The 72,089-nt window shown below is 42.3% G+C and overlaps 1 protein-coding gene and 1 long non-coding RNA gene across 3 annotated transcripts; one reads left to right on the top strand and one right to left on the bottom strand.

Annotated features, from left to right (window-relative positions):
- Nucleotides 1–17,373: 17,373 nt before the first annotated feature.
- Nucleotides 17,374–25,255, bottom strand: nr2f1a (nuclear receptor subfamily 2, group F, member 1a). Its single transcript, XM_037481504.2, has 3 exons — nt 23,870–25,255; nt 21,941–22,468; nt 17,374–18,590 (listed from the first exon to the last, which is right to left on the bottom strand). Exons 1-3 carry the CDS (start codon nt 24,300–24,302, stop codon nt 18,316–18,318), a joined length of 1,236 nt encoding a protein of 411 aa, XP_037337401.1. The 5' UTR covers nt 24,303–25,255; the 3' UTR covers nt 17,374–18,315.
- A 1,662-nt stretch (nt 25,256–26,917) lies between these two features.
- On the top strand, nt 26,918–34,031 carry LOC119224504 (uncharacterized). 2 transcript variants are annotated; one of them, XR_005121050.2, is made up of 5 exons: nt 26,918–27,049; nt 27,129–27,327; nt 32,317–32,385; nt 33,633–33,727; nt 33,811–34,031. It is a non-coding gene; the product is annotated as an uncharacterized LOC119224504 (long non-coding RNA). The 2 variants fall into 2 exon arrangements; XR_005121049.2 differs by having other exon boundaries at nt 26,936–27,327.
- Nucleotides 34,032–72,089: the final 38,058 nt, after the last annotated feature.

Below are 72,089 nucleotides of genomic sequence, written 5' to 3'. Positions count from 1 at the left end.
AAGCCGACTTGTTTGAAAAGCCCAGAGCTTCCTTCCTCGTGCGCACATAAGCAGAAATATATATACGGTGGCCTGTTATCCCTCTCCCTTTGCTCTCACCTGTCTCGGGGCTTCTAAAACGTTATCATGTGTGGAAATATGCAAAGCAATTCGGCTATTCCGGCAAAAATTGCAATTCCCCCGGTTATTAAAGGAAGGGCCGGGCTCCAAGAGAGGTGAAAAATGTCTTCAGAGACCCACGTGACTAAGAACTAGGTTGAAGTCCCTTTGAACGTAAAACGAATGTTACCCTAGAAGATTCCATTTTTCTTGGGTTTTCTGTCTAATACTTGTAAGCAGCCACCACGACATGGCCTGATCGATGTGTGTGTGCGGGGGGGGGGGGATGCGTGCGGTGCGTGCTTGAGGATCCTGGCGTATAACACGTCGTTTGCGGGACAGCTGTTGGCAGAGCCGTTTTACGGCGTTCAGTCCATTTGGCTTTAATGGCAGCTTTCAGGCGAACCGCTACTCCATCCCCTCACCGCCCCCTCAATTACACCTCCTCTGATACTCTGCTGGCCTGAGGACTCCAGCAGTCCCTCTGAGATGCAATACATTTGAAGAATGAGCTCTGACTTTTAAGATGCGGGGCTGTACTGTGATGATTTGGAGCAGTGTTAGGCAACAGTGATGAAGGAGGCAGGAAAGGGGGTATAACACGGCTTATCGGCCTAGTTTGCAGGCCACCGACGGCTTGCTAGGGCAATTGGTGGTTTTTACTTGATGAATAGCAGTAAGTCTTGATTGGCCTATGATCTGGCCTTTCTCGGGCTCTAAAATAACAATGGATATCGGGAAGCTTAAGACCAATAAGGTTCATGAAGCATCCGATTTTATAGTATCGACAAATGCCGATTTTAATTCAACGTGTGTGTCTGTTTGTTGTTTTCGTTTCCTCTTCTTCTAGATGTGCACACTTGTCCATCAAGAGGAAACGTCCATTTTGATGAAATAATAACAAACTTTCTCCAGTTATTTCCTCATAATACAAATAAAAAGTTCAGAGAATTCGCTTCTGCAGATCTCTAACGCACCTATAAAGTATTTTTGGGATTTCATTTTATTTCTCGGTGAGTTAAAAGGGTTTCCTTTTGAGTCTTTTCCCCTTCCTTTTCAACGAATCGATTAAAACAAAATAAATAATAATTAAATAGTATTTGTGATTGTAAACAGAACACGTTTTTATCAAAAACCATAATAAACTTAAATAATACAATTTTGAAGAACACATACCGTGTCTTAAATTGCCAATATACTGTATGAAGCTATTTTGCAATTTTATATCGTAACAGGTGACCAAATACATGCATTTTATTTAAAAAAAAATACATTTCATGGAAAGCATAACGTCCTGGATAATCCGTTGTCATTTACAACGCATTCGGAAAACATCTAATTGGATTTAATTTAAATACAATTAATATATCAATCGGAAATGCAAGTGAATAAGACTTTGCACAAAATAATCGTATACGAACATTCTTCTTTATGATAGTTTTTTTCTATTTACGTTAGTTTGAAAAGAGAGAAGAAAAAAGATTCGTTCCCCTTACAAATCGTCTCATTTTACTAACGCCAAACTCAGAACTGTTTTTTTATTATTATGAAAAAAACTGCTCCATCTTATCTCAAGCGACCATAATAAATCCAACGAGTCCAATTGTATACGAAATAATATTTTCTTACACTAAAAGTAACCACATTTTGTCGATTTAAATTTGGAAATCATAAAAAAATAACAAATAAGAGTTCAACAGAGATATATGTATAAAAATCAACTATTATTTCAGTGCACCTCCTGAGCTGAACCACGCTATTGCCCACTGTCTTTCTTCTTTTGGGCTTAAAATCTCTAGATTTTTTTTTTTTAGCAACACGATATTAAATCACACATTATAGATGAGTTTCATCATATGGACGTAGCCCTCCGAGGATAAACACGGCAGGGCGTGCGGTAAGAATATGATCCAAGTTATTATTACTGAGGGAGCGGCCTTTCACTGGCAGTCAGTACCCTGCATCCTCATTAGATCCAGCCCAAAAAGAGATGAAGGTCTAAATGAAATTATTGCCATCCAATGAACTCAAATTAGCCGGGCCACACCATGACAGACAGCTCGGATAGAGAGGGGGGGGGGGGGGGGGCTTGGAGGAATATAGGTGGTGGTGGGGCTGCAGGTGTATGTTCTGATGTGCATTTCATGGTTTACGAGGCCCCTTAAGTGGAGTTGAGTTCATTTTGAATCTCCGTGGTTAAGCGAGTTAATATACTCGTGTTATTAAAGGGCCTGCAGTCACCTTGCAGCCTGCTGTGTGATGCCTAGCCCCCTCCTTCCCATCCCAACGGCTTGGACTTTGTTTCCATCTATTTCATATCTTTATCAGCCATTCAAACCTTCCGTTTCGCCGCCTCTCTCCCGTCCACAATCTGTGCACTCGGTAGAAAAGCTTTCTTTCTCATTGTGTTCGCTACCTGAGTCAGCAGGGAGGATGAAAGGGGGAGAGTTTGACGGAGGAAGGACGGGAGGAAGGGGTATTTTGACATGCATGGAGGAAGACGGAGGCGATGATAGGCCGGCGGGGCCCTTTAACGAGTTGAGTGAATTTACCTGCTTCTCCGGTGGCGAGTCGTGCCCGTGTGATAGTGTGAGAGAAGTTAACGAGAGAGCGGGAAACGACTTTATTGCTGTTTATCCCTGCAGCAAAAGCTGTCAGGTGACAGATTGGCAGCAGCTCTAATCAGTGCTCTCTTGCTTTCTCTGCGAGGGATCCCCTCTCCACTCATTCACTTCTGATCTTCCACAAATGCTTTGTTTCTAATGCCATTTATTCTGTGAAACGTATGCATTTTTTAATTCTAACAGTGTCAATATTTAAAGTTTCCAATTGTACCCAACGACAAGTTAAATCAAGAAATATTTGAATTAAAATATATAATGGATTGACAATGGCAGATGCAAAAGGTTATGTTCTTTAGAAACACATTCCAGTCTGAATAAAATAATATTAATAATATAAGGCACCAAATTAAAACTGAAATAAGTATATTCGGTAGAATCTGTATCGAATTGAAATACAATGTAATTTCAGTCATTACTGATATAGGTTTTTATCTTTGTATTAAATGGATACAAATACATATGACAATTTCTTCTTTAATCTTTGATGTGATACTACCGTGAAACCTTCTGTCTATTACTTTATTTCCTATATATTAATAGCATTGCATTTCCAGCTATATAAATTAACATTAAACTGTACCTTCAATAAGTCCATTAATTATAAAACAAGATGTGAGTTGATCATATATCTGCTGCAGGGGCAGGTTACAACAGCTCAATACTGTCATATCTGGCATAAAAACTTCAAGTGTAGAAAAAAAAATCATATTTATGAAAGCAAGATAACCCGCCTCAGCTGGCCGAGTGTCATGCAGAGCCCGCAGAATAACAGTGGACCTAAAGCTATATTTCACCTAGAGCCTTCAATTGGATTGGTGCTTATCTCGCCAACACAGCGCTGCTGACCTGTAGGCTGCAGCATCAGAGGTGTGTGTTTGTGTTGAGGTGTTGACCTGTCAGGGGGGACTTGTTAGGACTTTAACTCCAACTGCGGTCTCCAGACATCCGGGGGTGGCATCGATTTGAAACTTGTCCTGTCTAATTTGATGATAACATACAGCCTGCCCCGCCGCAGCACCATGGACAGCGCACTGTCTTGACCTTGCCTTGCTATCAAATTACCCCCCGTCCGGGCCACGGTGGGAGCCCAGCTCCAACTTCACTATATGAGAGAGAGAGAGAGAGGGGGGGGGGGGGGGGAGGCAGAGAAAGAAAGAGACTTCTGCTTCTTTTACAAGAGATAAATCTCCTCCAAAACCCGTGCTTGGACTGTGTAATACAAGAGGAGGTTGGCGGTTTACATTTGCTGTTGACCCAACCGCCGATGTAAACAATACACAAATACTTTGTATTATATTGTGTAATATTTGTGCTACCCTTACAGGACCGCGTGTTCCTGTTTTCAGTAGTTCACCTAATTCCATTTAAGTGGATTTCGAAGTGGCCCCATCAGTGCAGTGATATAGGTGCTGATGGTCACCCTTTAATAGACTTTTGAAGTAATTGACCAAGTTGAACTGCAATATAAAAACATTCCTAAAGGAAAAGTTCAGTATTCAAATGTCCTACGTACACAAATTTATTTACACCTTGAATAAGTCATGGCTGCTGCAGTCACAGAAATGTGACAATCCAAATCAAATTGTGTTAACTTCAACTGTGAGGTAAATTAAATACAAAGTAAAACCTGTATCTTAGTTACCTGCTGTATTTTCTAATGAATATATATATATATATATATATATATATATATATATATTTATAAAGCAGAGATCACTCAGAACGTACTTTGTCGGTTAAAGGTGTATCTTATATTTGTTAAGAAGACAGACGTAATCCCCCCCACTTCAACAGATTATAAGAAGTCATGTCACTATCTACTCCAGAGAAAAGCAACAGTTACCCATGCACCATCAGGCTGGAAGTCAAACCCAAACCCAACGGAATAGTTCGTGGACGTGGACATATGGTAAATAAAGCAGTGCGCGCGAATAGGCGAAGAAAACTAGCGATTCATATTTTTCAAATGATCTCATAGTAGTTCAGCTGGTGCACATGTTGTGGTAACAAGTTGATTTGGGACCCAGAATGTCTATAGTTTAAGAAAGAGCCCGAGGCACTAACGAGAGGGGGATTTACTGATGGAGAAAGAAGAGGGAGAGAGAGAGGCTGTTTGATGGAGCTCTGCAGCTTTGAGACAGCTTGTTAATTAAAACCCCAAGAGACGAGGCTCTGCAGCCACCGTCCATATCAGAGCACTGCTAACTATACTGACAGCAAGTTACTTAACAAGCGAGCGCCTCAATCCCCTACCGCTTTATCACAGGAAAGCAGTGAGATATTCTAATTCGTTAAAATCCCACTGTGGCGGTGAAATATCTTGTTTTGTACTTAAGAAATTATGACAAACCTTCGTATTCTCTGTCATTTCATGGATGAAGCCCAAATGGCTGCTTAAGCCAGGAAATCCGCACACCAGCTTAAATGTGGCAAATTCGATTAAGGACGGAAATAAAGATATGTCAAAAAAAAATGAGTGAATTAGTCTAGACATACAGGTTGGATGGTATTAAATGTTTAGCTTTATATTCGGGCATTGGAATGATTTCCAAAATCAATCAGTCTGCGATTTCAGACAATATGCCTTGGTGCAGATACAAAAAAAGACACATTAAGTACGAACAAAGAGGCGACCGTAGTTTTATTTTGGTGGATGCGATTTATGATAAATTTCAATCGAGGTGATATTGTCCCAACGCATTATTCCACCTTAATTGAACCTGCAACCTGCCCTTTGCCTGCAGGATATCTGGGCAATTTCCATATGCAGGTGTGAGACGATGGCTTGTTAAGTCGAAGAAAAACAAATACAGAGAGAGCCTTACTCAAACACTTAACATGTATGACAGGCTCAGGCCCATTGTTCGGAAGAAAAAAATAACAATTTAAATGCCGCATCCCTCAATCCCTCTGTCACTAATGATGTGTTAGCAAAGTGTAGGCCAACTTGTGTAAATATCAGTAAGAGAAGACGTGGATTTGGAGGGAATGAGGTTAAGCATGACAGAGTGTGTGTGTGTGTGTGTGTCTTCTGGGGGGCTGCAGGTGAATACGCGTCCCATACAGTAAAAGAGAACCTGCTGTGCCACACAGCCCAGGATCTAACAGTGTGACCGTGTGTGCGCGCGCGCGTGTGTGTGTGTGTGTGCGTGCGTGCGTCTGTGTTGGAGGGGGTGACTGGACCAATGGGTAATACAGCTCAATCGACAATGAAGCCTTGCCTGTGGGTAGAGAGGCTTTCTTAAGGTCCCAGCAAGATTCCAATTCTGAAAGTCTGTTATCCCAAGTTTCTTGTGTTTCTTGAGGCCCTCCTCTCCTCATCTATCTACTGTAACAGTTTGAGCACTTTAGTTAATTACACATTCGATGTAGTAATTCACCCTCAACCAAAAATACACCATTTACCGACATTAGCAGCCACACTCGAAAAAATAACCAAGGTTAAATTCCGATATAATATTAATTTTGGCTCAACATTATACTATTTTAGTATCCATTCGTAGTTCGGATGTCTTCATATGATGAATTCATGCAGCCACAGTGAGGGGGACAAGCCAAAACCAACATTAACAGCCCACATGGGCTGCACTTGCACTGTGTCTATCGAGTAAATCCATTCGCTAGATCTGCGATCTGTTGTCGAATTAAAAGATGACTTGGGGACACTTTTGGCAATCGGTTATCATAATAACGCAATACAACTCCCAACTTGAACAAAAAAAATCATTTTCCTAAAAAAGTGAAACCAATCACCCCCCCCCCCCCCTTTCTTTCTCAAACAGCCATATCTTTAAACAATTTGAACTCTCATTTCATTCACATCAACCGACAAAGCTCCCGGTTAATACACAAAAAACATTCTTATCATTATAGAAGTGACTTTCTAAAGGTGTGTGAAGTGCGTGTTTCTTTGTCATTGACTCCCCACGTGGTGTGGTCGTGGCTTTGGGGGAACTGCGCGTTTTAAGACGGCTGTAAAAGTCTCACCAACATTCACCGACCGTCAGACACCAACAAGCCGCCATTTAGTGAAGGTGTGACTGCGCCACTGACAATGAAATAGTCCTTGTATCCCTTTGGTTGCAAGCAATCTAAATCGATTATAAAAATTCCGGATTTGATTGGATTTATAATAATTAATAAAACATGATTCCTAAACGATCTGTTGTTCTGATTCTTTAGTTTTAAACACGAATAATGTATTGCGTTTTAATTGGCTCCTGTAACTGAATCAGTCTTGCCCATTGTGTGTCAGTCGTTTAACAGTTAATTCAAAAATATTTTCTTTTTACTATCCATTTCGCCTGTATGGATTTTGTAATCAAACTTAATTCTCGGTTTACCGGCATTTACTTAAATTAATAAGACATTATTTATTTGAACATGGATTATTCAAGTCATTTTAGTCCTTTCGACTTAATGCCAATTAAAATTCGTGTGTACAATGCATTTACTCGAGTTTTATTTAAGCTGTAAATTCTGCAACGTAGCATCGCTTAAACAAACAATTAATGGTTTAATGCCTAAATGATGTGCGTTAGTCCGTGTTATTATCAGCTTAAATAAAACTTAAGTAAATGCATTGTGAAACGCTGGTTTTAATCGATGCCACAGCTTAACAAAACAAACAAAAATGTAAGTTGCCACGGGATAGTGCACGTATAAATCTGTCCATTTACACGACGCATGAGAGTCGTTTGCAGCGGTTAAAAATGCTACTCTGGGCTGAGCGGTGGACTCCAGACAGGGAGAGCAAAGCGAGGATGAGGAGAGAGAGAGGGGGGGGGGGGGGGTTGAGAGAAGGGGGGTGGGGGTGTACCAGGCGGTTCATGTGTCAGAGGGTCCCATAACGCAGAGCGCCATCTAGCAAACAAAGGTAGAAACAATAACAGCTTACTGGGGTCTGGGAAGGAGAGGCTGTCTTTACGCACACGGAGGCGCGGAGGGACGCCGCAACAAAGCGCCGTAGTTTAACGCTCTCTAACACTTTAGAACGTGGTGCATCGTGGATCCCACAGCGCGATCCCGCTTCCACGGCTCATGCGCCGATTCACGCGATCCAACCAAACTCAAAGAAATTGATGTTGATACGTGTGCTTGTTTTTTTTTTTATTTTATTTATTTTATTCATTTGATTTCCATCGCATTCCGCTTTAATGAGTAGCATCTGAGGAGCCGAGATGGCAAACCAGAGCAGTGGTCAAGCTGAAAAGGGGAGAACTTTTAATGCTAAAACAAGTGAGGGAGGGAGGCGAAGGGCGGCAGGTGACTCCCCCTCTTGACAAAATCAACCGATGCGATCACTTTCAAGGTTCATCGTCTTGTTTTACTCTGGATGTGTATATGAACAACACGCAAACGGTTCAATGGTATACACATATATTATATTATATATATATATAATATATGGCTGCTAAGAGAGGTTTTGCCTCCGGTAATGATAGCAATAACAGCATTCAGTGTACGCACTAATAGTGCTGAGTTATAATGATAACAGTGATAAAAGCTTGGTCGCGAGTGTATAAAGGCGCGAGCACTATTAGTGCTGCGATCAATGCAGAGCTGTGTATCCAAAGTGATCGAGCTTCACTGTGCTTCACTCAGCCGGCGGATCCTTCTTGTTCATCTCGGTCCCCTTTGTAACCAACAGAAATGACACACCGTATTCATCAATTGGTGCTGCAAAATAAAAAGCTTGTATAAGATAATGTAGTTGGCGAATACATTGAATCAATTTAATTTTCTGTAGCTTTGGTTTACTAAAATAAATCTACATTTACACGTTTTAAACATCACGTGAAATGATATTAAAGACAATATGTGATTCCTCGACTTTAGAGTAAACCGAGATTTGTCATATTCCTTTTCTTATCATTCCTTTCGACAGTTTGCACTCGTTTAACGCGTCCAATAACCGCCATGATCACCGCACTAAGTTTAGACACACTTCTAACCGAGCCAGTCACTTTTAGATATAATTATAAAGACATTTTGGACTCCTTCCACTGAAATACACCTTCCCTTGTTTTTTTACCTAATGCGTGCGCGTGTGTGTGTGTGTGTGTGTGTGTGTGTGTGCGTGTGCGTGCACATGCACTATTGTGCCCTCGAAGTAAATTGAGGTATGGCAAGAGAGTGCAGTCATCATTTATTTAATGGGCTGTATACGTGTTCTGTCATATTGTTTACATGATCTACTATTCTGTGATAATGTATTTTATTCTTATAAAGTAAAGTCATATTTTTATTTTTTTTATTTTTTTGTTACATTGTAATTGACATACTGCAACAATAGCCACACATTTTCATATTTATACCCTCCTATATTTTCCTTACAAGTGAATCCTTTACATTTTGCACTTGTACCACAATTGTAGCCTTTTAATCATAAAATGATGGGCTTGCTCTTTGTTAAAGCCCTATTTTGGTGCTATAAGACTCTTTTCATAAATGTATCTCTTCAGCATTATGGCGCTGTACAGAATCCCCGCGAGATTACCTCTGACATCCGCACTAGTCTAGTTATTGAAAATAAACCAGTATTATAACAACTAAGGAGCACATTGAGAACCCTTTCTTTTGTACACCCAAACCTCTATGAGCCACCTTTTCGTCCACGTGTTTTATTTTCTGCTGCTTACTCCACAGGTCGTGCCATAGTACTGAGAACCCACCTTCCTTATATACCCGCCGCCTGCATGGAAAAGAAAGAGTGAAGATGTGACGGGGCGTATTTGAAGTATGACGAGCTTTGTGGTCCAGTCCTTTTCATTCCCTCGCCTCAAATATACGCCCGCTTTCAAATAAGCCTCTTTGCCCCCCCCCCCCTTCCCAGACTCCCCAGCACACACACCCCCTGCCACCATGACATGAATGGGCAGCTGACCTTTAGGGCCGTGTCCACTCCGCGGTCCAGTTTTATCCAAATAAGCCTTCTTCCCCCACCCTGCCTCATACGATGCCAGCAACTCTTTACTGATATCATCAGCGGATGCAAATGAATTTGGACGGGGGGGGGGGGGGGGGAGTGGAGGGGGTGGTGTCGGTGGCGTAGTCATGGACAAAATACCACACATGGCTGCAGAATGCTGCATGTGGAGGGACGAGACTATTGAATACCTCACGACCAGAACTATACGCGAATTCAATATCGCATAAAAAATACACATTCCTATTCCAGAAATATTGACTGTGAAATACCCCCCCCCCCTCTCCAAAAAAAAATTGCCATTCAAATGAGATGCGTTTATTTCTGCATGGCCTTTGAAGAGAGAGAGGGGTCGTGTCACTCAAAGGGACAGGGCCACTCCGTTTTACCACCCCCCTCCTCCTGCTTTTTGCTTTCCCTCTCTCCCACCCTTCTCTCCCCCTCTTTTCTCGCTCCACCACCCCCCCCCCCTCCCCGCACGCGCATTCACTCTCACGCACGCTCATTTTCACTATACACACTACGACAGAGGCTAGATTAGAGCTTTGCTCCTTTAACAAGGGAGAAGGGGCACTTCTATAATCACAGCGGCGGTATGTGGGGCCACAAAGAGTTTGCAACCACAGGGCAACACGTCTTGTGTAGAGTGGTCCAAGCCGTGGGCAAGCCAGAGGACTGCTCTATCCGACGCACAGTGGTTATGGTTAGTGAAGAAGTTATTATCACAGATCATCGCAGAAGAACCATCCTAAATCCACAAACAGCACAAACCAATGGCAATAAATGACTCAAAATAATGCAGAACGTTTACAGGACATACACAGCGCAACCATATGTATGCGCCCCTTGTTGGATATCCATCCATACATTTGATGGATGGTGCTGATTAGAAGACATATATTTATCAACATGCCGCACGTCCTCTGAGGTGGCAGAGAGAGAGAGAGAGAGGGAGAGGGAGAGGGGGGGAGAGAGAGAGAACACGAGACCAAAGGGAGTCAATAGCGAACCTTAACCCTGGAAGGAGCGGTTCCCTGTGACAAAGATGAAAAATACCCTTCAATGCATCGTTTCAGTCAATCATAATAAACCTGCAGTCGCCTCTTTGAGCAATTTAGGTAAACACAGATGGTCACAATAAAAACCTCAAATTCGACAGTAAAACAATCCATAACACAAAGGGACTAAGATGGATTGATTGATAGACAGATTTTATATATATAAAAATATATATTTCAGTCCATTATTGACCGTTGTACAGCTTTGCTTTTTTTGTCATTCCAGATGTAAACTAATTCCATTTGTTTATGATTTAAATTTTGTCTGCTATTTCCGACAACAATTTTAATTTCTCTTCACAAAAACATGTACATGTATTTTACTGCAGACGCTTTCATCATGTCGTAGTACACCTTTAGTCTTAAAAAATAAACGGAATAATTTTAAGCAAATCCTTGGCAATTGACATTCACGTGTGTTTAGTGGTGTGGTTGGATACCTGCTAAAAGGCTTGCGAATTCATTGACATACACGGATAATATGAGAAAGTACTACGAAGGATACAGGCTCAGTCTTTACACGCATTATTCTGCTTGAGTGACTCGCTGAAAAAAACTCAGACAACAAAGATTTGACAAGCATGAATGCAGCTCTGTGTGTTTCGTCTTCATAACACACACTCACACACACAAATCCATTTTGTATGGACATATATATTTTTAAACCTGAGGAAACTTCAAACTAGTTTTTGTTGCATTTTTTTAAATTATCGTACTTTCTATCTCATTATTATAATTATTTATCTTTTTTTGCATATGATGCAGGGTGTGGGTCGTTAATAAATTATTTCCCACCGTTGATGTAGTTGAGTGAAATTGAAGGGCTCGCTGACTGCTGTGGCTGCGTCACACGCCATCTGGAGGGTATTAGAAGGAGAAGCCGTAAATATGACCAAAAAAAGCCCAGACGTTATCAGGTATGTATGCCCGTGGCTCGCTGCAGCAAGCATGCATGCATGCATGCATGCATGGCCTCCCATATGTTGACATAATCAAACTGTTGGGATATCTATTACAATCTGAATGTATTAAATGAACACAGTATCAAATTTGTTAAGATCTCCCAAAGACTCCCAGGATTGGTCTGTTTACATATTTGGAGGGGTGGATTATTATGGGATGGAATGCCAAGGTTACAATATGGTTAGCATGAGCAACAGGTTAACTGCCTTCCACTCTTACTTTCTCCTGAATTTAATTAACCTCACAGCCTATTGTTAATAATAATCAATTTGCCGACATGAAGGTTATTGGTAAGTCGCTTTATCTTTTATAACAGCATCACGTTGCCTCTGACAAACAACACAGAGCCTTTCAAACTTGACAGAATTAATTAGAAGTTCGTCTTGAGCTGCAAACGCTCTGTTACATCCGATTCACACGTTTCCGCTTTAAAACGAAGACTTTCCTTTCCCACCCCCCGGGTCTCCTGTTACCTCGTATAGTGTGATTCATTCTGCAATTTATTTATATGTTATTATATCTGCAACACCACGTGCACAAACATGTGAACCTGCTTTTGCTAAACATGGGCCCATGTAGGTTTTGTGCATACGCGGTGCAGCTGATACAGAACGTCCTCCTTTGAAGTGTATTGCCACGTGCTGATTAATTCCTCAGTGATGACAAGCACGGGCATATATACACACACACACACGCGCACACACACACACACACACACACACACGTATACGCAAACACACGCACGCTCAAACACATGGTGTTGCACATGTCCATCCTCTTTTCACTTTTTTACGTATATATCCCTCCTCCTCTTTCTCACTCACTCCCGCTTCATCCGTTTACAGTGCGAGGAACACACAAGAACACCATGTAAAAGGCACACGCACACGCACGGGGGAAAGAGAAAGACAAGAGACACAGATACAGAGAGAGCGTCAAAATGAACCTTACTTTTTCTTTTCTCGTTCCCGTCGGTGAATCCTCGTCCATCCGTCTGTAACAGAGCGGGACTTGATCCGTTTCTTCCTCAGTGCTAAACCGTCTGTTGCAGTGCGCTTTAATTCATATCATTCTGGGCTGTGTCCGAACCCAGAAGCTTTAGAGAGGGAAGAGGAGTGCAGATTGAGACATATTGAGGCCGCTTTAAAAGGATCATTTCATCATGTGGGAGGTTGGGACACACAAAGTTTGGACCCGTGACTTGCATTCCGGAGGGACATGCATATTTTAAAACAACAAAGCAGGACAGAGACCAGGGGCCCCGGGGTGGGTGGGGAGAAAACTTGGAGAGAAGTTACTATCAAATGAACAGCTGTCATTGTTGGGCAAGACTTGAATGCCTATTAAGATATAGTCATCAGGAAAAAAGGCGCTTGTTTAAATAATGTCATTAGTCCCCGGATTACTCATTCAAATCTTTAAAGTTAGGATTGATTAATTCAAAATGTATTTTATTTCCTCTTAACATATAATTATACAATTGCAAATAATTGATATATTAATTTGAAGACAACTTTAACTTTTCACGATTGAGAGATTTTGATTTTGTTTGTTTATTCTTATGTTGTAATAGAGTATAATGTATAATAGAGGACAAACGTTTCAATAGTAAACTATATTTCACAAAGAGACATTAGAACCCTTCCCATCCCAAACTAAGTGGTAAAATAACGATTATACAATTGAACTGGAAATAAGATCATTAAGATTTTCGTTCCATAATTGCGATGCATGGTGTAATTGTTATTGTCCTTATTTATCTAAATAATAACCGTTGAGGCCCCCACAATTGCGTCTCTCTTCCAAGTAATGCAAGTGTGCTTAGCGCTGTCACTTTTGCACTGCTTTTACAACATCACTTTTTTCCTGGGCTTTACTGGACGTTTTTTTTCTTCCTCTAGTGCACGGGGTCCATTCGTGCAAATGGGCAGAGAAGGCACAAATAAAAATGTGTTGGCTGTGACGAGCGATCTGTCCGCTGGAAATGAAGGGCCAGGAGAAGAAGACAAAGGGGGCAAAATGCATGCAATGGTGTAGAGCTGGATATCTCTGTTAGTTGTCAGCGTTTAGTCCATGGCTGTGGAATGCTAATGAGTAAGGTCTCTCTCCCTTTCTCTCTCGTTTTCTCCCTTTTTTTCTCTCCTGAACCCCTCCTCCTGTCGCCCTCCGCAGGCACACACACAAGCACACGCAAACACACTCTCTCCCTCTCAGGGAGAAAAAGCGGATCGATAGCTGACCCGATGGTTTTGGCCAATGCTTTATTTATCCGGCTAGGCAATGATATTATCAGCCTTGAACGTTATATACAGCAAACGTCTTCCTAAATCAACACAAAGGGATCCGCTTACACAGCAATCCGGGTTTTTTTCTTCTCACAACCACCTCTCTCTCTCGCTCAATCTCTCGCTCTCTCGACCAGTAGCGCGCGCATACACGTGTACACACTAGTATACAGGCGTTTTACGCACGGACATGCAAACGAAAGCCCCCGCATACATACAGAAATACCCCACACGCATATATAAAACCCCTACCATTGCCAACACACAGTTTAGACAATCATGACGAACTTCCGTGCGCGCGCACACACACACACACAAGCGCGTGGAGACGTCCCCTGGAGGCGTCCCCTTATGTTACATTCACAACTTGGGATATTTTATACCCCGTAGGGCTGGATTTGATCCATGGCTTAAAGGTTGCCTATGAGGTTCACAGACAGAGCTCAGAACAGCACGTTGTAATCATAGAATATGTCTTTTCCCCCGTCGACTGTGTACAGTCAATGCAACAAGAGCGTTGGGCTGTTAGCTGGGTTATAGAGCAAACATCTCACGGGAATCCATTTCATTTTGGCCATTTGTCATCACTGCGCCGTTCCCAGCCATTTTGCAAGCTCTTATGAGTGAGATGCGTGGCAGACACGGTGGACCACGTTTCGTCGTGTGTTGTCATCGTTTTCTACGCACAAGACAATATGAGGAATAAGCCGTGTCATACTTCATAGGGCCCCCCATTCATACACGGAGCCGCTATTTGGAAATTGTTATTGTCTCAAACAGCAGTATTTGTCAAATGTGACCAGGAAAGCTAGTGAAATGAAGCGACGTGTGACGACAATACGACGTTCCCACAGCTGCATCAAACCACTGGCTAGCATTGAGGGGTTTTTTTGTTGAGAAATAGGATCGCTGACAACTTAGGATAATAAATGTTTTGCTTTCAGACGGATATCTCAAACGTGAAATCGCACCCAGCTGCTTGTGTAAAGCTAACAAATAGCCCCCCGTGTTAGGAGTCTTCCACTTGTGGTTTGATGAATGAAACTTGACAAAGGTAAATGGTTATTTAACTCATTTGGTGGTAACACTTTGGTAACAGGAGTTTCCGAAATTACAGAGACACAATTGGGGCCCATAGTGTGCCTCATATCCATCTCTCTTACCCCAGCGCAGCTATACTCCAACGACAATGCATTTACCTCCCTCTTAATGCACGTTGCACTTTTGTGGCACGTGTCCATGATCAATGTAACTGTGACATTTGAGGTGTTGCATAATTTGAGCTTCTGTCAAAGAATCAGGAGTGGTTTGCAGCCTAAATACATAGAAAATACCCCATTTTAACAGTCCTGGTGTGCTTGGCTTATACTGCCTTCACCGAAACGTTAATTAGCAACACACTCGTCTGTTTTTGAACTATTGATTTGTATAGTATGTGGTACACTTGTATAACCAGCAAGTGGATCAAGGATTTAGAACACATTATGTGGAGGCAACCAGCTGAAAGCTGCTTTTGATAACCAAACAGACAATTAAGTCCAGAGACACATAAAACAAAACACGAGCTGGACTGTTTTTGGGGGATAGCCTTTGTGAAGCCATGTTCATTCTCTACGAACAACGAGCGTCTATTCGCACATGTCGCTTTCCTCGTCGTCCGGGAAACGATCCTCTGGGTTATTCTGCAAACACCCGAGTTAAAGACGGACAAGATAAACAATTGCAGTGCTCCAGTAATGATCCCTTTAAAGGCTGGGTTTTAAGGGTTTGGATATGCGTGTATACGGTTGGGTTCAATTCAGCACGGTCTTCCTCCGGCATCAATCAGAAAGGACAGGCTCCATTTAAGTCATTACTGTGCAGCTTCCACCTGACCTAAATCTCTGGGAGAACCAAAGTAATAATATGGAAACAACGATCCATGCTGACGGGATATATAACATGCATGTTTGTAGTGGCGGAGGCGTCCGACTCAGTGGTACAGACAGGTCGATTGGAATCTAATGCCTGAATAGACATTAAACATGAGAATGGATCCCTGTGAGAGAGCATTTGAGGACAAACTAAAGAACAACCTATAGTCTATAATTCCAGCACGAGTTAGAACTAATGAATGACTTAATATGTTAGCCTTTGAACGAGACATGCAATATATACAAATAACCCTCGGGTACAAATACCCCTCCCCCAATCCTATAAGGCAGATAACAAATATGGCGGTATCAAATTGTGACTTTGCAACGGGCTACATGCAGTTCAGCTCCCGTCCTGCGTTCCCTCATCGCTGCCAGTCAGTAGATGAAGATGTGCGCAATGTGGCACACAAGCGACACGACTGATGGTGAAGAAGGGGGAATAGCAGGTACACGTGATAATTGTCAACACCCCTCTTTCGTCTTAACGCCATCCAATATATCACATTTTACCCCTTTACGTGTAAGTGTAGCGCTGAAGTGACAGTGAGGCTATCCAGGTCCATGACTGGGCTTCCTGTGTCATTTGTGGATTAGAGAGACAGACCAAAGCAAGGACCGACACTCCATGTAGCCCATCTAACACGTTGAGGACTTATCGATGTTACTCATTACATTCTGAATGTATCAGGCAAACCAAGGCCACATCTTTCTTTCTTTCTCCTTTCCCTTGCACGCACGCACGCACACGCACACACACACACACGTGCCAACCATCTCGCACGTTTCCCCTCATTTGTCTCTGCACTGGCTCCACGGGCTCTCTCTCTCTCTCTCGTTCTTGCTCTCCCTCCCTCTCCGTCCTCCCCTCTATTCCCACACAATGCATCACCCTCGGTGTTCCTATCGACTGGCTTACATGCTGTAAAATACATTTTCCAGATTGATCACGCATATCACAGCAGCTTTGCAGCGGGGCCTTACCCCTGTGCCAAATGACGCCCACGTCAATATTGAGGTATGCACTATCAAGGCAGAGTTTTTAAGAACGCGGAAGAAGGGGATACGGTTTGGTTAGGGAGGAATCACCTTGATTAAGCCACATGAGGCGGGATAGAGGTGGCTCTGTGTGGTGCGCTGGCTTTCCTTACAGTCTGGGAAATAATGAAACATTAATACGCTCACAGGCTGGCAGAGAGCTGTCCCTTCGTTGTGTTTGCACTGTCAGTTGTCTCCGTGAGTCTGATAAAATGTAAATGATGCACCCATTGTTTCATTACCACGCTAAATCCCGCGTTTCACCTCTGGTGGCGTAGATGTAATAGAGAGAGAGGCAAACATTGTATTCAGAAGTGCATTTTTTCAGCATGAGGTAATGCAGAACAGTGACTCGGTGACTGTGGGCTGCTCGTTTGGGAGCGTGCAGAGCAGATTCCTTCTGGGGATATATAACATGACCGAGAATGTTGATGTTTACTTCCAGGAAAATGCTTGAGAATGAGACATTGTTGCCTATTTCTTTTTTAATAGTACAGTCACCATCACACAACTTCATCAACCGACCCTTCTGCAAAAAGCTGCATCATGGAGTAAGCAAATTGAAGGCAACAATCAATAAAATTCAAGAAACAATGAAAATATTCAAGACGAAACAAACAAAATGTATTTGAAATGATATATTAAAAGTGCTTTTGATTTTCATGTCTCTCCTTTGACTGATGATCGACTCCACACGCATTCATGGTCCGGGGAATGGCGCCCCAGACGTCCTCACAGTTAAAATGTCCTGGAGGTCAGTTTGCTGCTGTTGCAGGTCCATCGTATCAATTGGGAAAAAAGTTCAACCATCAGTGGTGATATTGTCATAGCGATTAGACTGTTTCTCATTCGTCTAAATTTCTTTATTTTTCTGTTTTTAAATTCTCACTTCAATTTTAATTCTTGGAGAACATAGCTTCGACAACATATATCGCACTCATTATAAGAAGCAAAAGGTTATATCAAAAAATTATTAGTATAGAATCACAGAAACCCTGGTTTAGAACCAGAAAAAATACAAAACAGAGAGGTACATAGACACAGGACAATTCTTATAATTGCTTGGAAACATTATTTTCCCGCTAAGTCTTTTTTTCTTACTGCGCATATGATGTTTTTCATTTTATTTGTATTTTTTACAAAAAAAGGAAAATAAAGACTAGTATTTTACAAAATGAAGAGTATTGTTCTTGACGATGAAGGTGGATTTATACAGGTGTAAAGTCCAGTTCCAATATTTTTCTGTACATAATGTATTCCATCTCAGTCCCAGAAGACAGATAAAAAGTAATGTCTTCCAATTTTCTCATAAAAGGTCCTATATATAGTCTTCTTGGAGGAGGATGGGGTGAGGGGTGCTGCATTTTGGTCCTTTTTTCCTCTCTTTCTCCCACTTTCATATTAGGATCATTGGATGGACATGTAAGGCCAGTTGAAGCTGCTCCCGGATAATAGCATATCCCTGATGAGGGTTTCAATAGGAGTTTTACCTACCAAGCGGACGAAGAACAGCTGCTCGATTACCGATGATGAGACGGTGCGCAGAGAGGGCAGCCGCAGCAGGAGCTTTCCAAAGCGGCTGGGCTGGTTCGGGTACTGGCTCCTCACGTACTCCTCCAGGGCGCACTGAGATTTCTCCTGCAAGCTCTCGATGTGAGCAGCGTCCGACAGGCCGCAAGCGTCTGAGGAACACAACAAGAACCAATGCGGTTAGTCTCACAATGTCTCTGAAACACCAACGTAAAACATGTTATGGAAAAGTCTCAGTCGCATTTTATTTGTTTGGTAAACTCCAACAGGTCGTGCAACAAGTGAAAACATATTGGCATAATAAAATATTATTTTATTTTGTTATTAAAACATATCAGACGGTCACCAGGCTAACAACGAAATATTGTTAAATAGTGAACCTTTAATTTGAAATATAAACACAAAAGCACATGGTTGGTTTGTTTGCATCAGCCTCCCTGTGACATGACGCACAATGCCCAATTTGAATTCCTGCAGAAGCACCCTGTTATCATTCAACATCGGCCTACGTATGTCTGAAAGTGGAATGAACAAACACACTGCCCAAATATGCTAGATAACGCTGAGCGAGTGGGACTGCCGTGCAGAAGGGTCTGCTGGTGGAGCGAGGGATGCACAATTCAGTGGAGGGTACCTCTGCCTCTAACAACAATCAGCAGCAATATAGAGTTAAATGTCATGAAAGCACAGTTGTTGTCGAGTACAGGAAGACTTGGCGGGGCAGTGGGGCAAAGGCGATAGGGTACAGGCCTAAAGGCCGATGCTCTTGATGTCTGAACTCTGGGGATTCATGTATAAGGAAACATGAACGGCACTGATGAATCTGAAATTACACCGGATGCAATGTGACCTAATTACTCTGCAATACGCTGTTAAGTCATTTCTCCACGCTTCTCTCCATAGACCACTTTTGCCCTGTTTTTCCAATGGAAGCCTATAGGACAGGCCGCTTGAAGCGATCACATTTATTAGAGGAGGAGAAGTCCACAGTCGCGCAGAAGCGACATCAAATATCAGAAAAGGAGCGTGTGCGCAGTACGCAGGCTCAGCGTGTGTTTTGGTGCACACTGGTGCTGTGTGGATCCCCGTGCAGCCACGCGTAATTATACACGGTGTAACGTACGATGTCCTGCTTCATAAATAGGTATTTTTAACACAACCCCAGCATGCGTGATCTATTAATGGCTTAGAACGAGAGCAACATAACCGCTGGTATATTCCCTCGCAGGGTATAGGCTGTCCAGAAAAGCTTCTGTATTGAGCCATGCTTTTTCTTTTACGGGCTACACGCGGAAGACAGCTTTAGTTTTGAAGCACTAATACATTAAACACCAGGCTTTTAAGCCTATATGCGATTCATCAGTGCTATAACTCACTTTGGCCAGACACAATAACCTTATGAACCCAGGGGCAACGCTGGGATCTTGGGGTGATTTACTGTGACCTTATTCCAGCCGGTCAAAGCCCCATGTATGTAAATCCCCTTGGATTTACGCTGAGTGTCCATTTTTTTATATCTACAGCAATCAATAAGGGGCAAATTGATTACATTTAGAAATGTAAGGTAAAATAGCCACTGATGGTGGTTAATTGTTGCAATGCTACGAAATAGGGCGTTTGAAGCTGCCTTTCAATGCATGCGTCAAGAGAAAGCTGGTCAAAGACACCCCATGGTTCTCCATTACGTCTGCCTGCAACCTGCATCCCACTACCCCAGGATACTGAGATGGGAGCAGAAAGCCTCGAGATTAACAAACGACTATTTCTATGCTAAGAAAATGAAACAGACCTGACCTGTAGTAAAATAGTACAGCCTGGACACTATATTATATATGCAGACAGGTCTGCTGGTCTTGACCATTTACCAGATGAATTGTTACAGCCAACACGAGAAATTATCTTTAAATTATCTGGAAAATGTGGAGGTTGTTTCTGACGTTTATCTTGAATTACTGAAAGACAGGGCAATAGGAGAATATGGCACGTGGTAAAGTGCATTAAGAAGAATGTCACATTACTTTAGGCCACTGAGATAAGTACGGATTTAAATGTTTTTTGTCAAAGCTGCCATATTTAAAAAAAAAATGAAACTAAAAAATTGGGGGAAAAGTAGAAAGTTCTGTAATTGAAGGAAATCTTACATGGTAATGTCACTATAGTAAATTAGTCAATTTAAATTAAAGATGTTGTCGTAGCCTGGACTATCATATATTACTTCCTATAAATTTGGTGAGCCCTCAATAGTTTAGATAATTAAGATCTTCACCATTCAGCTCATTTTTACATTGTACACACTTCATTTAATTTTTAAATATTGTGATGGATTATGTATTAATTATATATATATATAAATAATTAAACAATAAATATAATGCATGCTTGTTTGCTGTTAGGTAAATAATAAACAATAATTGGGGAAACAGGAAATAAACTTGAGTTATGACGCTTTCTAGGGATATTACAAGTGGTAACAGTTCCAATGTTTCTCCAAATCTGACAACTACAGTAAAACTGAATATTTGATCAGGAACGTGTCCAATTATAGGTTATATAAAACCATGAGACAGATTTTTTAATATCAAATTTGAGACAATGAAGTCTGAACTTTTTAAAGTAGTTTCTGGTCAAACTGTCCAATCCCCTAATGTCCCCTTCACATAACCTGACCTAGTGGCCCCAACGCATAAACAACTAACTCCAAAATAGCAGCCACATTATGCAACGTGACTAAATGAGAACTTCAATGTCTTGTCCCAGTACGCTATCAACTGACCGATTAACAACGTGGGTTACTTTTGAAAACGTTTGGAACAAAATACCCTATCCGGAATAACTTAACATGGATCTATTAACAATCAATACGGCAGCGCTGCTACAGCAGCGATATACTTCAACTTCCATCAGCTTTTTAGATCTCAGTCTGCAAAGGATTATTTCCTGCCCCGAAGACATGTGTTTGTGCACGCGAAACAAGCATAAAGGCATGCACTAACACTCATAAATGCATCGGCTGTCATATATCATTCTGCGATAGACTATTTCATCTTTACGCTCGATTATTTGACACCTGTTCCAAGAAATGTATGGACGCGAACCTACGCAGCGTCGCTGTTGGCTTAGACGTGTTCAAAAACGTTTAAACTCAAAAATTATGACAACATTTACATGGTTGAGGTTGTCAATCACGTGCATTTAACTGGATGTTAGAGTAAAAAACACGATTCGACTCAGTCTGGATTTGTTTACACGCAGTATGCTATCACTGACACGAGAATGCGTTGCAAGTGGATATGCGGCAAGCTGTTTAAAGCTATGCCATCGTCAACGCAAACATCTCGTAAACTCCGATTTGTGACCAGACTATACTTGACAGACGTGTGCGCGACGCCGCCGCGTTTTCGCCCTGCGAGCCTCGCTCCCGGTCCCCCCCGGTGACATCACTGCAACTAGGCCTCGTCTGATTCGAAACGTGTCCCCCCCGTGTGAAATGTCGGACACCCACCTGATGTGAAAAGCACGATGGCCTTGAGGCAGCTGTACTCTGCCGAGTCTACGTGCAGGGTCTTAAGCTTCTCCACTTGTTCCTGGAAGATCCGGATGTGATCCATGAAAGCCACGACGCGGTCGGCAGACATCGGGGAGGCGTGGAGGCCCGCTGCGGCGAGCAGAGGGGCCACATGCAGAGGCATGGAGCACTGGGCTGCGTTAAGTACAAACAACTCGCTCCACGTCAGCCTGAGAAGGGACACCTGGTCGGTGATCTGCAGGTCGGGAAAGAAAGGGATGTTTCTCGCCCACTCCACGGCGCTGAAGAGCAAACGAGCCGCCAGCTCGCAGATGTTCTCGATGCCCATGATATTGTTGGGCTGCATGCACTGGCTCCCGTACCGGGACGTTGGGTAAGGCTCGGCCCGCAGCAATAACGAGATGTATCCGGACAGATAGCAGTGGCCATTCAGAGGGTCCCCGTTCGTCAGCGCGTACTGGCCTGGGTTGGGTTGAGTTGGAGGCATTCGTCCTCGCTGAACCGCTAACAAAAAGAAAGAGAAAAAAGAGGAAATGTGCATCCAAGGACTGATAAACATTGTTCATGTGTAGTAAAGCCGCATAGGAGGCTACCGCTATAGTGTTTCCCTTTTTGTCAAACGCCATGCCCTCAAATCTAAATTCAGCACGCTTTTCAAAAACATTTTGACTACTAAACGGCGTTTTGTTAAGATTAAAATATTTTGCCAGCGGCATAAACATCTCATCAAAACAGATGTGCTGTGTCCCTCAATCTGCAAACTCATATTTAAGGTTGGACGCTACATGGATTGTATTCGAAATGAAAATACAATCACATTTATGCAGTAAACACACACTTTCTGTAATACAAAAGTGCATTTGACAATTGTATAATGGGCATTTAGTAGCGTAATTGTATAGTGCACGCAGCAGCCTACTTGTATTACTTTACCATTTTATTTACGTGGGGTTTTGTTTTAACTAACAGTAATTCATTGTGGCGACACATTTTAGAAATATGAATGATAATTACAGTTTAATTCATTCACATTTCTACATTTTACCCACACCAAAAGGTCGGCTAGAAATAAAAGGTTTTCAGCTATTGTTTATTATTAAAAATACAATATTAATGTTACGGGGCATATAGATTGGACTTTCTTTCACAAATAGTCCATATAGAAAAAAAGGATGTTTGCATGAATTGGAATGAAACACTTGAGATAGATAAGTAAAGTTAAACGTCCTGTAATGCACCAGGCAAAACAATGAGCCATGAACAACTTAAGCGGCATTATTCAGTGTGTCTGAGCTGTCTAGTCAGCATAAAGAGCTAGAGCGAGACGTGGGTGTGTAGTGTGTGCATTTTACATGTACACACACACACACACACACCCAACAAACCCGTCTGTACAACTATAAATTAGTAACCTGCATTTACTTATAAAATGGACTATTAGTCTTCCCCACTGTATACAACCACGTACACACCCACACACACACACAGGGAGAGAGAGAGGGAGAGAGAGAGAGAGAAAAGAGAGAGAGAGAGAGAGACAGTAGGACATACACACATACACACATAACCCCTCTTCTGACCAAAAGAATATACGTAAAAAAGGAGCCCATTGGACTGAACGCCTCTGTTTCGTAATAATACAATTTACACTGCAAGAAAAAGATAAATCAAAGGATCAGCTAGACGAGCCGCTTTGTTCACCAGCTGAACTGCGGTGACTCGCGCTGTCCTCTGCCTGTCTTACATGGCCAGAAAGCTCGACCATTCATGCAAACATCCCGTGAAAAACATGGATCGAGACTGCAGTATGCTAAGCCACACGCCTTTGACCTTAATGCAACATGGCAGCCCCGTTCGTCTGCTACTAGGAGGCGCAACAATGATTGGCTTTAAAAATATATTCACCTTCCCGCCGCATTCCCACTTTTAAACATTTCTTCAGCCGGCAGTATTGGCACTGATTTCGGTGGTGCTGGTCGATCGGACAGTTCCTATTGGCACGACACGAGTACGTTAAGTTCCTCCGTACACTCCTCTTGAAGAAACTTTTGCATCCCTCGCAGGTGAACTGGCCGTAGTGTTTGCCGCTCGATTTGTCTCCGCAAACCACACATTCAATATGCTGCTGACTCTGTCCAGAATTTTGACTCCCCTTGTCCCCGGCGGTCCCCGGTGTGGACGGGGGTCCCGGCTGGCTCGGGGTCTGCGGAGTGTGCGGAGCCGCTGACGCCGTCTGCTGCTGCTCCCTCGCCGGCTGCGCTGCTGGGTTGGGACCGCTCGGAGGTCCTCCGGCCACGTCTTCCTGCGGATCTCTCCAGACGCTAACTACCATTGCCATATCTCGGCCCCGGAAAGTGCTGTAAAGCGAAATGATCGCCGGTGTTTACGGAACGTTGAGGGGAGAAAAAAAAAAGATCACAAAACGAGATCTCAAAAGACCGGGCAGTGCAAAGTCAAATCGAAGCACGCGATCTCATACGGGGGGTAAGAATGAGAGCAGAACGCGATCAATACAATCAAAATACAGGGGATTGAAAAGGCACCCGATCAGGATTTGCAAGTATCGGGAGGCCAGTTCCAAGGTAAATCGCAGTCAGCCATTCAGGAATCCCTAATCTTGTGAAAACCAGAGTCCAGTCGCAACCAATTGCAGTTTGATACAAAATAGCCACAAAGAGAAGGCAGGAGCGATTCACACGGACGCAGGAACGAGAAGAAGAAAAAAAAAACCTTTTTCTGGAAAGACACGCGATCCAAAGTGCTGCGGAGATAAATTCCTTTCTCCTTTCTTCCCTTTGCTCCTTTACACTCCCGTCTTCGTCGTTTAGGAGTGGAGGAAAAAAAAACTGAAGAGCCGGATTTTCACATCTATATTCTTAAATAAGCCTCATCATCGCAGCCAGCAGCAAAAGAAAACCGCGTCGCCGAATGAAGTGCCCATGTATAGTTTCACCTCTCTCCAGCAGGAGGAATGGAGATACGAAGAGAAAAGATTTAAAAAAAGAAGACCAACAGCAACAACTAATAGAATATGCAAGAAGAAGGAGAGACCCAAAAATGAATGCGCTTAAACGGGAGGACCAGCCGAGCAATGTTTCCGAAACGAGGGATCTGCGCGAATGTCTGTATATAGTGAACTTTGACACTACTATTGAAACTGACACGTTTCTATGGAGATCGCTGCGCCTTATATGGTGCTCATGTCAAGGAGCCAAGAGAGGGGCTGCTGGAGACTGATAATCAAAGGCGACTGACTGGCCAGAGCCCTGCATAGAGGAGGAGGATAGGAGGAGAGGGGGGAGATAGGGAGAGAGAGAAAATGGGAGGCTAAGGTTATAGCCAAGCCCTCTCTTTCTCGCTATTGGTTAGAGTCCCCCTCCGTTCGTTCACTGCAAAAAATGTCCGTCTCGATAAGTCATCCGGTCCCGTGTTCAAATCTTGAAATGTTATATTTCTTATAAAACACAGTACAAAATAACCAAGTGCCGATTACATGCATCCGCTTGTTTCCAGTCGCTTTCCGTTTCATTTTACAGGTGCCGATATGAAATTAAAGCCAAGTACACAAGGATATCCCCTTCGTAAATGAACAATCGATGTAATAACATTTACATTGACGGCTTGATTAGCATTGCATGGCGCAAGTGGGAGCATCTTCTCCTGATGGAAGATCAAGTCTCCTCTTTTGGTAAATTCAAGATTTCCCCACTCAATTCTGAACAGACTAATGTCTGGGCTTGGATATTTTTTGCAGTGTTGCAATCTACGGCTGGAGGGGCTGGGGGGCTTTGACAGGCACAATTTACATTGAGCTCGCCCCGCGCTGCTATTTACTTTGAAACCTGATTAGTATGGGCCGTCTATTGTCACCAAAAAGAGGAAGAAACCCTGAATAGAATAGCAGAAAAAGCGGGCTAAAGGCAAAAGGGGACAAAGCTTTTACGCGCGACAAATAGTCCAAAAACTAGGCGCAACGGCGAAAAGGGGACTATGGCACAGAAATTCCCCGAAGTTTCAAATCAGTCTGTCTTAGACTCGTATCTTTATTATAAAATTACGGGTGTCGGTATTATTTTGAAGCGAATTGAAATGCCCACACGTTGTTGCCTCTTTGGCATGCGCATTGCGGTACACCCTGGTCCATAACCGACACAGTCTCGCTGATTAAAACTTAATGTATTTAAAACTAGATCTGAAGGTTAACAAAATGCCAATAGGGAGAATAATGCAGAAAAGACAATGTGTTATACAAACGGCATGTTGTGCCGGCGGCCGAAAATCTCTAAAATTAGACCGAGTAATAAGCAATATTCAATAATTACTGAGGTCCTGTAGTCTTCACAATCACTGAGCTGGTGTCATATTATGTCTTAATAATGACAGTAATTCAAAATCATGTGAAGTTGCATGGAATTTACATGGGGATTCCGGCTTTTTTGTATGAGGGTTTCTGCAGGCTTAATACCTCGAACTCAAAAATGTCTGGATCGCGCTGCCATCTAGCGTACATTGTACAATTACAACCATATACATTAATGCATGCACGAGTCATCAAACATGAATTTTTAAAACATAAAAATTGATTTGAGAAATAAAATAAAAAACGTTTTGTGTACTATTTCCCCTTCTTTTCTTTTACTTTCTCTAAAGAGCATCCCTTTGATGTTATGGTCCTATGACATACATAAAACCTTCAAAGGACAACAATGAATAAAGTAGTTTTTTTTAAAGAAATATTGTTAGTCCCCAAAATGTACAAGGTGTTTGATTTGATGTGATTTAGATGAAGTTAAATGGATGTGCGTTAATCGTTACCAAAAACATGGTAATACACTATACTATAAAAGACTAATCTTTACCTAATGCAAACCTATTATGTCGTACAAATAAACCAAGTGGTTTTAAACAAGCTTCAACCGAGCTAAGATATTAGCAGCTATAAGAGAGCCTAAATATGCAAGTGCCCCCTTTCAAAACGCATAGGAGGGATGGGTTGTTTTTTAAGTATTCAAGAGCTCTCTCGCTCGTCCCTGTCTCGGACACTCCACTAAAACTCCCCGGCCACATCTCCAGCTCCGTGAAAAGGTGAAACCAATAACATTAAATCGGACAAAGATTTTTTTTTTCTCTCCAGTAAGTGTATCATTAAGATTTAACTCCGCAGATTGGAAATGGGGGCTCCGCTCGAGGAGAGTAGAATGAGAGGCACAGCGAATGGGAGCAGGCTAGGGGCACCAGTACAAAGCTGGGAGACGGCTAAAGAAAAGAAAAGGACAAAGTGGACAGGCGGACATTAAAAGAAGAAGCACCGGCGAGGGCGGTAAGCGAGGAGCAGCTTTCTACCTGCGTAAAAGCAGCCTACGGTAAGGCGACTACATTATTAATTCCCCACTTCTGCTAGTTCGCACGCGCCCGGCTCCGAACGCAAGGGCTAAAATGACGTGCGTCACGCCGCCGGACCGTTAACTTTAAACCGTGTCGCGGGGTTAGTTAGTCAGAGCTTCAACTTTGAAATAGCGCAGAGTCGTATCTCCGCTGCGCATCGCCAGCGCTTATGCGACTCGTTCCCCCCCCGTTATTCCCGCTGCCCTCGGTGATTTGCACATCAGATCGTAGTCACTCGAGGCACGAGGTTGTACCGCTGGACGTGGGAGCGTCTTTTTTTCTTCTTCTTCTTCCTCTTTCGTGTGTGCACGTCTCGTGCACCTCACCTGCAAGTCTATTTGTTGTTTCAACACATAATGAGAAGATCGATATAGGGGCTGTTTGTTCCAACGATAGTGTCAGCAGATTAAAAGGTGGCGGGGAGGGGGGGGGGGTCAAGGTGAACATTCGTTGCTCATCCTTTACGCTGTTTTCAAAGTGCACAAAAGAACTGTTTTGCGCCAAAAACAAAAAGCTTGTGAACGGGTAAGAGCACGTTGTTCTGTAGAAAAGTCTGCCGCGAAGAAGCGTACGAAGACACTGGTATTTGTAAAGAAGCATTATTGATGTTAAGAGATTTGAATGGAAACGGATCTAAAATAAATGATGAAGCGATTTTAGCCATGTTAATTTATTCAGAAAAACTGCACGCCAATCGTCTTCGTAAAATATCCTCACATAATACGTTTAACTTAATATTGTAGAAGTGTGGATACATTTCGTGCAAATTCACAATTTTACTTGAGCAAAGTAACATATTTTTTAATTTCCACAACTCCATGTATTCTATTTTTTTCTTATTTGGACAACAATTGATTATGCATAATCCGTCTATTAAATTATTGAAAACGTGTTGAGAATTACATAATTATTAAACATATCTTGCAGGTAATGGATGCATTCGCGCATTAGTAGCCGTCTTACTGTAATCCAGTGCTTTGCTTTCCAGCAGATAATTAGTGTTCTTGGAATATTCTAATTCTATCTGACTTTTTTGCATTCACATCCAAAATGAATAATCTACAGACCCTAATCTACAGATGATAATGAAACTGTTTTTTGTATGATTATTGAAACATTTATGGGATATAGAACACATACCAGTTTTGCCAAATCTGTGGACATCAATAACTGATGCTCTTTTTACACAAAACGAGGAGGACGTTGTAAAGTTCCTATAGTGCTGAAACCATCAAGCAGCACATTGATTTGGGAAAACACTGAGGTCATGAGTGCCAGCTCTCCCCAATAAAACTAAACTTGACTACACGGACCCGCTTTAGAGCATTTAAAATGGTGCAAACGAATTTCGGGACTCTGCAATGCCCGGTGGTCTGTTTGTTGTTGATCGTTTGTCAGCACATTACAAGCACGTCATATTATCAAAGACATATTATATCGGCTTAGAGGTAAATTAGTTTCTTCATCTGCTCAAAACGCCTCCTTGTGTGTGGCACAGCCGTGTTGCGTTTGAGGACTTCGGGTTGGCCGGACACGTCCAGCTGATGCTGATCCCTGCGACGTTTTCATGCAAAATATAAAACCATCAAAGTGATGGGCACCTCGGGGCTCGTTACACATATTTATGTTATTGTCCTGGCTGTTGGAATAATAGAGAGAACGAGTGGCAGCTTCGAACCTCCAAAAAGGATTTTACAGTTATTGGACTGTTTTAAGAAGTTCACTTCACCCAAGATAGCTCGATGAATGCTAAAGTAAACACATTTGACACTAGCATTGCAATTTAGTGAATAATGGGAATTTGTGGAATATTTTATATCGTTTCATATATTTCCAAACCACGTGAGCTAGAGCTGTACCCACAAGTGCAAAGTGCTTTTACTCCTGGGATTAAAGCAACAGAACATAGTGTCACAGCGTGGACGATGCGTGCGTTTAGACCCTCGGCTTTAACGATATGCTTAGAGGAAATTAGGTTTAGTTATCGTTTTAGTTTAGGGCTTCTTGGTACACAGTAACCATGTACTACTATCTGAAAATGTGAGCTCATCTCGCCTGTGTCTAGGAAGTAGGAAGGTGGAGAGAGGGGTGTGAGTGTGTGAACAGAGAGAGGGGGGGGGGGGGGGGGGTCGGGAGGGGGGTTGGGGGGTGTATAGTGAGGGGGGGGGGGGGGGTCAAACCTTATCCCCAAATTATTCGGGGCTCAGATTGGTGTGAATGGGACGAGAAGGTCACTTGAAATCGCCTTTTATCCGCTGGCTTTTTTTTTTTTTTTGGATCAGCAACTTTCAATAGACATTCTCTAATCGCCCTTAATGGAAAGGCCGTTCGTGAGAAATAATGGAAATATTGTTGAGTTTATACAGGCCACCGAGGCATTTAAACGGCAACAGGACTTTCACAAAATGTCTTGGTTATTAATTATTAGTGATAACTGAAAAGTGTCTCCCCCAAAACAGGATGGGTTTATATAACAACAAAACATATGGTACACAACTTCATTCCTATTAAAATTACCGTGTTCATTTCTATATTATTTAATTATTATTGTAAGTTTTTACAACTATTGATATAAGTTATATTTTTGCCCTCCATGGACTTGGGTTTAACTGCAATATTACAGTACATTACCCCACAGTGTGAATCATGCTCGTTTGTATGGAGATATCATTGTCTATTCTCTCATTATTTTTTAACATGGCCTCGCCTCTCCAGGGATTTGAGATACTTCAGTTTTAGACGTAGTGATTGAAAGTCTCTTTCGAGGATTTGAGCATCCCGGACTATAATTGAGGGACAATAACTGCAATGACTTTCCAAATTAGGCTTCTGGTTGGAGTAAAAGTTGGAGGGACTGTCAGTCTAAGCTATATGCAATGGCTTTATTGCTCACTAACCATCAGTTCTTTAGAGCCCATGTGCTAATTACTGCGGATGGTCCTAGAAACGGAGATTATAAATCCATTAGCACCCAAACCTTCGTGGTTTCACGGTGCAAACCCTGTAATTCTGTAGTAAAAAAACAAACTTTAAGTACCAGAAGCTAGATGAAGGGAAACAGCTTTTCAGCAGCGCGTGTAGCTCCTTCTAACGGACCCACTGTGAAGGGAAGCCCAGCGTTTATCAATCAGCAGCTAAACCGAAACACACACAGCAAACCAAGCAGAACACAACATTAACTGACAGGGGGGGAGGGGGGGGTGGCCCGCTCAGTGGCCAGTGGTTATGTATAAAACAACCTGTTTGTATTACCATAAATGATCAACACAACACACCCACGTTATACTGTGGTTTTCTTCTTCTCGCTACCAAGGGACGTGCAACGTGTCCAGGGAGCGACATAACGGAGTAAAGTGAATTAAAATAAGACGACATAATACCCGTTTGACCGCGTTTAATGTAGGCAATAGAAGAAGAAAAAACGAAACCCAAAAGGGTTTATGTGAAGGCATCACGCCCTTAAAGTAATTTATTTCAGGGAAACCAGAGGGCAAAGGTGGAATTCTTGAGAAATTCAACAAGGATAAGGGAGCTTTAAGAATTCTGCACGCAGATTACCTTTCATCCCATTCTCACATTATCCGACAACACACAGTAGAAATGTAGCTCAGCGACAAAGGAGTGAGATTACCCTCCGACACTGAAGAGTGCAAAACATTTTTTTAAGAATTATTGCCATTGTTAGTGAGAGAGAGAGAGAAAGAGAGGGAGAGAGAGAGAGGCAGGGCAGGGGGAGAAAGAGGGGGAGTCAAGAGAAGGGTAAATCCCTGTGTGCTTTCAAAGGGGGAGACAAAAAAAAAGAAAATATTGCAGTTGAGAGAATATTTTGTTTCTGTCGTACTGTAAAATCAATTCAGTTTAAAATAGTTTACCCTAGACATTCCCATAAAGCACTATATGTGGAAAGATGATTTGAGGAATAGATTTATTCGCTTCTGATGAAAGACTTTGTTTACACTGTTGGTTCTGATGCCTGGAAATGATTATTGACACTGGATCAGTTTCTGCCTCTTTCGGTTTAACTTGTTTGCTTGTTAAACTTTTGGTTTGTAACTACAGTAAATGAGCGGCATCGCATCAGCACTGCGTTATTTTTGCTCCATCCCCCCCAAAAAAACAACACACAGCAAGGGCTAAATTGAAAATGCATTGTAGCTGAACCATCAGTATGCTAAGAGTGACTGAGCACATCGCCTTGTTTACATCAGTAAAGAGAAAACAGAAAAAAATGGGTCCGAGGAAGTTTTGTGCGCAACAAATCTGTTCATTTTGCTTGAAAATATTTCATGTCATGAATGATATTTACAGTGGCATCAAGTTAGTTTCACTCTTTTTTCTCTTGATAATACTAACATAGGGCGAAGAGATGTTTTTTTTGATATATCATTCTCAGTCTTGAGACGGAAAACGGAAAAAAGCCCCTCACACCCACAAACATGCACATATTCCTATTGGAACTTTGTGTATTTTCATTTGAAAGGTGTGTATGTGGTTTTAGCATGAATGGGCACATGTGTGTAAAAAGACAGTGAAGTGACGGTGGCCTATGTTCAGTGTCCAGACGCGGCAGATTGTGACCTTATCAACGTGCAATTCTTAAGATAAATTATTCATAGCACCTGTTTGACGTCTCTGGCCAAAGAATGACAAAGGTGTAAGATTTAAGATCCATCTAAAAAGGCATAAATATCAGCCACTGTGCCATCCATCTCTTTTTTTAGAGAAAAAAAGGGAGTTAGGCTTCATTTAAAACCACAAAAAGAATTTGACTCCTCACAGGCTGTGGCGAGGAATCTTCCATTGCAGTTATATTCTATAAAAGAAAAAAACTAAATGTGCAGTTTTTAAGTAGGAAAGGTGTGGCTTCAATATCATGTGACATCACAGGTGACCGGGACTCATGTCTGAAACTTGAAGCAGCTATCCTTGGCCTGTTGTAATGGACTCTGTGTCATGTTCCCTCGCAGGCCGCGAGCCACGTTGCCTCCGGGATACACAGCGGGTCGCGTTGGTTCTGGTGGAAGGCTCCACACACGGTGAGTGCTGTTTGATTAAGGGGAACGGGAAGGGAAGGCGATTTCAAGTGACCTTCTCGTCCCATTCACACCAATCTGAGCCCCGAATGATTTGGGGATACGGTTTGACCCCCCCCCCCCCCACACACACACATACACTTATTTATCAAGTAGTGTCCCAAACCTTTCTACTCAAGAATGTCCCAGCATACGGGAACACTAATTCTTTCTCAATAATTTGTTTTTAGAAATAGCCTGCCGTATACTTTTTGGGAAAACGTTAACTGATCTTTTCAGAGAGATCAACATAACACGCAGTATTAATAGAACAAATAGCTGTAGGAAGGATATTAATGATGATATATGTACAGATGTGGTGCACAGCTTGAATTATGTGTGAGCCTTTTGATGGAGAGCAAAGGAGAGGCACTCACAGAGTCTCTCACAGAGTTTGGTGTGTACTTGTCTATGCGTGTGTGTGTGTGTGTGTGTGTGGGATAGCAGTCAGCTTTCCTTCAGATGTTCCCTTTGACCTTTGACCCCACACTTGGGGTCAAGCCCTGACAAATGAGATGGTTGAGTTCTGTCCAGAACCGCAAACATTCCACAGCAATCTTCTGTCCTCCTCCGCCCCTCACCTCATATCCGTCATTCCTCACCCCTTCACTCCTCTTAGTGTGTCTCCTCCACGACGCGGAGAGCGAGAGAGGCAGAGAAAGTTCTCATTACACACAAACATGTTTTATTGAATTTTCTGTGGAAATCTTATAGCACACATCCTTCAAATGAAGAGTACCAGAACGGGCTAAATGTAATATCCCCAACATCTGCCTTGTTTGCAGATGGAGAGAAAACCAAAAGAGTATGAGCAAAACAGAAGCTGCGTTAGAGGTTTGGATATTACAACCCTGCACTTTGAAGGCACACTTTGTGTGTTTGGAAAGCTTGTCAGTGATGTCGAGGATGAGAAATGTTGCAGTGTGTGTGTGTGTGTGTTTTTTTCTACACACGTTGCTGGCTCCAGCATTTCCGGCAACATTTCTCACTGCCTCCTTCACACCATTCGCTCTGCTGCGATATCCCCACATTTCCCCCTCCTTTCACTTCTTCCCCCTCCCTCCTCTATGACCACTCTTGCCGCCTTTACCCTTCCTCCTCTCTGCTGCACCACCCTGCCCAATCTCCGCCCCCCCCACCCCCTTGCTCTCCTACCAGCACACTTACGCCACACTCTCCCTCCCTTTTTCCTCCCCCCACTATCTTCTCAGATTTTCCAACACGCCGCTCCGCAGAATGCTGCCACCTGTGTCTTTAGGGGGAAAAAAGGGGACTATTGGTATTCCTCTTCAGGAGGCTGGTTAAGGTAAGTGGCCCCTCTATAATGTTTCTGATTTAACGTTTTCTTTTTTATTTTACTGAATCACCACGACTTCTTAATGATCATAGACCCCAAATCAGAGCTTCTAGCTACCAGCCGCTGCTGTAAATGCTCACACAGTCACTGACGATGAACGCCAGCGGAGCAGTGACACACAGGAGCCTGGACACCAACGACACCGGATGGTAACACTTGTAAATGCTCTTGAACTTGCTTTCATATTTCAATGTAACATTATAAAAGGCAGCGCAACGCATAAACAATCTCAATAAAAAAAAAAAAATTGATCTTGATATGTGTGCGTATGTGTTTTTTTTCCTCTTCACTCACATTTTAATTTGGATTTAATTTGAAATCGACTGTTATGTGATTCATTGGAGGGTACAGCTGCTTTCACATGGATCTTGGCCTGGACAGGACTGTTTCCTCACAGGGCAGCTGATCACATGACTCAATTGCAGGGATAGATCTGAGCTCTTATGCCGTGCACTAGCGCATCACTGTGGAGAATCTGGGTGCTTGTGTACAGCTTTCTGCTTTGAATATTAACGTTGTCGGTGGTGTTCTGTCTTCCTCGGCAGGGGGGCGGTGGGTTCCAAATACGTCTGTGGGAGGGGATTCCTTCATCAAGAGCTGAAGCTACAATGATGTACAATGCAGATTTACATTGTATCACTAGGATTGGCAATTGAACTGAAACACTACAATATCACAGTGCAGTTAGAATGGCAAAAACAAAATAACAATATTTTAAATATATATGTGTACCTCACTGATTTGCCTCTTTCTCCCTCCACCTCATGACACAGTTCCTCCCTCCATTTGTTCACATTCAAGTTATGTCATAGCACCAGCGACCAGTTGGCTCCTTGCATCTCCAGTGTAAATAAATAATAAATCTCTAATATCACCGTCATCACCATCATCTTGGTGGCTTTGGAGGCAGGCAGCGAGCGACAGGCGACATGGAAAATATGTGTAGGCGTATGTGTGTAATCATGACCATGTCGATGGTGCAGTTCAGCCGATCGTGTTTACGTCCCTCTCCTCCTCCTGCTGCTCTGTGTGTCCACAGGCAGCTCAAGGATGTAAAGGAAGGGCTCAGAGCCACTTGATTCCCTGCCACCACCCACTGTTGCCCCAGTCTTACCAGAGCGTCGATGTCTGCCCCTGTCCCCCAGAGCCTCCGTCTCGCTCTCCGACCAACACACACACACACACTCACACGCACCCACTAACCCAACCTACCCCACCCCCAGTCCCGCCACCTCTTTGCCTTGCCTCCCTGATTCAGTGTGTAAAAGCGCCCCCTGAATGATGGATTACTGTGTCACCGCAGCCTGCGAAGGATTAATTTGTTTCATTGATTTCTCTTTAGGCAGAATGCCAGCGTCTGCCGCTTCCCACCTTTTCCCCAAGACTCGCAGATGTAATAGACGGTAATGGCCTAAGACAAATCAACCCGTTTCTTGTAAAAATAGCAGCAAATAACCCTCCCCATCCTCCAGCCTGCACTTTACCGACGAGGACGCTGTGGATTGGTGGTGGGGTATCAGAGAGAGTTTGATTCATTCTCATTCTCCATCTCTATCACTTTATCTGGCTATTCGTCCATACCGACGTCCCTCCTTATCCCGTGCTGAGACAGAGGAGAACATCCAGTCACTCCAACAGAGCCATAAGTCTGAAGCACTTACAGCTCCCTCTCAGGCCTTACAATGGATGGGTAATGACAGTGGTGTCTGGAAGGGGCTGTGGGAGTTGGGCCATTCTCTCCAGTAATGGAAGCAGTTACTGCCATTCCCCATACACCTGCAGGAACAGCTAACTGTTAACCACTGTGATCTATGGTAAGGCCTTACCGCACTACTCTAAGGTTGAAGGGTTGTACTGGCATTGCTGAATTAGGGCATGTCTATACAACACATCTCTTTTTTTCCGTCTTTGCAGGGATGGATAAAGTTTTGTTACGGTAGGTGGAGAACTATGGAAAAGCATTTGAGGTATTGATACAAAGCATACACAGATACGAATCCAGATACCAATGCATCAGCTCTCAGCACTGCAAACTGATCCAGCTTTCCTGACATTCGCCAATCAAACGCTGACATAAGATGCTGCCACATTTTCACTACCATGTCACTGCCTTGAACGATGGGAACCCCAAACTGCCTGTAACATTAAGCCCACCACTACAGGCTGACTGTCCTCGGACGCTTTCCAATCCCACAGAGATTTACGAGCGGAACCAGATCTATTAATCCATTGATGATTTGCTGTGGATGCCCGACAGGGTTTTTGGGATCAGATATCATGCAGTGCTAAAATTCACACCATAGCAAGGTAGACTGTAACCCTGAACAGTGTTAGAAAAGCTGCACAAAGTGTCAGGAAATTAAATGAAATACAATTCAGAATTCTTCAATTCATGTTTTCATTTCTCTCACAACCCCTGCAGATGTTTGAACCTTTGACAGAAATACTTTCACTTAGATTAAACATGACTGCATGGGCTAGATGCACAACGTGATAATAGCCAAGGCTGCAGGGAAATCTCATCAGCTCCCTTCAATCAATTTAACAGTGTTTACAAACCAATGGGCTGAGGTTTCTGCTTGGGTGCGGAGTATTGTCACCTGGTGTTCCACTGGATCCCACTACTGAGCTGGCCTCTCCTGGGTAAACCACCACAAAGCCCCCTCGTGTCTGACGCCACCAGGTCCTTCAAAAACTGCTCCCAAACAGAGGATTGAGAAATCTCACCACGATAGTGTCTCTTTCTCTATTTCTATCTTTTTTTCCAACATATTCTTCTCTAACCTGGCATTCTCATGCTTTACATCTTTCCTCCCCCCCATTCTCTCTGGCCTGTTGAAGTGCTTGTTCTGCCTAAGGCGTTTTCTAAGGAGACTTTACATTCTTTAGTGCCACCAGTTAGTTGTTAGGTAGTTGTCCAGCTGTGGTTATGCAATATATTAATTGTGGGTGCTCTACTGCAAGCTACACTTCCTTTGATGAAGATATTTAAAGTATCTGGATTAAGGGAGATTATAAGGGGGTGCTATGATAAAAGGATGAACATGTTGAAATGTATTTGGGTATTCTTTTTTGGGGATTTAAAAATGTAAACCGTATTTGGATATGACAAGATTGTATTCGTACGTTGGACTTGATTCTCCCCAATTCCATTTCTGTGCATCAGTGAAGATGTTACATCATAGTTAGGTCAGGTCAATTTATATTTATATAGTGCAAACTCATAACAGATTATGTGAGGACACTTTTCATTTAGAGCAGGTCTAGACATATGTTTTGATTTATAGCAAACTCAATATGTCTTTTACCTTGTAATCCTACACATACATAGTGGAGAAATTAATGCTGACCTCATGGTGCTAAAATCCAAATCCATGACTCTGTCTTCTGCCGCTCTAAATCTATAATTCTCTTGGCCATCTGATCATATATATTTATACATGTCAATAGGAAGCTTTAGGGGGGTTAGTGTTTGCATTGCTCCAGTCAAAGGTCATGACTAACCAATAAAATATTTCCAAAGAACCATCAATAATTCCGACAAGGAGACTAATACAGTATGGAATTGTGGGTAGGGGGAGTACGTCTGCTGTGCTTGCTCTGAGTAGAATGGATGAATAAGAGGCCAAAAGGTTACTGGACAGACTTCAGCCCCCTGCCCCTGCACCCTCTCATATTTGCATTTGACAGCGACAGAGGCAATTATGAAGGTATACTTCAGACAGTTAAAATGGGAGAGGGCAAAGTGCAGAACCTCTAAAGCACTGGCTGGAGTCAAAGGTTAGGATGGACATAGACCATCATTGCGTACTACTGAAAGTGGTGAAAGTGGTAATGGAATATGAGAGACTTACGAGAGGGAAAATATATCATACCTTTATTCATATACTATTTTAACAGAGAAAATATAGTGTAGTAGTAATTACAGTAACTTGTTTGGGGTATTTCTGTTTAATATGTGTGCATGTACTGTACGTTGTTTGACGCACCATCAGGATTAATGGCTATTGAATATGAATAGCCCCAGGTCAGGGAAGGTCATGGCACGCATTTAGCACCAGTGACCGATGCCAAATGTAAAGGTCAAAGTGGAATTGCCAAAGTCGGAACAATGCATTGTTTGCTCATCCACATTTATGCATTACATTGGCAGTGATTTATGGAGGGAGATAAGCATATGGATGGACAGAATAACCCTCTCTTTCTCCTATCCCGTCAGGCTTGGTAAATACACCACTCACTCAAATCAATCACTATGTCACAGTGAATCGGCGCTGAATGTTTCCCTCTCAGATTAAATACTGGCTTTGTCTTACGCTGCCTTCACCCTCCAGCTCAGGAGAACCAACTGGCTGCCTCCTGCAAGTTAGCAGCTCCAACAGCTATGGTACAAAAGTTTTAAGTATGTTCAAAGTCAATGCTATGAAGGCTTTTCATGCTTGTGATACACTATCGAAGTAAAGTCTTTGAAAATAAACGGGGAGAAAATGACATTTATTTTATACTATGTTGCTAAATCCTATTTTAAACAATGTGTTCCCTTTTTTCAAAAAGTTGTAGATAGTGCAGTTTTCTTATTCTCTTTTCAATGCATTTCTTTGCACACTAAGAATACAAACCTCAATGACGTTTGTCTACTGTCATCTGAATTCCAGGGCATTTAAAAAGTAGAAAAGAGTAGATTTTATGTCAATCAAAAATATCACCGGATTTAACTAAATTTCCCCTCTTGTGTCCTCTGCAGAACAACATTCCTGATCTGCAGCCAGACGGGTCGCTCAGTATTTTGCAGGAGAAGCCGCTCAGGGGGGTCTGGACTGGGCCATCGATTAACTCAATATCCTGGCTTTTAGCGTTTTTGTAGGCCCCTTAAACATGTATATCTTACCCATATGCTTCTGGCTCCCTAAATGTGAAAACCAGCCTGTCACTGGTGCACCACAGCCTTTGCAAACTACCCCCAAGTGGTTCAGAATCCAGCCAGAGAATAGCCCAAAAAGAAAACATTCTTTTGAACTGACGGCCAAAGCGGAAACACGGTCTAGTAAGCTACTTTTGAACTTGAACCATAAAGACCAAATCCTTTCCTCCATTAGTAATACATAATGTTTTTCCATGGTAAGATCTAAAGGTGATAATGCGTGACAGCATACTATTATATAGTGTATATTCTCACATAACTTTTTTCAACTTGCATGCAACTTGAATATGGCAAAAGAAAACTTAAACACCAGAAAAATTGTGGTAGCCAATTTGTGAAGTGTTTCTCTTCTGGAAATTGTATAAATTCCATTGCAGCGACTTTAGAGGTCAGCCGTTTCTCCATCTATCTTTCCTTCCCTCCCTGTAAAGAAGAAAAGTACTAAAGCCAGTTCATATATAGGACAAATTCTGGTCTGTTCTGTTCACCACAAGTCATCTGAACCACATCAAAATCCATTACCAACATGCCAATTCAGCTACTGCTGACAATACAAATCATGAGTCTCTTACGTGTGATCGTATATATTTATATGGAAGGACTAAAGATGTCATTACATCTGTCTTTAACCTGTGCCTGTTACTACCCCATTCAAACAATAGATACAACTTGTGTGTGTGTGTGGGTTTGTGTTCATCTGCTGGAGCATCCATCACTTGGCCGTAGGAGTTCCAAATCAGCTCCTTGTAAGTAGAGATTTATGCTGTAATGCATCAAATCAACAGACCTTTACAGTAAAATATGACTTTATCAATAGGCCTGATCAATAGTGCATGCAAGACACAGTGTAATTATTAGAGAGGTCTATATCAATAAAACTGTCATGCATGACCTCCTGCCAAAGGCTATGGAGCTGTGAGTCACAGACAGTCGAAGAAGGTCTGTGTCATAGCCCTGAGATGTTGGATTACCTGTACAGTGTATAAGGTCCGATCTTGAATGCACGTACTCATCGGGACATCCTCGCCTCGAGTCAGGCGAGAGATGTTTTTTCAGCTGTGACAACTGTATGTATGTATGTATGTTGCATTTTATTCACCAATCGGCACTACTGGATCTATTTAGATACAGATGTGCTTTGTTTCCATGCACCTCTGCCGACAGATACAGAGAATAACTGATATAGCTGTCTTTACTGTAGTGAATCTAACGGTAGAAGAAAGACTGTAAAGAGAGCATTGTATTACACTGAATTGAGAGCACTCTGCATTAACACACACACACACACACACATCTAGTACACTAGAGAGAGCGTGAGGCAGGGACCAATGAGGCAGTTTATATCGGGATTTTGTTTCACAGCCACGGCCTCCTGGGAGAGAGGGGTCTGCCAATAACACTTAAGAGACAGAGCAGGAAAAGTAAGTGCTTTTATTACAGCTCATCACTCATGTAATTTCTGGCAGCATTTGTGATTACAGATCAAGTGATTGACTAACTACACATTCGGCAGCTGAGTTATGAACTGGGTGCCTACCATTCCAGCCCTGGCAGATTCTCCATGTCAGCTGTAACTCATCCTCACCCGGAGTGCTAAATCAAAGAGCACACTGTGGCCCGGAAGAGTTAAATAATAACTTGAGCTTTATTGTAAATCTCACAGAGATTCAACCTGTGTAGGACGTCATCTTGGCCCCGATGTTGTACTGCGTGGGGTAAAGAAGCTGGTTGGAGGGGATCAATAGAAGGCCAGATGGAGATATTGATGGATGACAGGTAAGGTGGGTGAGTATGTGTGCGTGTGCTTGGGGTCGGGTGTGTGAACGTAAGATGACAAGTGTGTGTGTGTGTGTGTGAGGAGTGGGATTGTATCACCCTCTGTTAGGTTAGGTAGAGAGCACAGCGCAGGGTGTTTAATCGACAGGCCTCACCTTGAATTGATCAGCCGGAGTCTCACAGGGCAAAGACGTGATACACACCACAAACACTTTCTCACATACACCAAAACAAACCATAGGGAGTGTAGGCAACAGCAGGGTGGGCTGATGGACGATGTCGCAAGGTAATTAGTATTGCTGCCTGTATGTTGTCAGTGTTTTATTTGGTAATTCAAAATAAACTCCTAGCATCAATTTAAAACCATTTTAGGTTTGCTTCCCCGGAAGCAGCATTTTGAAACCCTTTAAAATACTTTTGTTTCGACTCCAATACCAACCAAAAAATTAGATCAAGGAAATGAATAGGTTTGATGTGCAGATGTATAGAAATGAAATTTCAGTTGAAATGAAAACCACGGTTCACATAGAGACTTAAAATAGAGGCTAAAACAATGATTGATTGATTGAATATTAATTATTTCTATATTACTTACAGTATTAACAAGCAATATTACATATATTAGGAAATAATTGAATTCATACATTACTATTTTGTTTCCAACCCAATATTGCCAACATGTTGCACAGTGCCAAGTTATTGAAAGAAAAGTACATTTTTTTGTTGAATTTAGTGTCAATAATTAAAAACCCTAACTACAGTTAAACAGTTGTATGCATACTTCAACGAGTAATCTTTGCAATTTGAATTCATATCTGTTCAAAATGTCATCACTTCAACTTATAATCCTGTGTTAATTGTGAAAACTGCTGAAAACTTCAGTGCTGGCAAGGAATGTTTTTTGTACCACAGTAACTTTTGCCCACCAAATTTAAATCAGTCCATCATTGAGGCAATGTTAAAGAGGTAGAGAAAAAGTGATAGAAATAGTATGTCATAAAACATTAAACACATTGGCAAAGTGTGCATGTAAGAAAAAATCAGAAAAAAACATAGCATAGTCATTAGGAAAAAAGGAGCAAAAAACACAACCTAATAAGTGGTTGATACAACATTTAAGTCCTTATATAGTATACCATTGTCAGTGTATATCATTAAAAAAAGTCTTAGTATTGCATGTAGGTAAAATATACAGCATACCATAACACAGACAATGTCATCATATAGGATTTCAAAAAGAAAAAAAGTCACAGTATTTCATTTTATAAAAATGACATAATATGACATGTCATGAAATGCCCTATGAATTCATAAATATTAATCTAAATATTAATCTAAAAGTCATAGTACTCTGTGTCTTGAAAAGTCAATACACGATGGTGTAGTTCTAATAAAAGTAGTTTATTTTTACTAAAATAAATAAATCCATCAGAACTATTAGTATATGTCTTAGAAATGTCATTTTTTAGTGTATCATTTTAGTATGCATCTTGGACAGAGATGTATGTCATAAAAATGTTGGAAAAAAATCATAGTACATCATAAATAAGTTATACTCTTGCATATCATGAAAAAGAAAATTTTCACAAAAGGTCACAGTATTACATGTCATATAAAGGTAGTACTCTAATCTGTCATCAAATGCCAAAAAATGACATGAAAAGTCAAGATATTGCATTGTAAAAATGTGGAAAAGCCACTGTCTACTCTATGGCACATTTAGAATTAAAAAAGTGGATCAGACCGTTCATTTTCGGCTCCGTCAACCACTCATTATAAAAACATGAAACATCAAAACATCACAAAATAAGTGGAATAAAAGGTCAACAAGCTATAGTATATGGCTATATATGACTAATGTAAACTTGTGTATTATCTGCCTAAATGGAAAAAATATATAAACATCAGATGAATTACTCTGGTGCAGTGTGAATTCTTATGGATTCATCAGAAGAAGTATAAAACAAACAAAAAAAACTTCTGAGTCTAGGACGGTAGATAAATTGTTCAGAAGAGGAAAAAGTTGGAGAACGAGATGTTCCGACTTGTGGTCCCGGGGGAAATGACAGGGATGACATTTTAGCTTTTTGTTCAGGGCTCAGATGGCAGGAAGACTAGTGAATAGGAGACTTGAGCTGACAGAGGTCCACCGAGAGGTCTTGGTTTTGGTCTGTTCCAAAAATTTCCCATTTTTGGACCAATTCAACCAGATAGTAGATCTTTCCTAAAGAGACAGAGACAAAAAAAACTCAACTTTTTCCATCAACTACTCGACATGAAATTGTTGTTTTCTTAATTGTGTGTATTTTCTTAATTGAATTGGTCTCTCAGGAAAATGAGGACCCGGAACTTCTTACTTTGTTTGTAAACTATTGTCCTTACAAGCAGTATAGTTTGGTGATAAAATACTGCCTAAATAAAAAAAAAAGACACTCAGCTTTCAAAGTGTCAAATAAACATTCATGGTAGATATATACAAACAAGGAGTTTATCTAATAAAAAGCTTGAATTTTAACTTGGTCAGAAAGGGGAGCTATGGGTAAATTGCTCTTTGTAATGAGAACATTACCACTCATGTTCCAATCTTCGTCCACAACTCTGCTGTGAGCTTTGGTGCCCGGTCATTAGCTGGGGAAAGTGGTGGCAGCGGGCCTGCATAGCTCCCCCACGGACTGGGGTAAAGGATGCAATGTGGTGAATTCTACGTCTCTGCTTGCTCTGCTTTTCCACGGTTCTTTCTTCGGTGCCCATTGCCTTGCCTTCATCCCTCTCTCCCTCACATTGCCATGTTCAAATTGGACTGATGAATGGGGACTTCCTCTCCTGGCCATCTCTGATGAACACCTGATAGTCGCAAATGCTTTATCTCCCCCAACTTGGTTTTGTTTTTCCTGTGTCCTCTGCACTTGCTTCCTCTTTTTCCTGCTCCTTGGAAACATCTCGTCCCTCAGCTTGTGCTGAACGTGCCTGCAGTCCTGTCAGGATGACACAACGTAACTTTATTGGATGTTCCTATTATGACGTAAGTAGTTTTTAAATGTACAGTCCATATTTTCAAATTAAGTATTTAGCAAGTTCTTGAACTCTTGTGTTATATATGTCATGTTATGACTTTAAAAAGCAATGAAAACCTTGCTATGTTACAAAAAATGTGCTAACGCCAACCCCAACTTATTCAGGAATCTGCTTGGTTTTGTTTCCATTTGGAGGGTTTGGGGAAACCATGATTGACTGTGACTGTGTGCCTACGGGCCTTCTGGAGTGCTGAGAGTCTTGCTGTTGGCCAGTGAATCTCCATAAAGTATTTGAATGAATGGCTGTCAAACCATGTAGTCTCCTTTTATACTTTAACATAAATATCATGCAATATCGGCATGCAGAGCAGGGCTTCACAACAGGAAGAGCAATGCAACTATTGCCACTTTCGCTCTTCAGTCCAAGTAAAGTAATGTACATGCTCTTCCAGGAGTGCTATTTGTTAAGTCAAAGATGAAACCTTTCTAGTAACTTGCTCAACATTTGACTTATTGCATCCATAGTTGGATAAAGGGATAAAGGGAAACCCCATTTGACAATGTCAAAATATTTCCGCCCCAATCTTGGGTAGTGGAATAGTAAGAATTCATTCATGTGTGTATATGCATATGTCTGCATGTGCATGTGTCGAGGTGAGAGAATAACCTCGGTATGGTTGCCTTCATCAGTGCACGGTGTAAATCTAATTGGCTTTATTAAGGGGCTTAAATCTAATACCAGCTCTGCATGCAGCAGGCTTCCCTTGGTGTGTGTGTGTGTGTGTGTGTGTGTGTGTGAGAGTATGTGAGTGTGCTGTTTGATGTCTACAACTTACCACATTTCTCATTGACTGTTTTCTATGTAAGAGTGATGAGTAAAAAGACTAACACAGTAATACAACTACATTCCCTCCTTAGCCCCCCCCGGCAAAAAAAACAGCATTTAGGGGTTCAAGTCCAATGGAGCAGCAGCACTGTAGCACTAGATGTAATGTACAGACTTAAGGCAAGAGAAAAGCTGCATGAGACTGCACCGCAACATTTGACCCCATTTAAAAACTTGATACCAATTAGAGAGTTATGCCAGTAAATAATTTAGGAGACCTCGCTTACTCAACACACACAAATAATTTTACAGGCATGCACACACGTATGCATGAGTGTGCGTGTGCATCGACACACAATCTCACGCATTGACCTATGAAGACATAACGCGCACTCCTGTGCGTGCACGCACACTGGGACGCGCACACATAAAGATTCCACTATGCTCTGGAAACAGACTTCTTAATGAAGCCTTTCCCAAGTGAAACTAGAGCAGAAATACATACTGGCCCATTTCTGCCTTCAGTTCATCCTTCTCTCATCGCTCTATTCCTCTCCCTCACCTTTTCCACATCATTTGTTTTATTCATGTTTTGTTGTCTCACTCTGTTGTGTCAATGAGTTAAATCACAACCCCTAATTTATGGCTCCAGGCAGAGACACTGCTACAAACAAGCTGGCTGATAGAGGGGATGACTGAAAACATACGCGCCGAGCGCTGTGTAAATCTTAAAACGTCGGTTACTGTCTTTTTATCTATGGTTATTTACATAGGAAATGACAACGTGTGTTGAAGAATGGCTCTGATACCAAATGAAAAAGGCTGTGCACTAGAGGAGAGGAAAGTGAGAGAAAGACAGAGGGGAGGAAAGAAGGAGAGAGTAAATCCAGCGACACTGAGTGCGGAGCACTCAGGTGTGGTGAGAGGATTATACAAAAACCCTGAGTATGAATGACAGTAAACACCTGAATGACAGAGACGGGGAGGGGAGGGGCGGAGGCCTGTGTGTGTGGCTCTGGGTGACAGTTTAGTGATCCTGGCTGATATTTGGAGGTGTGAGTGAATGTCGCCACTCAATGCTTTGAGGGCTCTACTGTTTACTAAAGTGCAACTTGTATTGGTACACCTGAAACAATAAATAAAAAGGATGTGTTGGAATAAGGATGTCACAAGGCAGGCAGGTAAAGGGTGGAAGGGGAAAATATCAATCAAGAGCCATCCACTAAGAATTAATGAGCTGTTTAGTTAGCAAGTGAATTATACATGCAAGTAAGTAAATTAAATGACTGTAGTGCAGGAAAGAGGATACATGTTTGTTTCTCTCGTGCTCCGTCAGTAAGAGATCGCTGAAAAGGTCTCTGAAACGAGGTTTAGTTTTCTTAAAGGAGCACATTCCCTGTTCTTCTCTCTGCAACACAAACACACCAATCAGCACCTCCAATTAACACTTGGTTGATCTTTTTGTCTTCTGTCATCAAATCTTGGGAGTTCTTTGTTTCATGACTGTTTAATTGCCTTGTTACCTTTTTTTAGAGAGAGTGTGTGTCAATTTCTATTTCCATGCAAAGCTGCAGGCTTTTCAAAATATTTTCTGATTGATCTGTACTGGTTAGGTGGAGAAAAAAAAGCCATGAGAAAGAGTGCCAACACAAGCCTCCTCTTGTGTAATGCTACCATGCTTTTTTAAAACTTTGGCTTTAGGTTCAATTCAAAAGAGAGCAATGCATGTCGTTTCCTAGATCTGCTCTTAGTGAAATCCCTCACCTCTGGAGCTATATATCACTGTACAGTGCTGACTCTACATGAAGCGTGACCTCGTTTCCCCCTCGGCGACCCCCTCCTTTTCTTCACAGTCTTGGAAGATAGAGGAGCACAGGGGAAACGCATGCCAAGGCTGTAGACACTTTTAAGCAAAGATTAAAGGTTTTTCTTTTTAATCAGTCATTTGGCAGCAATGTTAGCATTTCACCATAGTGCAGCTAAGGATCAATTTTTAATGCTGCTGTGCAGAGCAGACAGGGTGATTGGCAAGAGAGAAGCTATTTACAAAGGATCTATTTACAAATTTCCCATAGAAATATGCAGAGGGCACAATTGACATCTCTTACAGAATTTTAAAGAAGCTCTTTTCCTCTCTTTCGTCATGAGGCACGACCTCTGTGAGCCCCTGATGATCACTGTTCTCTCTGTGTGTATGAGAGCATGTGTGTGTTCACTCTCATGTGTCTCACATGTAAGAATAATAAAGGCATCTACACCTCTCCCTTGTGTTGCATTGTGTTACATTTCTCCGTGTTGTACTACCACAGGCTAAGTAGGTCAATGAACCCTTGTGGAAACAGATCACAAGAATCCACCAACAACATGCTAATGAAAATTACTCTTTTTAAAAATTGTATAGCTTTACTTGCTCCTTTATGCCTCAATGAAGATACATAATAAGGGGAAGTTTCTTTGAGTAGGAAAAACCATCAAATGAATGTACAGTGAATCTTAGTGGATTGAAGAGTTGAGACCTTTAAACTGTGTGAAACAGACTGAGCCAAGTCGCCATGAAAGAAAACTGAGACCTTGGGACGAATACAAGTTTATGTTTGGGCACTTCTGTCTTCCATGTAACAGTCTTCATATCCATCTGTGAATCGAAACATGTATTACTCCACACGTTTTTTAGGCCTCCATTCATTCGTTATCTAACCATCCATCCATTCATTCATGCAGTCAACCAACCTTCGAGCCGACCAACCCACACACCATTGATCCAATGATTGACCCTGCACCGGGTGGATCAATAATCTCTTAAATGGCCTCATTGTAAGAGCTTAGGAACAATGGCCAGGCATTGTTTGTGCAGTTCATTTCCAAGGTAGCAAGGCCATGCATGGCTCTAACCAGAGTCAACTCACTTCTCTCCTCCACTTATCTGATCGCAGCAAAGAGAAAGGAGGAGAGGCTGAATTAGGCATTGAGCAGACAGCATACTGTGCACATGCAATAAAGGGAGCAGTGGTACATGCAAAGCAGTTTGTAATCACTCTCAACTATTCAATGGTTCAAGATGCCTTGGCATACAGCAGTTTTACAGACACATAACTATACTGTTCCATAGGCAAGTCACAGATCAGAGTAATACCATTTAGAGATCAAGTAAGCCAAATGTGATGGTACAGATCAACACCATCAGAGTAAAGTTAAACACACACAGAAACACACCATCGTCACTTCTACAACAACCTGCATGTCAAAGTGTGCTTGAGCAAGGCACTCTACTCCAAGTGTCCCTCTTGCCACTTCACCCCACTTCTCCTAAAACTGCCTCAGTTGATTAAAGTAGAGATATTACATGTCATGTATATACCTATATGATTACTGTAAAAAGGTTTCCTTAGGGGGAGACAGTAGATGAGTGAGTGATTCTTTTCGTATATGTCTATATGTCGTATTAGGGATATTTTACTGATTCTGCCTTTCAACCTGAAGAAGCAGTGGTATTCTATGGACTCGTGTTCAGTATACTTTGTGCAGCCTGTCGTGGCTTGGTGTGCATACAGAAACCCTGCTGGCTTAGAGCTGAGGCCAGGTCTTGCCATTAAATGACTGGTACTCTGACAACTCTCAGAGTTCTGTCACTGAGGTTCACAGGTCTTGTTAGCCAAGGTGTCAGCAGGGGTGGGGGGGGGGGCGGGACTGTGTGTGGGTGTATCTGTGTGTGTGTGTGTGCGAGGTGAACATTAGACAGCACTCCTACCTCCACCTCCTCACCTGACACCAGCAATAAAACCAAACAGGGCAAGGTGCTATACTGTGTGTGTGTTTGGAGGATGGGGGTGGGGGATGGGGGGGCGGGGGGATTCACACACGAAAAAGGGGGCTTGTGTGCTGCAGGGTTGTTGCTGCTGTCACCAATTTGCCTGGGCCTCCAGACGGGAGTAGTAGCAAGGTGACGGAGCCGTGGCTTGATAAACACAGAAGCCCTGTTTCGATTTCCCATCCAGTCCACTTTGGAAAGACATGGCTCTTCCAGGGCGCTCTCGGCCCAGCAAAGAAAAAGGTGGAAGAGGAGGAGGAAGGGGGCCAAAAAATGGAGGAGAGGAGGAATGAGGAGAGCCACTAGAGAGACATAGTGATGGGTGTGCTGTGTGCAACAATAACAGCCAGGTGGAGGGTTGAGAGAAAGAGCTATAGGAGGGAGCTAGAAGAAGTTGACAGACCTGTTGGGACCATGAGTATTGACTTCCACAGAGATGACAGACCATCTTTCATACAGACAGAGGAACAATTAAGAGTGAGGGAATTTAGAAATCTTTGTGATCCTCTGAACAACTTTACACTCTCAAAAATATTGTTTTAGGGAGAAAACACAACACACTACCCAACACTCCTGGTCATTCATTCTTCCCTTTGCTTCTTTTGCTTTTGAAACAACTTCTATGTTCCGCCCTTCGACCAACATCAGAAGTTTAGAGACCAGCTCCAGTTGCAAGAGCAGAGAAGTGCCAGAGAGGGAGGTGAGGCGCCAAACTCCCCTCTGCCCCCCCAGAGAGTTAAGGAGATCACAATTTAACCCCCACCCCGCCCCCACCCCGACACACCAACCCCACCCCGCCGCCTCTCTACTCCATGCCTTAATACCAACATAAGAGGACAAGTGTGGGCTTTAAGCACCAGTGATCAAACAGCAGCGCTAGGCTCAGGACGGTTGGCCTAATAGGATTGGAAGCCCCCAGGTGAGCCAAAGGACACCTCCAATCAACATGATTAGCCCAATGCTGAGCAGCATTCCAAGCAACAGCTTTAAGTGATGTATAGTGCTAAAAGGATCCCATAGGTTGTGCAGAATGAAAGCAAGTCATGGAGTACAGTACCATGGTTGGCGGTGCATGTCAAAAAATGTTGATGTTTAAAGTTGCATGCAGTTTATACACGTCAGAAGAAGAATTTGAGTGTTTGATAATCATGACTAAGTTCACAGAAGTGTGTGATGTGTGAAGCTGTGGAATAAGCTTGTCTTCTCGGCTACTTATAAAACAGCATGTGTTGTATACACATATGCACAGAGATTTGATGCAAGACAATACATGCTGTATAAATGTGAGGATCTGGATGCTCTCACCATCCCCAAGTTCATTCCCACCAACAACAGCCGATAAATATACACCCACACCCACCCACAGACAGGCTTTTATAAACTCATCACATCCAAAAAAACAATTACCAGAGACTGAGCTCATCACTGACTAAGCAAAAGTCATCCAGCGTGTAAAACACACAATATAATTAGCACGCATCAGGCGGCTGTGTCCTACTGTGCATTAATGATGCTTCCCTCTGAAGTGAATGATGGTTTGATGAGTGAGAAAGTGAGTAAGGAGGGGCGTTGAGGAGGAGCAAGACTTAATTCGAAGGCAAAAAAGTAAAAATGGAATTGGACTGGTTACACTTTTTGGATGCACGTTCATTTTCTGGAAACTAATAATCAGAGAGACATGAGCGTTTGGGGATTGATGACATATTACTTACTTGAGGTGAGGGCCATTACATGCCAGGTACCACAGGCTGCATTCCACACCTGCATAGAATGACATTGTTTAAACATCCTCTCAAGCAGTGCAAGATTTCAAAACACATATGAGGTCTCAACTGAGAACGGTATTAAGAAGACTTCATTTTGTACAAGAGGAAGGTACAATTAGAGATAAGATGTTTTCCAGGAAGTCTGTTTCATCAGATGTTTTTTCTATATACATGAATAATGCCCTTCTGGATACATCCCCATCTGTGTCATTTTTCTATATACATGAATAATGCCCTTCTGGATACATCCCTATCTGTGTCATTTCTATCAGCTGTGAAATGTTTTTGTGACATCATTGATTGGGGTGTGTGAATGACTGCATTCAGCCCTGTAGTTTTAACTTTAACCTCAGAAAGCAGCACTGACTCAGCTTTAATGCTATGTGATTCAGTGTCAACCCTTGATCCTCTGAAAACATGATTTGTCCACTCTTTTTTATCCTCACCTTTCTTCCTGCTAGTGCTACCGGCTGTGGGGTCCAGAGCTTTTTGAGGCCTGGATAATCAACGACCCAGAGACCCCAGAGAAGCTGCTTTCCGGCTGCTGAATATTTGAACAAATGGCCGATATGTTGAGACAGATACATCAGAATTACATCCAATGATGAAAGTAGGTCCCTGATCACAGATTTACCCTAAAACACACAAACATTTTGTTGTCAACCTGTGGCTTAAGTGGAGGAATTGGTGTACCCATTGGGGGCCATAAGGACATCTGGCCACAGTCTATTGTACATTAGCTCTATCCTGAGCCTTACAACTCACATTTACTACAAATTAAAAAAGGAACACTGAGCATCAATTAGAAATAGTTAAAAGGATACTTGACACTTATTAAAGACACACACACACACACACACACACACACACACACACACACACACACACACACACACACACACACACACACACACACAAACACACACACACACACACACACACACACACACACACACACACACACACACACACACACACTGTGAATGTACTCACATACAGCAAACACTCAAGCATCCACTCACTCATGCAACCTCTGTCTGCATATTTAAACCTGCCACTAATAAATTTATATTTACAGCCTGCATTGAGGACTTTTAAATTATAGCTTACAATAAACCTGGCACACACATCTCAAAAGCTCTTTCAAGGGATGTTAAAGCAATATAGTAAGCAATTTTCCAAAGTGGATTACAAATTTCACATGCAGGTTTTATTGCACATTACGATAACTTAACCACATCTAAATGTTCCGCATAAATGGAAAATATGTGCTGCTTAATATGCTATTTTTCATTTTTTAAGAAGCGCTTTGCAAACCCTGCCAAGCCAGGGAGCATGCTGGTTTGTGTGGTGGGGGAGTCAATAATCTTTATGAGGTGGATTTTAATTACAAGGAGATAACTGTGTATCCTCCTCACGGCAAGCCTCCATCAATCTCTATTCTGCATCAAGCCATGGCACCCATAGACACACACGGATAAACACACACACACACACACACACACAGATACTGATAACCTTTCAGACATGATTGATCAATCTTTCATTAATGTATTTTTTTCATATCAGCGACTCAAACCTTATAAAAGCATATGAGGCAGGACAGGAAAATAAGCATGGTAACACTACTAACATATGCATGTACATACACACAGAGACTGAACAAAACACATAGAGACACAGAGGCTGGCAGGGTAATCTAGCTAAAAAAGGTTAAAGCTGATGTTTTCCCAAAGAACGACGGTCTGCGAAAGGTCAGATCAATCATTTGCCAAACATGCCTTGTAAGCAATCCGTAAAGAGCTTGTTTTTAAATAATACCATTTAAAGACATAACTATAACACCTGAAGGTAGCCCATCACTCCAAATAGTTATCATTATGGCAAGAATTCAAATGCAACTAAACTCAATACGGTGACTGCAGCAGCCTACATTTAAACAACCAGTTGCATTTTCAGCCCAGAAATTGCAGAGCCAGCAGACGTCTCTGTTCAACAATAAGCATTTGGTTTTAAGAGAGTCTTAAGCACATCTGCACCACGGTGTGAATGCAAACCTGTCTTTAAACAAGTATGCACTTTCTCTTTAATTGACTGCGTAACTCCTTTAATTCCAGCTGTGTGACAGAAGGCAAGCAGTTATTGAAGGAGAAGAAGTTGTCTGGCACTTTGAAATGGCGTAAATGTTTTGAGGCAGTTCAATGACTCTCTGTGGAGACAGAGGGAATCAAATTTGATTTCTGAGAATCATACAAGAGGATATGGAGAGGGACAGCTGAAACAACGCACAATCTAAGTGTTTTTAAGGTTTTAGCGTTCTAGGAATTACCGGTTAGATAGCAGAGCTTGGGGAAAAGCTGATTTAAAGTGATGGTCTGCCTCCTTATCTATCCGTCTTATTAATAACAAAGTAGCTGCGGGGATAGTCTTGGCGGGTTTAGGGGGTCACTGGTTGAACAACAAATCAATTCATTATGCATATCATCTATCATATAACATTAAAAACCGCTTTGTTTGAGAGATATTGAGAGCTAATGAGGTGGTATTTGTGCTCCGAGTCATGTCATTTGAGGGACACTGAATCCTTGTAGTGTTAATTAAAACTCAATGAAATCATGTAGAGGAAAATTTGCATGGCTAAAAGCCACGGTGAGGGATACTGTTTGGAAAATAAGGTTTTCCAGTGAGTGAGTTGTTATTATTTCATGTAGAATTGATAAAACATCTAGGGATCTTTAAAAAAGATCACAATGAGCGATGTCTGCAGGCACAATAAAAAGTTTGGATGCTTAAGTTAAACTGTTTAATGAAAAGCTTCCACAATAAAGATTTAACCTTTTGGGTCACAATTTAATACCAATATCTTTTGCATAACTTATAGCTTCATAACTAAATTTAAAAATCAGCAATTGGCTGTTTCTATATAGTCCTCTTAAATGCTTCTCATCGAGTCCTTTATTTGTAACATTTTTAGTTGTGGCTGGTACTGGGGCAGGATCAGCAGAAGGGAAAAAGGGGACAGTGAACGGACAAAAGAAGAATCAGCTGTTTAACAGAAAACATCACTTTTTTAAAACCGATGCTGAACTGGTTCACTTCCTTCAAGACTGACATGTAATATGATAGTATACGTTTTTAATGAAATATGTGGGAAGATGTAGTTTAACATCAATATATTAATTTAGAATTCATTGTAATGAGTTGAATGTAGAAAGCAATTTCCTTCTGAAAATGATGAGCAGAAAGCACCAACGTTAACTTGCATTGCTGAGCATCTTCTACATGCCGTGCTTAAAAATGAGAAATAATGGTATTAAAAGGGAAGTCCTCCTTTTACTTTATTCCAAAACAAATGCATACACTCGCTGGAGCAATGACCGCTTTGGTCCTGTGGCGGCTGTTTGTATCCGTGTGACCTCGCCTAGCTTTAATAACCAGAGTAGTTAAGAAGACAAGGAGTGGTGGTTCAGATCCTGTCGTCCCCAAGTCCAAGCTGTCCCTGCAAGCAAAACGATAATTTCCTGTCAGTCACAGGATTAAGTAAAAGTTTAATTTCCAATCACTTCACTGCTTGGTGATATAATAGTTAAATAAGGACACGTCTGAGTGGTATTTCAATTTTTGGGAGAGAGCAATTTTCCCATTTTGCGTGGCGCCAGCAAGTGAATGACTTCTTCCTCTCGTTCAAATTCATGCTGTCATGAGAGTCGTGAATGTAAACAGGGCTCTTAGATTTGTCGAAGACTCTTTTATCAAAGAGTATTTTAATTTAAGTGCATCTTATGTGCCGTTATAATATACTGCGCAAGGTTATATATGATATTGTCAACTGGCAATTCATCTTTGCTTAAATTGTTGTTATAAAAATGCACACTGCATATTTCTATTTCACCGACCAAAAATCCCTTGCGCTCTATGTTTAATTCACCATTGTGAGCGACTGCGTGGCAAAGCAATCCCTCATCGGTGAAGGGGGTCTGTGTAAAACTTCTATTCAAACACAACGGTTTAATAACCCAGGCGTCTCTCACGGTACAATATAATGCGTTGTCCTCAATTTACATCTCTTTCATTGTGTTTCCAATGGTAAGGCTGCTCCATTTGACTTCTCTCAGCTGTCCTGCTCTTCTCTTTTCAGCTCGCTCCTGCAGAGATAAAGGGCTTTCTGCACTGTGCTCATGTGCACACCGGCATGCCCTGGCATATGTTTGAAAGTGAGCACAATATGTGTGGGTTTACATTTGAGTGTCTGTGTGCGCCATGCAGTAATCTGGGTATTTAATTGCTTATTCGTATGTGTGCTACTGTGAGGATTTGTAGATGCGAGGCAGCATATGGTCCTGCTGTGAGTGTGTGGGTCTATGTGTTTATACTGTAGTTAGGAGTGTATGTGCTTCCATCACTGTGTGTGTAATTTTACTTGTAGTTAGGTACAGTAAGTGAGCAGATGTGTCCATACCTTAGTGTGCACCTGAGTGTGTGCACTAGTTTGTGTGTCTGAACGTGTTTCTTCTTGTAAATGTGTATTTTGTGTGTGTGTCTGAGTGAATGAGCACTGTCAGGTGCTGCTCCATGCTGTGCCAGCTGCATCTGGAGCCATCTGTTTTGGTGCTCAGTGGGAGGGGAGCGGATGACTTTAATGTACTTGAACCCCAGACAGACCTTTCCCAGACATTCGTCAGTATGAAACAAAGACAACTGGGCCCAGTCAAGCTGAACAGACTGATCTGGGTGGTGAGCAGTAGACAGACGCGTTGGTTACACTGTAACCCCGGTCAGACTCACTAGGGAGCCTTTAGCAATCAGAGATACACAAACACTGGAATTTGTTTCAATGATAGAAGAGTCGTGTTTCGGTATGGGGGGGGGGGACACCCGTCTTAAGCTGCTTTCTGTTTTCTACAGTGGGATCCAGGTTCACTTTATTTCGTCCATCTGACGTTTATCTATTTTACAATCTAGCTAATGTGTTCACTATTTGATGAGAATTCTGAAACTTTGTGGAAAACCTGCTATCAAAACAATACATTTTTTACATTTATAAATGACAGCCATTTTCATAAAGAATGCATTATGACTACGTTGTGACTTGAAATCTGAAATTTAGATGTGGGACTTGTCGTGGGTTGTCCGTACGTACTTATCCTCTGTCCTCAATTCACTATCAAATAATAGAAAATAAAACGATGACCATTCAAAGTGGCAAACTGTACTTATCACTTAACCTATAAAACTAAGGACAGCACAATATATAAACACCCATTCCTCCTCTACAAAGAGAAGACAGAGGGCTAGTAATGATCTTGCAGCAACAATATGATTAGTGAAGCACAAAATCAATTAATGCAGCAGTAGAATCAATAGGTGTGTCTCAGCATATATGTCCTGCAGTTAATTAATAAACAAAAAGGACATTAAGCGGCAGAGCATCAGACTGTGGCAACGACTGTCATCAGTCACAACGTGCGTACTGATGGCATCAGCAGGAAGGGAAGGAGAAAACATCGACAGTTATAAATGTGAGCATGGCGGAATGCCGAACGCACCCACAGGCAACAACACTAACACTATGCATGCATACATTTGACACTGCGCGGTCACGCACTTATGCACTAGCGCTTACACACATACACAGACAGGCCTTTGTTCTTCATCTTCTCTTGCCTCACACAGAGGAAGAACTGCAGACCCAGTTTGTCAAAAACGCTTATTTTGATCCTGGACAATATTAGCATCAATATGGAACAAACCAAGGGTTGGATGAAGCCTGAACTGTGTTCGGAGACAAGCCCAGGGGTGTCCACCACCATCAGGCCGATGAGTCCCCCTTATCGTTACTTTAAATACAGTGTCACAATCAAACGACTCATTATTTGTTGACACTACACATTGGTCAAATTCTTTGTAATCTGCAGCTCATCTCTGTTCTACCGTCTACTGATATTTTGTATGAGGGAGTTTTCTTCACTTCCTGTTCGAAAAGTCCATTGGTCAGTGGTCTATTGTTATTTCAATTCACATCTCTGACTGCTGAAACTGCCCCGAAACTACTTTAGCAGACAGCTGACCCTGTTATCACACAGCTGACATTAGGAATCGAGACAGGACTCTAGACTGAGGATATATTTAGCTGTTTTTGGGTTGATGGCATCAACAGGCTCACTGTTTAACCCAGAATGGTGGTTATGATAATTTAGATTTCAAACGTTTATATTTTTGTACTTCCACCCAAGAGTAAAAAAGATTGTTCACACCACAAAATGTCTGACATTTGTTTGGTTTTGCTGCTACCTTTAACACTTATTTGCTCCTCTTGTTATACTGTTACCATGTTGATGAGGGCAGAGCCACTCTCTCTCTGACATTATTCAAATTCCTTCTCACCTCAATCATGTGATACAGCACAGGCCGTCCATCTTTAAGTCTCAATAGGAGGAAAACAACGAGATTTCTATCGGTAACCCTATTACCAGCTGTAATAGGGTTAGAGCAGCCTGGGTTTACCTTGGTAAGGCAGAGGAAAACTTTATTAGGTTTAAGACCTTTTGCTAAACTACTTTTTCTGCTGCAACTGATATATAAGAGCCTTTAAGCCCTAGAGAGAGAGGGAGAGAGAGAGAAAGGTATCAGCTTTGAATAAAAAAAGTTCAAGATGGCCCCTCAACTCAATTCTTCACCAGAGACAAAACAAAGTGTTATCTTTGAGGAGGTGGAACCTTTCTTATTTCTTTACGTGTTGACGGGAGCATAGTTTTGGTGTGGCTGATTACAGGAGGAGTCTTAATCAGGTGGCGCAGACTGCTCGGGGCCCCTGGGGCTGAGAGTATGCTACATCCTGTCAGACTGCAGAGAGAAACAATCAATCATCAGAACGGCTCGAAGACGGAGGAGTGGGAGAGGGTCGGAAGATAGGAAAAATGGAGGAAGAAGAGAAAGAAAGAACATTATGAGTGGAGGAGAAAAAAAAGCGGTGCCTTCGCAGGAACTAATATTGAGTTGTATAGATGCAAGGATGCAAATGAAAATGAAAATCCAACGAGTCTAGTCGGACCAGAAGCCACCTTTAAAGAGTGTGGTGTGGAAGCCGAGGCCACGTCGGAGCTCATAACAACTGATGTCTCACACTTTCATTGCTCCACTGCTCTCTGGCCTTCACCTACATGTTTGTTTCACTGTCCTGGCAAAGCATCAACTTCTCTGTCACGTTGTTAAAGTGATCACATTTTGGCCGTAGTTTTAGACAACCTCGCAGATAAACAGCAAAGCAGGGAGGAAAAAGAATCAGAGAGAGAGAGGGGAGAGAGAGAGAGAGAGAGAGAGAGAGAGAGAGAGAGGGATTGAGAAGGGCCTAGGTTTTACACTCTCTGGGATCTGTCAAAGGGATGTGTAATGATGCGTCCCTTTAAAGAACGTATTAAATGAAAGGCCAGAACAATCCTCTGTGGCAGGTGGGATTCTTTATCTAGCAGAGGGGGAGAGACAAAACAGGGCCAACAAATACACACACTCACACACACAGACCTACACAGCCTTTCATGCACATACTTTTGGCTATGTACATTCAAAGGGACATGCACATACGAAAACTGCAGAAGACGATTTCCTCCTCCACGTTGAATGAACAAACAGAAGATCTCATAAAGCTGATACATAAAATTCGAAAACATATGCATTATGACAAATGCAACCATGAAGTGTTTGAAAGGGGGGCTCGGATATGGATCTCCCCCAATAGCTGAGGTGAGAGGACAGTGGTTTGATGTTTTAATGTTTTCTAAGTCTGCCTCTCCTGGCTTGGCCAGAAGTGGAAAAATGTTTAGCTCACCTCTTGGCCCACCCCCCCCGGAGAACACATTCCCACTATCAGAAAAGACGGAGGGAACACAGTACAACCAACGTTCTGCAAACAATTCAAGAGAGGCAACAGATATGAGCCTGGGGTTGAAAGAAAAAGTAAAAACAAAAGCGGAGGGAGAGAAGGAAATGCGCAGCTGACAAAAGTGGCTCAAGCATCATACATCAAGCACTTGTTACCTCTCCTGGTGCCTGTGATTGCACATGACTGCAAACAAGTCAGTGATAAAAATCTGAAGAAAGATGAGACCGATCGGGCTGGCTTTAAAGATCATCAATCACGGCCCTGTAAGCTCAGATATTATTAGTTCAAGTAAAGCTGCACTCTTCCATTTTATGGACATCATAAAAGACTTTGGGAGGAGGGGAGGAGGGGGGGTTGGGGTGGAGTGGAGGAGATTCCCCAGTGTTTTAACTAGGACCGGGATGGATGTGTTTGGAAAAGCAGACCGGATGGATGGACAGCTCTAATGTAGGAACCCTAACTTAATCACTCACACAGCACCGGCCCCCCCGGGGAAAGGAATGCAGGATGGGAGCATAAGGCCCTACTTACAATATGTTAGAGTAAGTAATGGTGTAAGGTAAAAAAAGGGGGCCGTGCGTGTTTGTGAGGCAACTGTGTGTGTGAAAGTGTGCGTGGGTATGACCTTTTAAGACCTTTGGAATAGTGACACACTGTGACCACTGACAAGAATTACCATCAAGATTATGTAAAAGATTATGAGTATTGTTTTGTATTTGCTTAACTTGTGTGTCCCCTCAACTAACTTTGATACACTGACTGATCCACTTAATCATTTATTTCAGGTCTAAAATGATTCTCAATCTATACTCTCAACTCCTGAGCATTGTCTATGTTTTACACTTATACCACAAAACTTTTCTCTCTTTCTCGTCCTCGGCCTGCCAGTGAGAACATAAAGGCTGGTGTGAAGTCCATCACTGCCTGGTGAATAGCTGCCCTTTGTGCAGTCTTAATTCACAGGCTGAAAGGACCCCGGACCCGCCATAGCACCTCTGTGTGCTGCCTGTTTTCGTCGTGCTTGCGTGTTATCTGAGGTTTTGTTATCGTTTAAATACATCAGGTTTCATCAAATTTTGAGGATACAAAAATCAGAGGGCTGACCAGTATTCCAGATTTCTTTCTAGGTCAAAGAAAAGACAATTCTGGTGCCAACACTGGTCTCGCAGTCACTAAGCTCTACACTGTTGTCAAGGAAACCTGACCGTTTTTTTTATGGTTGCCATGACCTTATTTAATATATAGACCCCCTCACCCCTCCATATATTACCATTTTAACATACCCCAAGCACATGGGGTTACAGCCAGCCCATGTCAACATTTAGAAAATATCTCTCTTTTAATTTTGAACAACAAAACCTTTCTTTTCCCTGACTTTGGCCTTTGTCAAAACGGATCGTTGCAGATGGCATCAATAACACACCACCATCTCACCCTGTCATTCTCTCTCCTCTGTCGGAGACCTTTGGCGGGCTAGTTAGGCCTGACACGGGCACCGAGTGAACAAAAGCCCTGCACGGCTTAGGGCTGCCCTGGAATGTCAGCGGGTTCACATTTCACATGCAGATGCGTGACCCCTGAGCCCTTTAGTGGGAAGGTGCGCTTTAACCTCACAGAGAAGGAAGAGGGAGAAAGAGGGGGGGGGGGGGTAAGGGGCACCTTGAGGGGAATCTGGAATGGGGGTAGGGGTAAAGAATTGCATTGAGTCTGCACTGCTTGCATCTGTTCCTAAAATGCAATGTGTCTCTCACTGTCTATCTATTCTCCGTCTGTTCCAAAATACTGCTGCACACGGTTAAACTCTGCTGATATACCTTATAGAATAATATAATTGTCGATATTTTGAAAACTTGTCAGAGCTGACTCCTTTATGTGGTGTCTCTGATGCACCCCCTCTCTTCCCCCTTCTTCCAACACATGAAAGCCTTAACTTTTATAGTGCATACTTAAGATTTCTCCCCAAATGATTGAAAAGCACAATGGGAGGGGTTATGTAAGGCAAAAGTACTGTGAGCTCCGCAAAAGAAACCAAAGCTACTGTCATCTGCTCTCTGTAGGCCAAGGCAGGCACAGTTTCAACTCAAGGGCTTCACACTTCTATAACTTGTTCTCCTTCCCTCGCTGCTCTCCCTCTTCTAACTCTCTCTACACCCGTTTGCTTCTCCCTCTATCCTTTGCTCTCGATGGTGGAAGCTTCAAAGACAATAATACCGCCTGCAAAAGCATGGGACTTCAGGCACGTTTGTTTGTTTTGACCCCGAAGCCCCTTGCTGCAACCCTCGAACCTCCAACTTGCAAGAGCTGCAAAATAAATGAGCAAGAGAGACCTGCTCCAGAGCTGCTGTTTTCCCTGCAACTCTCATTCTACAATGTGCTTTTGTAAGTTTTGTGCAGAGAAGCTCTGTCGAGTGGTTCTCCATCTAATACAAATATCTCACAAAGCTGATGACAGAGTAAATTTGTTGTGAGACAGAGGTGTACAAACTTTTAAATAATAAATATTGCACTAGGACGATGAAAAAAAAAAAAAACGATACCACACAATTGTGTGCGCACACACAAAATGAACAGATGCTTCCACACTGACTCATCTAGCCTAGCTCTGTAGGTGTAGGTTGGAGTTTTTTTTTGGGGGGGGGGGGGCGGTGTAGAAAAGAGCCACATCTATCAGCACGTTGCTGCCTCCAGCTTTCTCATGTCTGTTATAAGAGGAGAATACAGACAATATAACCTCGTGGAAAGTACAACGTTGTATAATATAAAACTATGAGCAATATTCTGATCTAATGCAGTTCTTAATGTCATTAAAACACTGTTGCCACCTTCATGATTACTGTCAATTTCATTGTTTATCTGAGTCAGAGACTTATTTTGTAAAGAGATTAACCCTTCATATCAGAGTCAAATGTACTTTACACATGTGTGCATGTGTGATGGGTTGTTTGTGCGCTGTATTCAGCAGCTTTACCCTATAATAGTTGAGACATCTATAGCATCCACAGCAAGGCCAGGGAGCAAGGAAGCAATCCATAGGCCTGCGTAGCCATGGCAACTAAACAAGGAATAGGCTAGATGTCAGGCGAGCATGGCTAAATTACCCATTAGAGAAAGCAGCAAGCGAGAGAGGGAATACTGGTCAGGGCACAAGAGGCTAATGGGGAGATAAGATGGCCAACATATAGACTACACAAACACACATGCACACACACACACACACACACACACACGCACATATGGATTCACACACAATGAATGATGAGAAAAACGTCGGGAGATGGTCACAGAAAGGTCCAGCATCATCACATACTCACAGGACAGACAGGAAGATACAATCAAATGTGTACAAACTCGCCCAAATAAACACATAGTAAAACAATACGCTCATGTATCCCCATGCCAATATGCACATATGGGCAACTGTATGTGCGCTCACACGTGAATGCAAAAATACATGGGAACACACACGTGTGCACACATACACAAGCATACAAAGAGCACAAAGGGAAAACAAAATGGTTTTAATAAATACGCCCTCTTGTAGAGCCTGCTCGTGAATGTGAGGGAGATATATTTATAGGAATCCTCTTGTGAAATCCTCTCTGCTCATCCTCACATTTGCGCATGAGAGAGAGAGAGAGAGAGAGAGAGAGGTTGTATTATTGCTTGTTCCTTCATTCTAATCCTTGATGCATGGCCTTCATGGCCTTGAGTCTATACTAATGAATAAAAGAAACAAGAATAAATCAGTGTGAGTATCTGAACCATGGTGGGAGTTGAAAGGTAAAAGTGAATTGGCCTGGCGATTTGACATACACACAAACAAGCTTACACACACACACAACTACATGCTACACTGACACAAAAAACCCTCCACAGAGTCAGGCAGTGCTCCTGACTTTAATGCTGCACGTTCATTTGCATGCGCCATAATTAGCGTCAGGCACACAGAGGCTGGTCCTAAGGGAGCTCTGTGATAACCGCTTCCCCTTCTAATAGGGCTCTCATTCCAAGAGTGTCAGACATTGCACATCTTCCTTGTGGGGCCCGCAGCACATTGGCTCAGTGGAACCTCTGCTGCTGGAGCTATACGGCTGGAGCATGCAGGAACAACATGTTGGGGACAAGGGGCTAAGGAAGGAGGTAAAGGATGCTAGACTCAATAGGAGGGTGGGAAAGAGGGAGGAGACGGCCAAAACAAGGAGTGAAAGATGTGAGGGATGAAAAGGGGAGAGGTGATACGTTTGGAAGACAAAGAGAAAGATGGAAAGAGAGAAAAAGAGAGGTAGCACATGGCAAAGGCGTCTGCACATTGAGTAGCAGACAGACGGAGCGACAGGCTGGACAGAGGTAATGAATGCAGTTATTAAATAGTTTCAGCTGCAAAGAGGTTTATTCTTATGCCATTATAAAGGGAACAATTTATCCCCACTGATCGGCCCTGTCTCCTTTCTCCTCGCTCACTTTGATCTGCCAGCATATTGCCTTGATGTGTCCTATTCAATAGCGAATCTGGGGCAATTTTAATGCTTTTGTACCTCGCCACCGCTCCACTTCTCCCTCCCTGTTTAAAAATAGCTGTTAATTATAAGTGCAGTTTAAATGTCTCTAGTGACCCAGAATTGCAGGTTGGAGTGAGAAGAAGGGATGGAGCATCTCCAAATTCAAAAACAGCAAGACGCTCTTTCTTTCCTTCTTCACCAGATCTCTCCTTTCTCCACTCACCCCCCCTCCCAGGTTCTTTGTCTTTCTTCATTCCCCTCCCCTTGGATTCCACTTCTCCATTCCTTCAGTGTTCCTCAACATTGCTTTTTCCTCCATCTCTTGCTCCTCTGTGGCGTCTCTTCAGCTCGGTGGGAGTGAGCAGGGCTGGAGGATAGGGGATTCAGTTCTTTCCTCCAACACACCAGAGAGCTGAAGCGAGACATTGGAGACCATAGCTGTGAAACCGCTTCTGTCTGCAGATTGCATGTGCGTCACACCCCAAGTCTTTGTATCTATCTCCTCAACGTCCTCCTCTCATCCAGCCGCAGGAGTGGGATGTTGAAAGGAAAGGAATGTGAAGGTGCGCTAGGTAACAGAGTACGAGGCAGAGGCGCAGTGTATACCTGTGGGGAAGGCAAGGGGCTGTGCAGGGACCTGAGGTGTGCACCTGGGGGGGGTGCATTGTTATAAATAAAGCATTAGCCTCTTGAAGGGAACATAGATGTGAGGGGCTGTCTCTGCAGCTCACTTTTCCCCACTAACTCCTACTAACAGTTAACCCGCAGGCATGTTCATGTAGTCGATTCATCGTTGAAGAGGTACATGCAGCAGCGCAAAAAATAAAACTGTGGGACTGCCTTGTGTAAAAATCTGGTTACTCATTTTTACTTAAGAGAGGTCACGGATGACTTTCCATCACATTGAAAGTGTCTGACATGACTGACAGATAAACTGATTTGTCTCCTTATTGTTCATTTGAAAAACTGCAAGATAGAGTTGGAGTGAGAAGTAAGAGAAGAAAACCATTGACACCAAAATGGAGCAGTAGTTATTTTGTAGTAAATCACTATAAAAACCATCACGTCATATTCTTTGTCAGAAAACTAAATAACCTTTAATACTGTACAGGCTACTCTTGCAGTTAGGCCTTATCTCCTCTACATTGTATAGTGGAGGTTAATGAGTGAAAAATAGAGGAATAATTCAGAGTAAAATATAGAAACAATACAACTTCCTCACTTCCTCTGCTTCTATCTTTCTAATATTGTTGTAAAAATACATTTATGTAAAAAATCACTCATGAGACTTTCATTATTTAAATAGTGATATCAGTTGTGTTTCTAATAATCAGACAATTAAAATCCAGACCTATTATACATATTCATACTTTCTTATTCACATACATCCTGCAAACAATGAAATGAAACTGGTCAGAAACACTTATGTATAATATGAACTCCCAAACTCAAAGTATAAGATCTTAAATTAAAGTGAAAATATTATTTTCCCTCCCGTTTCTATGAGCTTAACTATTAGCTAAACATGAATATGACCTCTACACTGGCATACCGGCCAATGATATAAAGTATGTCTCCATCTTGAAAATTGTTAATGCTGTCCTTGTTATGGAAGGTATGATAATAAATAAAAAGTTAGCAAGTAGGAGTGGGAAATAAATCTCTAAAATAAGCTGTGGAAGGTAATGAAAAGCGGCTCTTGGTCTCTCTCAAAGTAATAAGGCTGGCATTGTAACCTGAGCTAAACTATTCTTTCATAATGAAAAGCCATCAATCTTACAATAAAAGGTTGCTGAATTATTCCTGCTCATGTTAAACAGACAACAAATGACAGTGTCCCTGTCCAACAACTATGTGTTGTTTTATTTGTCAATAAACACACCAAGAGAACAGCGGTCATAAATAACGGGTCATCCTGATGCATGAGTTTTGATAGTCTAATGGTCTCATGGTCAGCCTGTTAATTGTTCAATAAATGTCAATGAGGGTTCAATTGACTAGTGATGGGAAAGGAGGGGCTACAGTCCCCATTTGTTCATACAGACTATCTGTCACGTGGAGAGCCAGAAGGTTTTGTATGTACTTCAAAAACACCACATATAATTTTCTAAATTCCTTTTTGACAGGATTCATTAAGCAATTCAATATAATTTTCAGAGTAGTCTTGATACATCTGTGAAGTAAGCTTTTTATATACTCCCATTATACTATGGAAAATTCCTCTGTATTGAGCACCTGAACCTTGAAATATCTCTGAAACAAACTCATGTGGGGGTGGTTAAGCTTAGAAATTATTCCACTATCACAGACATCTCCTTTCAGTATTTTAGCTCCAAAAGAAAGAAAAGAAAGAAAACAGAGAACAAAAAGGATGACGATGTAGAGATAGCAGTAAGAGTTGCGAGTTAATGACCTTGATAAGACCAGGGACACAGAGAGCCCGGGGGGGGGGGGGGGGGGGGGGGGGAGGGGGACGTGATGTGTTGGCCGCCTCTCTGCGACAGCGGTACAGTGGTGCTGGTGACAAGAGGAGATGAGGAGCTTGCACTTCTTGGCTTGTGTCACACGTTGGTGTTGTTGTTAGCCACGGGCTTCAAGGGTGAGCGTGCTTGTGTGTGTGTGTGTGTGAGCATGTTTAAAGAGGAGGTAGGGGGGCATGCGTGGTGACAGAGGATGATACCAATCTAATGAGATAAGAAACGTATGCAAATGAACCTGGCCACAGTTCACACTAATCAGCTTAACACCCCGAGAGATATCAGCTATCTGTCGCATCGCGCGCGTCCACACACGCTCTCAGAAGTCAAAACAATCCGTTAGAGAATTTGACATGTTACTATTCACAGATACACACTAACAGGCCCTATCAACATACAGTTCAGTATTCTCAAGATTGTAAGTCAAACTGTTCATCCCACCTGTGAGCAATCCAAAGACCCACGTTAAAGTCCATGCAATCAAAGGATCTAATGACACAATAATGAACCAACTTACTTACTCACTGCATAGGTAAGAACCAATGGGTGAATAGATGCTATTGTTTATGGGTCATTTCATTCTTGGGGTCATGTCTTTGAAAAGGTCAAGGGGCCATGGCAAAGGAATGCCAGACAAGGTTTATGTTGAGGCTTGTAAGCAGTCAAAGGTATGTATTGTTACGTTTACAACCTCGGTGAATAATATAATCATAATAATCTGTTTCAAAACATTGGTACAACAGGCCGGGTCAGTTCTACATCCAGGGACATGGTCAAACCCATAAATCCCTGCCCATGAATCCTAAATGTTAAGCACTTTGTAGTTAGGCTTTCTTGAAGAAATTGTACTTTTGGATATGAAATGTAACATATGTACAATTTATATGTCATCAACTACCATCGTAGATTTGTGGATTATTATTTCCTCATAGTATTTCTGGTTGACTAAAATAAAGAGAAGTTAAGTTACTCCATCCCCATAATGATAATAAAAACATTGTGTCTAATATCTCCAACCGCCTGAGAATGACGTCTTTACAAAGTAGCAGCCTCGCGCATTGTGTCGGGACGTCATTTTAAACGGCATGTGGTCACCAAGCTGGTGGGGAACGCTATGCCCTAGCTGTATTCTTCAACACATCTCTCTGCAGCTATTATTATCTGTGGGAATTTAGGGCATCCTACATGGTCTGGGGACTAAATGGTGGCCTGGAACAACACAGCTGTCCTTCAAAGAGTCTGCTATTCCCTGTGATGAGACATACACATATAACTTTAGGACAATGCCACTTCTTAATAACACTTAGTGATGAAATCTGAACATCTGATTGGTCAACTGATTTAAGTAATGTGGATAATACAATTCCAAGAGTATCTGTCCCCTGCAAGTGCACAGTCTACATGATTTGCTTGTGACAGCAGCTACAGTTTAACCATTTAATATTTCTGCATGCCATGTCTTTTCCTAGTTTTTGTTGTTTGACTGTTCTCTCTCCTTCTGAGGCTCTTCATGTCTCACTTTATCCTGGATCACTCGCCGACATTCCCCACTAAGCTACCTATACGAGTCGACCTATTCTTGAGCAAAGCTGGGCCACGACATCTTCGTGGAAATAACTGCTGTGGGTGTGTTGATTGGAGAAGGGCACGGAAGCCTTTTGGGCCAACCTCACTCTCTCTCTCTCTCTCCATTTATACAGATGAAGAGACAGACAGTGACTTCCACAAAGGCAGACAGTGACGTAGAGGAAGTGAAATAGAGAGCACCTTGCTATAACTATATTGGTGAACTCCAGTATGTTGGCGCACATCGTATCTGGCTTCAGTCCCACACAGCATTCATCTAATGAAAACCGGGCTGGCTGGCCGGCTGGCTGTCTCATCAAGGCTCATTGCCAAAGGTTCCTCTCCCGTGCATCAAAGTCACTCTGCTTTAATGTAGCTTTTATCAATGGCCAAGTAAGAGAAAATAACTTCACTGGAAATTTAAAGCAAACCGTAAAAGGCCATCTAAATCAGAGATGAAGGGAGACAACTAGTAATTCTTTAGGGGCACTCAGGTGGACTCTTTGTACTAGCAATCAAATCAGTAAAAAAGATGTTTATGCTTCTCAAACTGTTTGTGAACACATTCAAAACACACACACACATGCATATATACTAATACAAGTATCATGTCTCACACCCAGCCATGTACACACAAGAATGCACACGCACGTGGAAATATAGACATGCACTTAAAAGGCATTTAACGCTGCATATAATACACATGATACAAGTACGCTACATAGCCGCCACGCTTTGAAAAATCCCCAAGTGTCACATTACAGTAGGCCGCTAAAACTGTGTTGGCTGGTGATAGCTGGGAGACCAGAGCCAGACTACAGTAGCAGCCAGTCCCCCAGTGGATGACTGGGCTCTGAAAATGAGCTCAGTCACTGTAACAAGCCCCACTTAGTCAATGGCTCTATCACAAGCTCTCTCTCTCTCTCTCGCTCTCTCCCTCCATAGACCCTCTATGCAAACAGGCCACTTAAAAACACCATTACCGGGAGATTGCTCAAGCCTTAGAAAGCAGTTCTGAAGTGGTGTGTGTGTGAGAGAGGATGAAGGGACAAACAGGGGTTTGACAAACCGAGAGAGGGATGAAAATATTGAGTAGGGGCTTGGACTGTTGCTGGGGAAGGTATTGATGGCACTAAAGAGTGGACTTCTAATTAGAGGCAAATTCTAGTTACTTTTCGGTGAACGGGTTAACAGTTGAGACAACCAAATGATACGGTACCTTAATGATTCTCAAGATGCGCAAAATTAACAATGGTCCTTGTGGCCCTTGAGTTATTTTTCTAAAGTAAACTACACTGAAGCAGCCCATTTGGAGGGTATTAAAACCTGTAGCGCATTTCAAATTATTTCCACCTACTTTGTGTGTTTAAAATCAGTTTTAACTTCAAAATACTTACATCTTGGGTTCATTCTAAAAGGTATAACGTTGACTCCTGATGTCTTACTTTCACAACGTTATTATCCACTGTGCCACTCTTCCACTCATACCTGACCCACCCATTCGTCTCCCATTCCTCTCTCACCCTTTTGAAATGTTCCCTCATCTCTCTCTCTCTCTCTCTCTCTCTCTCTCCCGTCTGGCCTCTCATCACTTGTTCATAACTTCAAAGCGATGGTTACGCAGAGTCAGAGTTTCCATCAAACAGACCAAGGATGGATATTTTTATAAGCAGGGGGCTCACTTCGACCAGCCTTTCAACAAAGAACGATCTATGTCCAGACATTAATGTCGCATTACCAGAGGGCACAAAGTAAGTCTCTCTCTCTCTCTCACTCTCTCCCATTCTCCCACCTTTTCCCTTTTTCTCCTTCATCAACTGATTTTCTTTCTCACGAGTTTGTTGTACAATGACAGTGAAGTAACTCCATGGGTGCACCCTTGCCACCTTCTCGCCCCTAGCTGTCCTCTGGACCTCCGTCAAGCAAGGAGGCTGATTGGTAGTGGGCATGGCTGCATGCCAAGGTATTCTGGGAAGTACTCCAAAGTACATATTTGTTGAGTGGGGAAGAGAGCGGAAATGGCCTTGTGTCTCAAGGGAGGCAGGGTTGAGCAAGTTGGGGGAAGCAAGGGTGAGAGACACAGAGTCGTTGGATGGTTGGTGCATGGGAGGGTTGCACTTGTGTCACGATTGTCTCATGACTAACAATAAGGTGATTTAACTGATCTGGAAAACCTGTCCTCTAGGAGAACCTAATAACCTAACTTAACTCAGAAAAGATGAGCCAGTGGAGTTCTCAGAATGATATATTGATGCTTGTAACACCCATTTGAGTTATCAGTCTTATTTAATTAATAATCCTGTCTGGTTGACCAAAAAACAGGTGCATGGTGCCAAAAGTTAACTATACAATTTAATGATAACATGAATCATTTTGATGACAAGTTCACAGACAAAAAGGTCTCTCGGACAGTCAGTCACCTACCTCAATGTGTTCATTTAATTCATTAATTTCAATAATTGATGACAGCAGATTAAAAAATAAATTAAACGTTGTTAAAACGTTAGAAACTGTTTGTACAGAAGAGACTTACTTATATACCAGTAAAAAAAGCAATGCTTCTGAAAATAACTGAAATATCAAGAAAAAATAGAATGAATAGACCGTGTTGCAAAACATTCGGTAATATGATCTTAGAGTTAATGAAAAATTTTATGGTACTCTTGTAATAGTCACAGAATGTCTTTTAACATGACTCTTGACACAGCATGTGCGCCATCCACAGTAGTATTTGTGTATGTGTGTGTGTGTCCTATGCTATAGGGCTGGCCTGTGACATGCCATACTTCAGTGCAAAGGGTGTTGTAGGGTTGGTGCTATTTCACACACCTCCTGGAAAATGAGTGACCTTGGAACAAAACAAACCGGCTCTGACAGTTTGGTCTTTTAACATACTCTTTGGGGTACGGCTGTTCTTTAAAAAACAAAAGCTTTTGGCCGGATATGTATTTTAATCACTCCGTTGCAATAACTGACACTTGGCCAATTAAACATAAACCAAGCCCTAATGAGATGCTGTGAATTGTTTGGAAAGAAAAAAAACAAAAGCAAACATTTTTTAAACATTTTTTCAGGCTTCCGATGATTTAAAACAGCCATTATTAATATATCAGAAGTCTCTATTGGTTTTGGCTACCTGCTTAACAAATGCCAAAACTTAAAAAAGTATGTTTTGGCTCCATATATTATCATGCGACTTATTCTGAACTCTGAACAGGTTGCGTATTCACCACAAGGTCAGAGAAGCAATATCAAACAACCCTTGCAGGATCATTTTTTTTGTGGCTTTTTCTTTGTTACACATGCAAACTCACTTGAAAAGGCACTATCAAAGTGAACATATATGAACAGCTATAAATAAATGTACCACAGAAGAACATATAAATAGAAATAGAAATAGGACTCATAAACACCTCCGTACACAAAAAAAGGAGGGTATATACTCATGGAACCTCCCACAGTCGCACATATATAACTCAACATCACACACATGCGCATACCATGTGCACAGGATGGCATGTGGGGGTCATGCATAGCACATAAACTGGATGCGGCACCTTCATGTAAATTCTACCCTCTTGACAACTGAGCATTCTCATAAGCTCCAGTAGTCAGCTGTCTACTGCATTCTTCAAGGGACACGCGTGACATTATGTTAATTCAGTGGGCCTCCTGTATTTGTGAAAGATTTTGTGCCCATGTGTGATGCTGCCTAAATGCATGTCTGTTTTAAAAGGTAATGTATGACAATGTCTGCTAAAATAATAGCACATTAAATGTGACATAAAACGGAACCGACCTGTTTGAATAATAGTGGAATGCTTCTCAGTAGAAGTATGACAACATCTTCATTTATCTATATCAATGTGGTCCCCACTGTGTGGCTACAAATAGAAGTGCAAAGTGGCTCAATCCTCTGTTGAATGTCCATGCAGGGAGTTGGATTAGAGCAAAACGGACATCTCCGTGCCACAGAGCTGAGCCTGAACCCCCCATAAGCCTGGCATTTCCTGCCCTATGAGAACCATAATCAAGAGGGTGCTGGGCAGCCTAAGAGCCTGAATCCCCAAGACCTTCGTGTGGCCTTTTTTCATCCAGGGGACAAGGGGCTACATGAAGAGATAACAGTAATAATTCCCTGACAAAGATAAAAAACACAGGAGGGCACGTAGCTCATCAATGATGGCATTCCAGCACCCAGTGGGCTCTGAGGAATATGTCGATGGACATAGCACCTGCCAGTACAAGCCCACACAAACACACAAACACTAAGAGTAAGCAAGAGGTTACTGACACACTCCTCCTCAGTCCCGCAAATTCCACTTCTTACCCTTTTGTTTTGAACAAAATGATTGATACACAGAGCCATGCAGGGCTTTACAAGGAGCAGCACAGGGGAGGGCAACGATTAGTCTGTTCGTAAACAAGACCTTCAGTTACGACTCCTGGTCTCCGCCTCTGTGCTTAGATCACCCTGCACAGCCCGGGAGGGGGGGCTTTGTATCTGAAGGTGGAGAGTGTTGGGCCACTTGAGCTCCACTTTAGAGTTCATAGAGAGAGAGAGCGAGAGAGAGAGAGAGAGGGGAGATTGGTACAATGCCACACTCTGAACTTTTAAGCTAAAGTGACCACTTCGAATCACATTGCAAGACAAATGACCTTTTACATTTTTTAAATAAATATGTAAAAATGTATATATATATAATTTATGTTTGATAGAAGTAAGTTATTAACAGTTATTAACCTGGTCGAGTCAAATCATTTGAAATTGAAGTCAACTTCTTGGTTAAATTAAGGAAAAAGTGAGCGGAGGGGCGCATGATTCCCAACAGCTCTTTATTGTCGTGGTGAAAAGTCAATGGCAGGTAATAGAAGGTCTGGGATTAAGGTCTGGGTCAAAGGCCATCTGCATCAGTGGACTACCATGTTTTTCATTTTTGTCTTTGTATGGTTGTCAGCCTGGGATTGGAAATGTGTGCACAAGTGTATTAAATGCATGTGTTTATGTGTTTGTGCATATATGTGCAGGCATGTCTGCATTAGTGCGTCTATGTGGTGCTGAAGTGGGAGCACAGGGCAGGGAGGGCAGGGGGCTCAGGGCAGAGTAAGGTAATCCTTTAAGTGGTAGACTTTAACTCTTTCAGAAAGTAAACAGGCGATCAGTCGAGGGAGTATTGTCGTTGGGTAGTGTTTCAGAACTGCAAGAGAGCCCCGGGGCACCGTGCGAGTAACTTTGGGAAGCAGTGAGTGATAGTGTGTGTGTGTGTGTGTGTGTATGTATGTATTTCAAGCCATGCCTTTGACTGGCTATGGCCTTGAAGACCACTGTGACAGGGGGGGAAAAGAGAGCAGATGCCTCTTCACTGGGGTGCATCGGGCCACCAAATATCCCTGATCGTGTCCCAATTCAATTACAGGCCGCCAACTGATGCATAACAGAATATGTTTGTGCGTATGTGATTGGCTGTGGGCTTGAGCCCTGTGTCTGAAAGTGTGTGTGTGCGTGTGTGAGTGTTATGCGTGTGCGGGCATGCATTGCCGGCGTGTTAGTGTTCCAGGGTTAAGGGGGAAGGAGGATGACCCCGCACAGCTGACGGTCAGCCAAGCAGGACAGAACAACACAATAACACCCTTGTTAACCAGGACATGGCATACCTCCCACCTGTTACCCCCAGAACCACACACAGGCAGACACATGCCTGCACATGAACAGACACACTAAAAACAAACTCACAAATCCACCCGCACACAAGCACGCACTGTTGTTCTTGCACACCTT

Source organism: Pungitius pungitius, chromosome 5 (assembly GCF_949316345.1).
Source record: "Pungitius pungitius chromosome 5, fPunPun2.1, whole genome shotgun sequence".
NCBI classification, from domain to species: Eukaryota; Metazoa; Chordata; class Actinopteri; order Perciformes; family Gasterosteidae; genus Pungitius; species Pungitius pungitius.
The sequence above is the reverse complement of the archived record's forward strand: the minus strand, read 5'-3'. Positions and strand labels throughout refer to the sequence as shown.

Excerpts from the sequence above, each read along its gene's own strand:
- nr2f1a (XM_037481504.2), bottom strand. The coding sequence starts at position 24,302 with ATGGCAATGGTAGTTAGCGTCTGGAGAGATCCGCAGGAAGACGTGGCC. Across the intron at positions 22,469-23,869 it reads AGTGGGAATGCGGCGGGAAG|CGGTTCAGCGAGGACGAATG; the intron begins GTGAATATATTT and ends TCTTTTTGTTAG. Across the intron at positions 18,591-21,940 it reads CATCGTGCTTTTCACATCAG|ACGCTTGCGGCCTGTCGGAC; the intron begins GTGGGTGTCCGA and ends TGTGTTCCTCAG.